Source organism: Vipera ursinii, assembly GCF_947247035.1.
Source record: "Vipera ursinii genome assembly, chromosome: 1".
Taxonomy (NCBI): Eukaryota; Metazoa; Chordata; class Lepidosauria; order Squamata; family Viperidae; genus Vipera; species Vipera ursinii.
This window is the reverse complement of record NC_139512.1, coordinates 227,913,949-227,973,199: the sequence shown is the minus strand read 5'-3', so window position 1 is coordinate 227,973,199 and position 59,251 is coordinate 227,913,949. Positions and strand designations below refer to the sequence as shown.

The window sequence follows — 59,251 nt, the reverse complement described above, 5'->3', positions numbered from 1 at the left end:
ACAGACCGCCTTCTTTGAAATTGGCCGATTGTGTTTGCGTGTGTATTGGGGAGGGGGGGGTGTTAAGAGAAAACCCAGAAGAGCGCCCTCAAGTTCCCAACGCCGATGAGAAAGAACCCAAAGGGAGGGGGAGCGGAGCTGGAGCGGAAAAGTGCTGAGTCACCGCATGACGCGAGGTCTGTCCCTGTCACCTCTTCCTTCCCCCTCGGCGCGCGCGGGACCAGAAACCGACCGTGCGCGAGAGAGCGCCTGTATTCTCCGCCCTGCTCCTCGGTCACGTGTCACGCGATTCCTCCCGGGGGGACGGTCAGAACCATACCGGAGGCGGCTGCCGGAGCCCTCAACCTTCTCGGGTTTCCCTTGAAAGTACCCGAGCCCGCGAAGCCAGGGCAGAGGGGGGTCGCCCTCGTCCCTGGTTCGGTGCCGGCCGCTGGCAAGCGGAGGCTCGGGAGGGCGGCGGGAGCGCCCTTTTTTTCCTCCTTTTGCCTAGCCAGCTCCCCCCCTACGCCTGCCGCGAGTGGATTCTCCTTGCGTGTTTCCCGCCGCCTGAAGTAGTTTTTTTTTTGTTTTGTTTTGTTTTGTCGGCGGCTTTCTGGCCCGCGCTGCTCTGTCGGAGTTGTCACGGCAGCAGCAGCGGCGGCGGCCTCAGCAGCTCGCTTCTTCCGCGCTCCTCCGCTCGCGCTCTCCTCGCGCTCCGGGCGCCTCTTCCCCCGGAGAGCCATGGGGCTTCTGTCTCAGGGCTCGCCGCTCAGCTGGGAGAAGACGCAGCGGCACGCGGAGCACGTGCGCAAACACGGCATCCAGCAGTTCCTGCACATCTACCGAGCCGTCGGGGAGAGGCACAAGGACGTGCTCAAGTGGGGCGACGAGGTGAGCGCTTCCCACACACACACACACACACACACTCACACTCACGGCGAAAGGAAAGCCGTCTTCGGAAAGCCGGCCGGGCTTACGGGGAGAGGGGGAGGGAGGGAGGGAGGGAATTCTTCGGCTTGCTTCTTTTCAAGCCCGCGCTATCCCATCCATTTGCGGGCGTTGGGAAAGCCTCCCGATTGATAGGCCGCCATTCCCGTCTTTTCAGGTAGCGGAAGGTCGGTCGGGGCTGCGAGAAAGAAGCGGAGGCTTCTGGCTCTGCGCCTGCGAAATATTGGGCGGCGGGGGGGGGCCGGCGAGCGCTAGGGGGGTGAAAAAAAGAAAAGAAAAAAAAGAGGCGATCCGTTTACTTAATCGGAGTTTCCTCAACTGACCTTAGATGTGAAGCTAGAAAACAGACCGGCCAGCGGTCAAGTCCCCTTTTCCCTGTCGCTCACCTTTACCTGAGGCTGGTTTCGCAAGCCGGCATTTATTTCCCTTTTTTTTTTGGTACCGTTGACTGGAATAGCCTGTACGATCCGAAACTGGTGGGAAAGTAAATTTTATCTTCCGTTCTTTTTCTTTTTTTTTTCCGATTGCTTTTGCCCGGGAGGGGTTTGATCTTCGGCAATTCTTAAGAAAATTCCTTAGATGGAAAAAGCAATATTAGCTTATGGATTTCTGCCTCTTGAAGATTGTTTTAACGGTTAGATATCACTCGTTTACCTTTTTCTTGCCTTGGGTTTTTTATGTTAGTGGTATAGTAACAACTGTAGCTTGGAAATTTTGGTTTGGATAGCAGAAGATCAGATTACAGATGTGTATGTATGAATGAATCTGTTCATCTGTACGCAGTTTTGTATTTATATTTCATTGTGCTCCATCCTAGTTAACAATTAATGTCCTGCTAGTATGCTGTGTATTACTATAGTAATGAAAGCCAAAGAGTTATTTGACAGAGGCCCCTATAATCTTAAGGTTCTATACTTGATAGATATGTACCTTATAATACAAATCCAGTAGTATCTTAACAGATTATTACAGTATCGTCTTTTTAAATTTAAAAGTTATATATTGCTCAAGAGCTAGGGATGTTCTCAGAATAATTGGCATTACTGTACTTACTTGAGGCATCAAACACTAAAGTTGAGTTGGGTCATGGGAAGGATACTATTTGAAGTCAATGATATCCAGAGTTCTCTTACTCAGTTAATTTTCTGGAATTGAGTGAATGTATTAATCAATTTTGTTTTATTTATAAAGGCTATAAGCCATTTGTTCCCAGACATTGTAGCCTGTGATATAACTTAGTTAATCCAGAAAGCGGGATATCGACAACCTACAAAGCTTATTATTTCCTCATGTTTCATATGTTTTGAAGAATTTTTGACTGCTTATTCTCTATATGTTTGCATTCTTCCAATTTTTTTAAGTAGGACATTTAACAATTTCCACATGGTTTGCAAAAAATACATAAATAACTACATTTCCCATTGAAAATGACTGTCAGGTAAATGAAACTAGAAAAAAACATTTAATATGAATTGAATTGCTTGACATTGTAATTGAAGCAGAACTGTAAACCTTTTCTAAATTCTCTGTAAAGCTTTTTCTTAAAACTTAGAGCACTGTGTAGATTAAGTAAAGCAAAATAACAGTATGAACTAATTGCTGACATCTTTTTGTATATAATTAGTTTTTCTATGTCCAAATAATTTATTTCATTGTGAAAATGAGGCTTTCTAAGAATGAAAACTTTTATGTAACATTCATAATATATGAAAATAACAATTTAGCCCATCACATTCTCTTAAAGAGGTACTGATTTGAAGAGAAACCTTCAGATACACTTTGATAGTGACTTTTGAATACAATATTAGACAAGGCCTACTTGAATCTTTTCTCCAAATTGATACCCAAGAGGAGTTTCAAAATTAAACTTTTTCTTGAGATCTTTTCTTTCATCCTCAAAGATTCTAAACTCTCAATTTACAAGCTCCAAAATCGAAATTTATGTTGTGTGCTAATACTGAAGAAAACTTATGTTTTACAAATCCATACAATTTTGTACATTAGAGCTATGATAATTGCTCTATACATTATTAAAAAAAAGATTTCATGAGACAACTCCAGACTTGTGATGCCCAGGGGCATGGTACATCACAAACACTGAAAATGGATGCCTGTATAAAAAATGTACATAAGAAAAATAGCTAATACTTTTGTAATTAAGATAAATCAGGTAATTAAATCTACAAATCTCACATTTATAAGTATTGATGGGTTCAATTTTTTAGTAAGTTGTACATTTTTTTTCTACTTTTTATAAATACACATCTATGAATGCAACTTATTCATAGATGTGTATTTATAAAAAGTAGAAAAAATGTGTTATGTAACTGATTCCCGTACCTCATTAGTATAAACTCACTTGCTAGTAGTTCTTTTAAATATTCTTCATATTATCTGTAGATATCAGGAACAAAATCTGTAACCATCTATTTGCAAAGCATATACTTCCACCTTTCATCAAGATCGATAGCTTTGTGCATATGCTGTAGTTATAGAATTGTGTAATTCTTGTGTGCTTATTTTCCATTCCAGGAAATCAAGTTGCCAATAAAAAAGTCTTGAAAAGTTATATATAAAGTGCATAGATATTAGTTTTAGAAATTAGCAAATTCTCACCAGGAATAAGAAATAGTGACCATAAGTCTATTGCTTCTCTTAGTTTTCTGCCTGGAACAAAACAAACTATGAAACCTCCATTTGTGATTTGCTAAGCAATACATCTGTCTTGTTTCTCTTGTAACAAACCTGGATTATTAAGGAATGAAGCATCCAGAAAAAAAACTCTCTAACTTATGACTTTCGTATATTAAGAGAGCTAGGTATCCAGATATAATATTAAGCTAGTGTTACCAAATCAGATCTGAAAAACTGGTTGACCATTAGATGGTTTATTTATCACTTTGTTTATGTCTATTGATCATCCAGATTTTTGCAGACCATGTCTGGAAGTTATAATTATCAAGAGAGTTCCTGGTTTGTTAGCTGCAATTTTGAAGGGTTATGTTTGAACAGTTTCCTTATATACCTCCTAACTTGCCTCACCAAGAGACAGATCTTTCAGATTGTTAAAACATTATTTTAGCCTTGGGACAGAAATAAAAGGAAGTAACAGTTTTTGTAATCAGAGTTAACAATATTGGACAGGTCTTAACTTGATTAAAACTATCAATACTAACTTGAGTGTAATCATATATGCAGCTTCTGCAATAGAAAAATTGGCCTAGGTCTCCTAATTTCCTATGGTTATTTCTGCTATATTCAAAATACGCTAAATTTAAAGTTAAAATTTGTTAGGGATGAATTTGAAGTTTTTACAGATTATGTTCATCCCACTTACCTGAAATAGGCCCCAGTGTTTGGTAGATCTGACTCTCAGGAAAGTGTATTGGATTGCACTCCTAGTGCAAACCATTAAGACTTGTTTTTAATAGTGGCAGGATATAATTTTAATAAAGAAAATGATAAAGACAAATTTTTAATCTGTCGAGCAGTATGAGTTAAGTTTCAAAACAAATTAGCTGACACACATTCTGCTTTTAATATATTTTTGCCTTTAATAAATAGTATTCAAATGGTACTTAGCACAAATTATAACTTGTTAAAAGACAAAACTTAGGTCCTTCTGATATTAAAATGTACAGTATTTAAACAATATGGGCTTAGTTAATATGTAGAAAATAGAAATCTATTCTATTAATGCTTTTTAGTATAACATACCATATATTGTGTATTTAAGATGCCAAAACCTCAGTATTTTTGTGTTTTATAAGAAAATGCAGATACATACAAAAATCATAAATAGAAAAGAAATAAACCCAGAGTTAAATTTTAAGATTTATGGAAATAGGTGGACATACATATTCTTATACTAGTATAAAAGATCATCAGCTTTGGTTATAACTGTAGAGTAGAGATGTTGTTAAAGTTCTTATACTTTTATACATATCCAAGCAAATGATACAGTATTTTTATAATGCTCTTCTATAATAAAATGGGTTTACTGATAGAATAATAATCTGAGTGGTATCATTAGGTTCAATCTATAGTTTAAAAAATGCTTTGTTATGCTTCAAATTTTTGCTTTTGTTAATCCTTAGTTTGCTATACTGTGGAAACATATAACAGTGCCATTTCTTGGTATTAAGATTACTGATTTTTCTTCCACTATATAAGCTTTTATGAGATTAGATGCATCATGTTTGCTTTTTAATACAAAACAAATTTATGTTAGAAATCTGAAATTCAAACTTAATGTAAAACCTGTTCTTAGTGAAATGAAAGGAGTTTTAAGGATCTTTTGCTGGTAGTACACTCTGATCTACAAATTGATGCTACACAATAAACACTCTGCATAATGAAACTTTCAGCAAGCTGAAAAGACAAACTGACTCCTTCACCCCGGTTAAGTTTTGTTTCATTACCTACAAACATGAAGAAAATGTAAGCTTTAACCAAACTAGGATTTGTGCTCTATTTGTCTTTGAAATTGCCCTATAGGCTTGCTTGATGCCTAGCTTCACTATTATCTTTGACTAAATGTTGTCTATTGACATTAGAAAGTTGCATTATCTCTGCAGAAATGCACCAATGCTGCCTAAGAAATGGATTTCTATTTTATGTTTGTTTCTGCACCAATGAAAGAAGTTATTGTTTTTTGTTGATATTTTCCTTATCTACTGCAGCCCCACTTTGGCTTTTTCCCTCCCCCCTAGTTTTTCCCCCTCCTCATTCAAATTCAAAATATACATTATGCATTCTAATGAAACTTAGTGAATGTATTGTTATTTTCAAGTAGTAACAGAAGAGGTTATTTCCTGAAAAAATAAAAATCAAGTTTCAGATGATCTGGGAATAACATTCTAGGTAAAGCAAGCATATATTTGCAGATTACTACTGGCAATAAAGATTGTTAATATGTGCATTGTTAATATTCTTAATGCTGTGTTTTTCCTCCATTCTGTTTGCTGAACAGAAACAAAAGGAAACAGGAAGATTTATAAGTAGCTTGCTTTAACAGCTTCTCATATTTGAAATTTTATAATAATATTTAGGAAACTAGAAGCAACCATGTTTTTCACTTTATTTCCTTTTATAAATCTCTATTTTGTGCTGCCAAAACTAATACAGGTAGACCTTAAAAGTTATAGAGGCGAGCTGAAAAGTGAATGTACATTAGTTTTTATTGAAAAACTTAAGGTTTTTAAATGTAGAATCAATCTGCCACACTAATGCTGCTAATAGCTACTCCTTTCTTCCCTGCTGCTTTGAAAGGCGAAATGCTTTTTAGAAGCAGTAGATTTCTACTGACTGAGCAAAGCAAGGGAATACCTCTCTTGCTATAATCAAAGATAAGTTCTTTGGGATCATTCATTTTCTCAACATTTTGCTAAAATACAATCAAAATGTTTCAGTTAGATTTCCTGGATATCATACATCGCTTCTGTTTTGAACTTGGGAAAGGTAACTGGACGTGGCTGCTAGGATAAACTTGAAGAGCGGCTAAGTTCTGTTTAGTTCAATTTGGTACAGAATAATATCCTGTTATTCTGCACAAGGACCACATTGTAAATAAATTGCACGTTGGAAAGGTCGATAAGATAGCTTTGTCATTCTCATGAAGTCAGCAAGAAAAACAGTTTGAGTTAGCAAGCCATAAAATTGTACTGAAAGGTATACAGTTTATATTTTCTAAGACAGTTTATATTGTTAAATATAATATACATACCTTTTTAATAGCCTCATTTAAACTTGTGATTTAAAAAGGACTAGGATGGGTTTTATTTGGATTTTGGCTGTTTGTAATGCTGGATGCTATAGTTTCCTATCATTCACTTTAGTTGCCGTCTATATTTTGAGTAGCTGCAGTCTTAAAAGTGAACATTTGTGAACAAAATATTGAGATAAACCTAAGTAGAATGGATTGGAAAAGAAGCTTAGGCTTCTTTTGATCATCCTTGATCAAAACCACCTGGAGGAGGCTAGAAACCATTGTGCAACTCATGAGTAAATATTACTCTTTACTGATATATTGTGGGCAAAAGGGACTTGTAAAATTTGCAGCTTCATATGCAAAAATAAAAAAGTATATATTTTTAAATATTCCCATTTAGAAAACATTACCACGAAGGCTGCTTTTAAAAATTATAATTCCTCAAGTGACCAATTTGTGAACTACTTGGTGTTTTTCTGTTTTGTGAGCTAAAAATTATATTATAAACTTACTTTGCCTTTTAGGTGGAGTATATGTTAGTAGCTTTTGACCATAAAAATAAGAGAGCACGGTTGTCTTTAACTGGAGAAGAATTACTTCATACTTTGCAAGAAAAAGGCGAAAGAATAAATCCAAAGTAAGTACCATCAGCTCACAGAAATACATGCTGAAATTTAGCCAGGTTATTAATCTGCATGTATTTCAATTCATCTGTCTCTTACAAGTGACTTTTGACTCCTGCCTGGGCAGGTCCATGGAGTTTTTATAGCAATGTTTTTGGAAGTAGTTTGCCATTGCCATGAGAAAGACTGACTGGTCCCAAAGGTATCCAGCTGGCTAATACAGGCCAAAATTTGCATTCTCTCAGTTGTAACTGGTTTCTTTAATCAATTCACCAAATTGGCTCTCATTTTCTAAACCATGAGAAATGCATTTTCATAAATAATACCTGTTTGCATACAGCCTAAAAGATCAGTGTTTTCAACTTGCAGCAACACAGTGGCATATCTTTTTTAATTTAATATTTAATTATTAAAATATTTAATTGTATATTTGAAGAATGGGCAGAATACAATGTTTTTAAATATCTTCATTGGTTTTGATGACCTAAAGATGAATTATGTGCGGTACAGTGCTGCTGTACTTATATTACTGCATATTTTCTCCCCAAAAGATAATAAGATAATAACCATAAAACACACTCTAAACCAAAGTTCCCCAACATTTCTGGCTTTGCAGACTGGTGGAGGGGAGAGGGGATGGTTCCACTTGAGCAGCTAGCAAGCGCATGTACATTCAGCTCCATTTGCGTTAGTGACATGCACGCACACCCGGTGTTCATGCAAATGGAGCGTGTGCACGCTACTCGCACAAGTGAGGGTGTGCATGTGTGCTTGCCGGCTGTTTCCGTGGCCCAGTTGCAGTCTCCTCACAGCCCACAGGTTGGGGACACCTGTTGTAAGCAAATTAAGGTACTAGATTAAGCCATCACCATCCTGAGTAAGGGTTGTTACCTGTTTTTGTATGGTTCAGAGTTAAAAGCTAAATTACAGTTGCATGCTACGTAAGTATACTTTGTTGTACAAAATACTTTCAGATTTCATTTGATTTTTCAGCCATCCAACATTATGGAGACCAGAATATGGAAGCTACATGATCGAAGGGACTCCTGGGCAACCCTATGGAGGAACAATGTCTGAATTTAACACTGTACAGGACAACATGAGGAAGCGGCGCCAGGAAGCTGCTTCAGTACTAAAAAAAGATGAAGCTGTTTGCACTGTCACATCATTTCCAAGGTTAGATTCTGTTTCTCTAATACTTTGAAAATATAATGGTTTCAGGTGGCCGTGACTCAGAAGAAAGTTTTATTACTAAAGCTATTTTAAAAAGAGGAAGATTCACCATAAACTATTTCCTGTTTAGAGCCACTGCTTCTTAGTTATATCTGCAGCAGTGCTTAAAAGTTTGTGAACTTGTTTGAATTTTCAGTATTTCTGCATAAATATAACCTAAAACTTGATCTGTTCTCCACACAACTCCTAAAATTAGACAAAGAGAATCCAATTAAGCAAATGAATCAAAGTATTACAACTGTTTATTTCCTGAGGAAAATGATCCAAGCAAATCAAAAGGTTATTGGAAGAATGTTCTGTGGATGGATCTAACTTCTTTGTTTCAATGAAACTGTTATGTTTGACAAAAGACGAACGCTGCATTCCAGTGTAAGAACCTTATCTCATCTGAGAAACATGGCAAAATAAATAGTCCTCAATCTATAACCATAATGGACCCTGCAATTTCTCTTATGGATTTTTTTCCATAAGAGCCCTGGTAGCACAGTTATAATGCAGTATTGCAGGCAAACTCTACCCATAACCTGGAGTTCAATCCTGATGGAGCTCAAGGTTGACTCGGCTTTCCATCCTTCCAAGGTTGGTAAAATGAGGACCCCGATTGTTGAGGGCAACATGCAAATAATGGACATTGTAAACTGCCCAGAGAATGCTATAAAAGCACTAAGGGGTGGGTTTATAAACCAAAATGCTATTGCTTTTCTGTTGTTAACACATGACGGTCATAAGTTGAGGTGCCCATGTGAGCGACCTGATTTTACAACTTTTTTTGTGGCAGTCTTTAAGCAAATTAATTCATTCTTATGGGTGTCTTTTATCAGAAACCACAGAATGCTGCAACCAGCCATACTGATGAGCTGGTTGCCAAGTGTCCAAGTTGCGGTCTTGTGGTTTTGGGGAGGGGTGCCGTCATCAGAATTCTAGAATCAGACCATCTTTGGGGGGGGGAATGTCTGTTGTAATTTCAACCAATTACTAAGCAGTTGTAAGTGGCCAATCATTAAGCAAGGACTACCTATATCATGGTTTGTGCCTGTTTGTTGCCTCTGGACAAGAGCTGCTTGCCATCATTAATACAACTATGAATTCTGAATTGTACCAGTAAATATTATAGGAAAATGTCAGGGTATCCATCTATGAATTAAGCTCAAGACAAAGGGAATCAGGCAGCTAGACAATGACAAAAACACAAGTTGTATCACTGAAAACACTTAAAGCAGAAGAAAGTTGATATTTTGGAATGGTCATATCAAAGTAATTGGCACACCAATAACTGAAAAGAAAGGTTCATATATTTTGTCACATATAGACATGTAGCTTTGGATCATTTGCCTTGATAAAAATATGAACAAGTATAATGTTTTTGATTTGTTTAATTGAATTATTTTAATTACGTTTTAGAACTTCTGTGGTCATGTATGTCATATTTATGCAAAAATATTGAAAAGTATGTATGTATGTCGACCATTACAGATTTTGGCCACTCTAAATATCTACAGATGATCTATATAAATGGTTGTTCTACGGAATTTCTATTAATTCCTTAATCATTTCAGTGCAGCATGATATCTCATGCTTATAATTGTTTCTGTACAATAAAAAACATGAAAAATCCAGTTGATTAGGCCAGTGGCCCATATTTATATTCCAGCATTCCACGTTAGAGTGTCCAACTAGATGTGTTTAGGAAGCTGAGAGATAGGAAGTTGACTCTTTTCTGCTATCTCTTCCTAGCAGCTAGTAATCAAATCATGCCATCTGGGATTGTAGAGATAGCAAGTAACATCAAGACTAGAAGTCGTTGATACTACAATCCTCCATGAATTTGGCCAGCCTCCTTTTAAATTCATTAAAATTGGTAGCGATCCTCATATGTGATGGCATCAAATTTCTATATAAAAAGTATACTTCAATGGAGTATTATATTAATTTTAATTTTAGCTATTTTTTAAGATTTGATCTGGAGTTGATTGGATTGAATCAGATGCCAGATGATTTCAAACCATTTGGAAAATGGAATAAACCTGATTCAGTGCTTTGAATATAAACATTAAATAACTTCATTTTTTCAAATTTTATCAGAGTTGATCCATATATCCTAATGTTTAATGAGGGATTTTTAATATATTAATACATTTAATACAGTAGAACAGTGGTGGTGGTCCATAAATCCCTGGGAGGCCATGGTCTATGGTCACAAAAGATCTTTAAAGGGGGCCCATGCTGAAGAAAAAGTTGAAAACCATTGCACTAGAAAGCTGCTTTCTACTTAAAGTATGTTTGGTAAATTTCTTATCTGTTTTGGATCAGGTTTTTTGGCAGAAACAAGACTAACCTATTTTAATTGGTGGTGGGATTCAGCTGGTTTGCACCGGTTCTGGAGAACTAGTAGCTAAATTTACCTGAATTCGGAGAACTGACTGGCTTCCAGTCGTCCAGTCTAGGCCTCGGAGGCCAGGCCTAGAACAGTCCACCAGAAGTGCATGGACACCACTTCTGGAAGTCCGTTCTAGGCATCGGAGTCCTAGAGGAGTCCTCCCAGGCCTAGAACAGCCCACTGGAAGTGCATGATGCCACTTCCGGAAGTCCATTCTAGGCATCGGAGGCCCAGGCCTGCATCAAATATGAGAACCTGTTGTTCAGGTGTTTGAATCCCACCACTGCCTGTAACCCTTTTGATTAGTGTCTATAGAAGAGTTGTGCCATAACACATAAGTACTAATCTTAATAAACTTTGGTTTTACTTTTGTTCTGGAATATTTCTAATATAACTTTACTAAATAAATCTTTATCAGCTAGAGATCTTAAATTATCACAATTTGATTGGAATTTATAGGTTAGGTTGTCCAGGATTTACGATACCAGAGTATCATCCAACACCTATTGAGGCGGGAGCCTCAAAGTCTCTTTTCTTCCCAGATGAGGCTATAAACAATCATCCCAGGTTTAGGTAAGTATCCTTTGAATAGGAATACAGATATACTGTAAATGTAGATGATGTGATATATGCTAATTTATTATAATAATATTCCAAATTTAAATTTGGTGTGAGGTTCACCACTCATGTTGAATGCAGTTACTCTTTCTATATACTAGTTTTATCAATGCTTTTAGTAGGCTGCCAAAAGTCCCATCCTTTATAACATTAACTCTGCAGGCAATGCTATTTTAGAAGAGATTCAGAGGTAGCTTGTCTTTGTGTCTGCAGTTTTCCATAACCTTAGACGTTGTATTTGAGATCATTTAACATTTCGATAAGGTTTTTAGTTTTATTTTTGTCTACTGCTCGCTATATGTTTTACATGTGATAGAGAAGGTTGTTCTTTCTGTGGGTCAACTTAAATGTGCACGAAGGCACACATAAAGGAATTGGCCGTTGAGTTTCTGATTTGTGTATCTTCTTGCATTGTCTGCCTTCTGTGATTTTTTTTTTGAGATCTAATTTTATATAGTTGTAGGTTGTCCATGAACTTTGTTGCATATGTTTTTGATCTGTGGAGACTAAATAGTCTCAGATCAAGTTATAGGATTTTTTGTGGCAGGTGAGAATTTATATGCTGTATATATTTATAATGTTTTTGAGAATTGAGGATTTCCATTTGTAAGATGAGCACTTTATGTTTTATGGGCTCAAAACCTCAGTAGGTAATCTTCAACTTACAACTGTTTGTTTAGCAACCATTCAAAATTATGATGGTACTGATGTAAGGGACTTACAACTTCTATCCAAAGTTCCAACCATGGCAGCGTTTCTGCAGTCGTGTGATCAAAATATGACCCTTACAAATGCAGTAGCACTGCAGTTCCTTCCCCACCATGGGCTAGAAGGCCTCAGCCACCTTGGCCTCGTCTCCCCCCCCCCCAACCACCCATGGGAGGCCTGCCTCACTGCGTCTAGTCCATTTACCTTTCCCTTTCACTGCAGCTGTGACAGATGTGTCCAGCCAATGTAAGGCATATCTAGAAACCCAACAAAGGCAATTTCCCTCAAGTCTAGAGAGGTAGTTGCTTTATCAAGGCTGATCAGGAACCTCACTGGCTAAGGCAATCTTTTCTCAAGGCTGGCCAGGAACAGCTACGAAAAATGTCCAGTGTATTCCGCAGTTTGTACCTGCTTGCTCTCGTGTAATTCCTTTCTAATCTCTAGTCTGTGGGGCGGAGGGGGAGCAGATCAGGCACAGGACAAATTGCATACAGAAATGGCTTGTTTTTTTTTATCTTTTGTTCCCTCTAGCAGAGCAGAAAAATGGCTTAAACAAGAGCAAAAAAGAAAAAAAAAACCCACAAGCAGTTTCTGAATATAAACACAAATATTAATTCTGTTAAAAGCCCAAGGTTTGAAACTGATTAGCCTTGTCAGTTTGGAGTTGCCTTCCCAGCATTCGGGCGAAGCATTCCAAAGGGCAGGGAAGCGGGGAAAGGAAAACCTGGCCAAGTCAGGTGATTTTTCTCTTAGTGACCATTTCTCTTAACACAGCTGCCGGTACCAATTCCCTTTACTTAAACGAGGACTACTTTTTTTCCCCTTGTATTTATGGCCAGAACACACAAGTTTTACAAAAAGAAACAAATAATTCCTAGTTCAGACATAATGGAAGGCTCTAGATAAATTGTTCATGAGGTATCAACCAGCAACAAAAACTGAACGCTTTCAAATGGGTTAATTGAAAATAAGTTTGGTTATGCATACAAGCCCCAGTTAGGAAATCCTGTTTTATCTGTGAAGAAACCTCTTTGGGACTGTGATGCATAGGCTCCCTATTCTTTTTTCTCTTCTTGCTTTTCCTTGTCAACTATTAGAAATGTTACCTTGCTGTAAAGTTAAATAGGTAAGCTCTATTCTGACATTATTTCTCGTTTCTCTGTATCAAGATAGTGTTGATGCTTCAAATAATTCACTGAATGCAAATATAATTTTTAATCGGCGTAGCAGGTTAGGAAAGTGTGTAGTAAGGGGTAATTGAGAAGGCAAAAGACATTTCACCCATAAACCAAATACTAATCTAAAAACTTTTGAAACTATTGAAAAATGTTTCTGTTTTGAGACATCTCCGAATATTTTTTTTTAGTACTTTAACGAGAAATATCCGACATAGAAGAGGCGAAAAAGTAGTTATAAATGTACCAAGTAAGTGGAAAAAAGCAATTAACTGTTAAAAAAAATTAAAAAAAAATTAGCAAGGAGCTTAACCTCTTGTCAAATGTCTTATGCAGTATTTAAGGACAAGAATACTCCATCACCGTTTATAGAAACGTTTCCTAGGGATGATGGTGAAGCAGCAAGAGCAGCTAAGCCCGATCATGTATATATGGATGCCATGGGATTTGGCATGGGCAATTGTTGCCTTCAGGTAAACTCACTGGAATAAGTACACTCTTAAGGTTTTTTTTTACTGCTCTCTTTTGGTTTTGTATTGTTTTCATAACAGTTACTTATTCGGTAGCCAGATTTTATATATCACATGTATGTATTTTTCCCTGCTGTTCATTGCACAATTATGCACTTTTTTTCTCCTTTCCAGAAATAATAACTTAATTCAAGGTTCATGGCAAGCTGTGGTAATTGTTAATGTTTTGTAAACTAGTGATAAACCAGTAGTAGACAGCAAATAATACAAGTTTATCATATAATAGACACACAAGGAAAGTCAGAAATAACTAAAATTCAGTCATAAGAAAGGAAATGAATAGTATGAGTGACTGAATACTTAAAACATCTGAAGGCAGTGAATTGCAAACAAAGCAAATAGATAAAACAAAGAATTAAATGTAAAGAGATGAAAGAAGAGCAGAGTGCCACACAATGTATAGCAAAATAAAAAGATCATGAAGAGCATAGATGTATTTAGAAGGAGGCATCAAAATTGCAAAATAAATGTTCCAGTGAAAGATTGATACAGAAATGACACATCCTGATATTTATGGTGAGGAAGAATAAGGTGCCTGATGTGAAGAATGAATGTCTGTATTCTTAGAAGAGTTAAAGGAAAAAGGAATGACATATGTAAGACAGTTAGGTCTTGTACAATATAAGTGAAAATGTTCGATATATGGCTAATTTTGCTCTTTATATTTGAATACAAGTAATCCTCAACCTGCGAGCATTTGCTTATTGACCATTCAGAACGATCACAGCACTGAAAAAAGTGTCTTTGCTTAGAAATGGAAATTCTGGTCCCAGTTGTCATAAGCTTAGGACTACCTATACTCAAAATGTCATAAATCAACTTGAGATTGGGAACTGAATTCTTGAGTAAGTCTGTATAAGTGATTTTTGTTTTGGGGGAAGAAGGAAAAGCAATGGTGGAATTTCCATGTTTATTTTTCTTTCCAAATAGAAATATGTTATGGAAGAATGTTGAAAAGCAAAGAATGCATATGATAGTATTTGTCCTGCCTAATGGCAACAAGATTCTGCAAGGTGGAAAAAGGGGACTTAATTCCCACTATAGGTATGATCCCATGTCTATGGGAAAGAAACAATCTTGCAGCTCAAAATTCAGTGAACTCATTGTTTATCATTTCTGGAAAGTGCAATAACATTGACAATGCACTTTTATCATAAATCATGGTAGATTTTTATTTATTATGTAGGTAACATTCCAAGCCTGCAGCATTTTTGAAGCAAGATACCTTTATGATCAGCTGGCCACCATCTGCCCCATTGTGGTGAGTGAAATCATTTTACTGTTGTATACATTTTTATTCAGAGACATACTTTATTATGGGAGGTACAAGCATAAAACAGTTTTTAAAAAGCTGTTGTAAAATCTGTTTCAAAAAAGATTAAAAGCATGTTCAACCCTCAAAACAATTAATAATAAGATTTGTAAATTAGTGGAGATAGTTTATGTTCAGTAAGTGAAGCTAAAATTTCCCATAATTGGTAATTATATGGAAGGGATAAAAGAGATCAGAAAAGTTTGCAAGTTGTTCCTTAGAGCTGGAGGGGAAAAATACAGCAAGTATTTGTTGCAATATTTGTTGCCATGCCCATGTACCACATTTTACCTTGACATAATATTTTATCCTCAAAGTACTGTCCTCATAAGAATACAGAATAGCAGAGTTGGAAGGGACCTTGGAGGTCTTCTAGTCTAACCTCCTGCTCAAGCAGGAGACTCTATACCATTCCAGACAAATGGCTGTCCAATCTCTTCTTTAAAACTAGCAGTGTTGGAGCAGCCACAACTTCTGGAAGCAAACTATTTGTTGATTAAATATTCTAACTGTGAAGAAATTCCTCCTTAGTTCTAGGTTGGATCTCTTCTCAATAAGATTCCATCCAGTGCCTCTTATCCTACCCTCAGGTGCTTTGGAGAATAAGTCATCCCCCTCTTCTCTGTGACAGCCCTTCAAATATTGGAAAACTACTATTATGTCACCCCAGTTCTTCTCTTTATTAGACTAGACATACCCAGTTCCTGCAACCATTCATTATATTTTAGCCTCCAGCTCCCTAATCATCTTTGTTGGTCTTTTCTACAGCCTTCTGAGAGTCTTAACACCTTTTTTTAATCATGGTGACCAAAACGAGGCAATATTCCAAATGTGGTCTTACCAAGGCATTATAAAGCGGTAGTAACACTTCACGTGACTTTGATACTATCCCTCTGTTGATGCAGCCTAGGACTGCATTGGGTGTTTTTAACACTGCTGGCTCATACTAATATTGGTTGTCCACTAAGATTCCTAAATCCCTCTCCCAGTTACTGCTGTTGAGCCAGGTACCACCTATTGTGTACCTGTGTGTAATTTTTCTTGCCTAAATGTAAAAACTTACTTTCATAGTCCTTACATAACCGCCCTGAGTCCCTAGGGAGAAGAGCGGTATAGAAATCAAATAAAACTAAAACTAAACTAAACTTACAGATTCAGTTTTCACATTCCTCAAACTTGAAGTATGCACTACCTTGGGATTGAAGGGGGACTTGTCATATTGACTTTGAGCTAGTTTTTTTTCTGTAATGGCATGAATGAGAGTATCAACCGAACATAATTTTAAAAAGACCAGTAGCTTTGGATGTTCAAAATAAATACAAGTTCAGATGATACCCACTGTACAACATACAAGAAATATTAGATGACTGCTTGTTAAATAGAATTGGGGACATAGCGAATATTCTTAATTGAACCACTTCTGTAGGCATCTCTTAAGACAGATACTGTTTTAGAGCACGCATAAATAAAAAGAACAGAGTAGTAAAATGGTGACTGGAGTGCAAATGGAGTCTGCTTGGCTAGTAAAACAATTCGTACAGTTGTAAATAATGGCAATTTGATGAGGATGAGTAGAGCATCTTGTATTTCAAGATCATACTTGCCTAGCTTTATATGGTACTGCATTGATAACATGTTACATTACATTCTCTCAAATACTCTTAGATGGCTTTAAGTGCTGCAGCTCCTTTTTACAGAGGCTATGTGACAGATGTTGATTGCCGTTGGGGAATTATATCTGCATCAGTAGATGACAGAACAAGAGAGGAGAGGGGTCTAGAGGTATGTGAGTTTTATATATACATCTCTAGTATGTATTCATTACAGAGTTGCAAGCCTGTTTATTAAAAATGCTTCAGTTGTTTCCTTAGTATGATCTTCATTGTTTTACATTCTTCTGGTATTTCTTTTAATTTTGCAGAGGCAGAATCACTGATACAATTCTTTTTTGTCAAAAAATTATCAAATAAGTGTGCAAAAATGTGTGTGATGTAATCTTGTCTTCAAACTGGATTGAGCAAGAGAAATGAAAAATAGAAATATATAGTGACTGAAATTAAGGAATAGCATTCTCTTTGCATCAGGGGTTGTATTTTGTTTTTCTAAAGAGAGAGACATTTAGGAGCTATGAGAAAAGCAATTAAGAGTTTGCCAGAGTGGTTAGCCAAGCTATCCATGTTCTCACATAAAAATCTGTCCTCCTAAACTTATGTTTCATTCCTGAGTGCTTGAAAACTTTTTTCATTAATTTTTAAGCTTTTTGCTCATTAAGTATTTTTTCATATTTAAATTGTTAGAATGTAGAAAGTGAAGACATTTTTAAATCTACTTTTCTTGGCAATAATAATGGAAATGGTTTCCCAGTGCCTACGTTTGAAATACATTTTGGCTTTCCACCCTAATTGACAGCCCTGGTATTTCTGTAATGAATACCAAAGTCAAACCTTGCTTACCTTCTATGACAGATAAGTTTGATTAGATTAGGTCATCAAAATTGAGAAATTAAAGAGTACAGAGATATGGAAACAGTTTCAGCTTTATGCATTCTGAGAAAATTTTTAGATCAGATTTTTAGGTGCTGTTTTGTGTACAGCTTTTCCCATCAGATTTCAAATCTTGAGTTCTGAGTATGACATAAAAAGTATTAAGCATATTGATATTCATATTTACCATGTATATTAATATATTATTGCCTATAGCAGGAGATAAAATTAGTAAAATTCACGCAGATTTGGTTGAATTTTGGCACTTGCCTCCCATGTTTCATCATTCTAACTATATCTAACCTTTTCTAGCGTGGCGATTGATCCACATCTCACTTGTTAGATTGTTTAAGATTTTCTTTGATTGAAGAGGTCCTTCTCTTTACTTTTTTCTGACTGAAAGTGGATTTTATTTTTATTTTTGCCTTATGGTTTTGTATCTAATCATTTGATAATGTTTGTTAATTATTGTTAAACACTCCACGCCCTTTTATTTTTTTTATTATATATACATGTGTGTGTATGTGAATAGTCCATATTACTAAACAGTTAAATTACTGAAAAATATGTTTTCATTTGGTTACAATGCTACAATGACTCAGTGTTATAGTATCTCTTGCAGATAATGACAATAGGTACTAGACATTTTTCTTCTTAAATTACATAGCCATTGAAGAACAACCGTTTCAGAATCAATAAATCCAGATACGATTCCATAGACAGTTATCTCTCAGAATGCGGTGAAAAGTACAATGACATTGATTTGACAATAGATAAAGAAATCTATGAGCATCTAGTAAAAGAGGGTAAGTATTTAAATCAGTGTGACAATGAGGCTCCATGCCTTTGTCTTGTTTTTTTCCCCTTAATCGGACACAATCCTTAAAAAGGACTACTTGTGATTAATTTAAACAAGCTGTTCTTGAAGTATAACACAAAGCAGCATTAGATGTAGTTGATAATTTTCTGCAGTGATCCCTCATCTTGGAAGCAGTTTCATTCTTGACTGAAAGAATGAATCAGCTATCATATTTCCTATCAAACTCAAAATATTTCATTCATGTATTTGTGGTGACTGTTTCATCTCTCCTCAGCTCTTTTGAGTTACTGCAAGCAAATAAATGTGCACATTATATTTAATAAACTGGTTTGCTTTTTAACAATGGATATCTCAATTTCTTGGTTTTGTAGGCATTGATCATCTTTTGGCACAACACATTGCTCACTTATTTATTCGTGACCCTTTGACACTGTTTGAAGAAAAAATACATCTGGATGATGCAAATGAATCTGACCATTTTGAGGTTATATTGTTATACTAGTTCATATTAAAAGTGCATAGTTTATTTAATATACCATTTATTTTCTAATAAAAAGGATCAAAACTACAGTAGCACATAGTTATGCCAAATATTTGCTGCATGTTTCTTCAGTATTTCTTAAATGACAACTTCCAAGTATGTATTTCATTGCATATATGAACACAGATAAAAATTCTGAGTTTAAATTATTCATATTGGTAATGTGACAAAAAGTTTAATACTTACTCAGTTTTCAGAGCATAGGTCAGTGTGTAATTTAGGGAGTATGAGTTGACTCCATATGAAAGTGTAGGGGGGGGAAAGGATGAAAACTGTATGCTTGCTGGAAACACTGATCTGCCCAGGACAACCAAATTCTAATTAAGTGTCAGTAGTGGAAAATCAAAAACAAGTGAATAAATACAGAATCTTCCTGTTATTTCTGCTAGGCCTTTGATTAGACACGGTTGGCATGGTCCAATTTATATCAGTACAGATAGTATGCATTTATATCTCATCTAATAAAAGCAAACAAAATCTGAGAATTTCTTTACATAAAGGTAGCCCTTACTTACCGACTACTTGTTCAGCAACTGTTCAAAGTTGCAACAGTACTGAATAAGTGGCACTTACGACCACTCCTGGCTGTTGCACCACCCTCACAATGATCAGGATTTAGGTGCTTGGCAGTAAGTTTGTGGTGGTTGTGGCATCCGGCCATTACATGATCACAACTTGCAACCTTCCCTGTCAGCTTCCCACAAGCAAAGATAATGTGGAAGCCAGCAGGAAGGGTATGAGTTGCTCCAGTAAATCCTCCCTGCACTGGCACGCATCCCACATCCTCCATCCCTTGGACTTCCTGAGCTTGCGCCACTCTGTGGCACCTTCCTCCCCAAATCTGTGCACAGCCTACATTGCACCTTTTTGCAGGGACTCCCTCCACTTCCCACTTAACAACCTGAGCATCTTGGGTTACAATGAAAACTGGGACTGCTTGCCAGTCCCAGTAGCAGTCGTAACTCAAAGACTATCTGTATAGTATTCTAAATGTTTTCAGTACAAAGTTTCTTTCGTGCCCTAGTGCAGGGGTCAGCAACCCAAACAGCAAAAGAGCCACTCAGAACCGGTTCCGTCATACACACAAGTGGGAGCCGCAAAATGTGCTCATGCATGTGGGCACACACACGCATGCGCAAAACAAGCAAAAACCACCCCTACACCCGCACCGGATCCTGAGCCGCACACACCTGTCGCTACCCAGTGCCGCCAGCTTACACGGGGGGGGGAGGGACGGACTCGCAGGCGACGGGCACTGGGTTGCTGCGGCGCCTTCAGGCCGGGCGCCGCCGGAGCCACCCGAATGCCCTGCCCCTCTCCCGGGACCTCCAAACCTCTGCGTTTGATGAATGCAGCAGCTCTCCAAACCGCCGCCGCCCCATTTGCAGAGCTGCTGCATTCCTCCGTGTTTGAAAGAAACTGAAAGAAACACGGACGAACGCAGCAGCTGTGCAAAGAGGACGGTAGCAGTTTGGAGAGGTGCGTGTGCACTCTCCAAACCGCTGCCGTCCCGTTCGGAGGTCTGCCACGCTCATCAAACATGAACGAACGCGGCAGCTGTGCAAACGGGACAGTGGCGGTTTGGAGAGTGCGCGCGCACTCTCTCTCCCCGTCAGCCGGCTCTGGTGGGGCTGCCTGCCATCCTCTTTGCTCAGCTCCACTCTGCCCAGCTCGCCTCCGCCTCCCTCGCCCGCCATTACCTCAGGCAACATCCTCGCTAGTCCGGAGACGGCCACTGGAGCGGGGGATTTAACACCTCGCCCCCTCTCTTATCCTTCTCTTCCCCGCCGCCGCCAATGAAAGAAAGAGAGAGAGAGAGACAACTTCAATCTGCGCGTGCCAATTCTTCCCCGTCCCGCCAAAAGCACCCGAGCAGAGCAACGGCGCTCTGTCCCAACCACCCCAGGACTAGCGCCGGCGGAGATTCCCGCAGCGCCTCGCTCCTCCACAGACTGAGGAGGGCCTGACTAGGCGCTCCCTGCCCAAAGCGGAGCGGAGGCGGCCATGGCAGGAATTTTAGCGCGGGGGTCCAAGCAGTCCCACGCTGGTCCAAACAGCGAAGGGAGAGGCGAGACATGGCAGCAGCAGCCCCGGCGAGCTCCTGCCGCCTCCCCTCATAGGAAGGGAAGGGCAAATCACCCCTTCTCCCTGCCGGGGCTGCTACAGAAAGAAGGGGGGGAAACGTGCCTTCTTCTTCCCAGAGAAGGAAGGGGGGAAGCGCGCCTTCTTCCTCTCCGGGGCTGCTAGCCTCGGCGACGAGAAGGAAGGGGGGGAAGTGCGCCTTCTTCCTCGCCGGGGCTGCAAGCCTCGGCGACGAGAAGGAAGGGGGGGAAGCGCGCCTTCTTCCTCGCCGGGGCTGCTAGCCTCGGCAATGAGAAGGAAGGAGGGGCGAAGGAAGCAGATCTACTCACCTTTTAGTTCTCCCGTCTCTTCCTCCACTCTGCCAAGTGCAGTTAAAAAAACAAAGAGGTTTGTGGGTAGTCCTACAAACGGTTTGTGGGCGGTCCAACAAACCAACCAATCAATTTAAACTTCAAGTTTTTTTGTGAGAAGTTTAAATTGATTAAATTTTTTTAGTGCCACTTTTTTTTTCAAAAGTAAACATGGCAGAGGGAGGAGGCCTGGGAGCCGCATGGGACGGCTCAAAGAGCCGCATGCGGCTCCGGAGCCGTGGGTTGCCAACCTGTGCCCTAGTGCAACTGAGGCAGTTTTACAGCTTATTGTTCTATCATGAATTCTCAAGTTTTAAGGTTTTACTTGCTGTGATGAGCGTGTAGAAGTTATAGCCTAATAATACTTATTTTGTCTCCTGTAGAATATTCAGTCAACAAATTGGCAGACTATGAGATTTAAGCCTCCTCCTCCAAATTCAGATATTGGATGGAGAGTTGAGTTCAGACCAATGGAGGTAAGAACTAAACATGTTAAGCAGATTGTGTTAGGAATGCTTTAGTACATTTGTGTCTTTCTGCTCATGCTTTCCATTTTGACATTTTTGTGATACACATTTAAGTATCTTGATAAGTTGTGCAATTTACCATCGCTACGAACAATGATTGCCTACCATAGATTTTAAGCTTGGGATAGTCTTAGTTTCAACTGAAATTGTAATCAAATCAGAAAGAATCACAAATTCCATATCATTCCTTAATTATATTTCTTCGGTGTAATGTTACATATTTTAAAATACTGATTTACACCTGCAAGCATTCTTTTGTCTGAATCAGAAATTAATATTGGTGATAATTGGCAATATTGGAATTCTCAAAAGAGAACATGTAACAATAGAATTCTACACAAGAATAACCATACCATTATTTGGTTTCTGGAATTCTATTTTAGGAAAACTTGCACAAAAAAGGTATATTGTAATATTGATAATATTTAACAAAAGATTCTAAGTCTGATATCTTAATCAGAATCTATGATGGAATCTTTCTGTATATATTTGGGATATATATAATATACATACTTAGACAATTCTAAAACTACTTTTTAATTTCTAGGTCCAATTAACAGACTTTGAAAACTCAGCATACGTTGTGTTTGTTGTACTATTAACTCGAGTCATTCTCTCATATAAATTGGATTTTCTCATCCCTTTGTCCAAGGTAAGAGTGTTTGTGTAATATTTATTTATTCTTCTGTACTGCCAAATCAGTAGTCTTAAAGCATTTTACAATACAATCAACAAAAGCATCATATGAATGAAGGCAAATATACATGTCCCAGGATAATGTTGCAGGATCCAGTCTGGGTTGGTCTCCGGGATCAGAGGTTTAGTCTTCCGAGCTTTTGGATTTGACAGCACAAGGAAATAACAACCCATGACTTAATAACTGACCATTAACACCCCAATCTACAATAAAAAGTCACACACAACCATAAATATGCATAGAATAACCCAAAGCACACATTCTGGTAGAGAGGATGGTACCCTGAGGATGGAGCTGCAGCATGGGTCCGAAAGCTCAGAAGACTAAGCCTCTGGTTCCAGTGACCGACCCATATTGAATCCTATAAAAGCATCTATAACAGTTAAGAAATTCCATGGTAAAAGACATTATCATATCCAGCCTCCCACCAGTGTTTGACCCGCTTCAGTTTGCCTACCAATCAAGTCGCTCTACGGAGGATGCTATTCCGTTCTCCATCTGAGCTTGAAGCACTTAGAAGAAAGAAATACTCACGTGTGTTTATTGTTTGATGACTTCAGTTTGGTGTTTAACACAATCATTCCCCAGCATCTAGTAGACAAACTGGGCCTTCTAGGCTTAAACACTCCTTCGTGCAACTGATTCTTGATTTTCTTACCAAAAGGCCCCAATATGTGCCAGTTGGAACAAATACCTCAAATACCACTTTTTTGAGCACAGGTTCTCCTCAGGGCTGCGTCCTAAGTACGCTGCTGTTCACCCTGTTGTGCTAGGTTTGCCACCAACCATATTGTGAACTTGATACAACAGTAGTGGGCCTTATTCATGATGACAAGGTGGAAGCTTACCGCAAGGAGGTTGAGGGATTGGTGAACTGGTATAAGGAAAACAGCCTCGTTTTAAATACCGGAAAAACCAAAGAGATCATTGTTGATTTCAGAAAAGGCAGGCACAGCTACACTTCTGTGCATAAATGATTCACCTGTGGAGATGGTTACCAGCATCAAATTCCTGGTGTGCAGCTAACAAGTAGGCTGGCTTGGTCGCTCAACAATGAGAAAATGGTGAAGCGGGCACAGTAGCGCCTGCATTTTCTGCATCACCTGAGAAAAGCACATTTTCCTTCCCGTTCTGACCACTTTCTACGGGGGGACGATTGAGAGCATCCTGTCATACAGCATCACAGTCTGGTTTGGAAGCATCACTGCTTCACACAGGAAGGCTGTGCAGAGAGTGGTGAGGATGGCCGAAAAGATCATTGGCAGTTCCCTCCCTCCCATCCAGGACATAGCACAGAAACGTTGCTTGAGCAGGGTCCGTAAGATTGTCTGGGATGCTACACTCCCTCTTCACGACCGGTTTTCCTTGTTACCTTCTGGGAGGAGGCTTTGTGGTATCCGAAGCAGAACATCCAGATTCAGCCACAGCTTAGTTCCATACAGTATTAATCTTGTGAACTCTAAAGCTTCCTCTTTCCATTATATATTCAAGATGGACAGTATTTAATATTTATTTGTTATGTATATGTAGGGGTGTGGGTCTATACATATGTTGTATATAGTATGTTTAAGTGCGTGTCATGTATATGTTCCACTTTGAGAGCGGGCAACTAAATTTTATTTTTGATGTGTGCCGTTGTTCCCACAGTAAAAAATGACAAGGTTATCTTATCTTATCTTAAACATCAGTACATTAAGATAAAATAAAATGGGATTTTCTTAGTTACCATTTCAGCTATTCCCTAATTTAGTGAGGAAATAGCTGAAAGTTGACTAAATTATTTCAAGTTTAGGTACATGAAAAAATCATAGTCAAGATAAGACAGCATGTTTGGAGATAGATAGCAGTCATTCCATAAGACCAATACTGGGTTAGAACTCCATTTGTAATTGTTTTACATAATCATGTTTAGTAATTATGCAAATTGTTGCATAATCACTAGTGAAAATCTATTCTAAAGTGCAGTTTCTAAAATCTTCTGACTAGAAAGTTAACTACATTTATTTCCATTTGAGCAAGAAACCCAGTGTAACATTTTCCTCTCTCCCCCTTTTTTAGGTGGATGAAAACATGAAAGTAGCTCAGAAACGAGATGCTGTCCGGCAGGGCATGTTTTATTTTAGAAAAGACATTTCTAAAGGTATGCTGTTTGTTTTCAGGTTGATTTTATTACATTTGAGTATAAAACAAATGTAAAACAAATTGGTTTCTTTGGATGCTTTGAATCCTTCACTCAACCTAATTCTTTTTTTAAAGGTGGCAATGCAGTAGTGGATGGATGTGGTGCAACTCAAAATGGTACAGAAACAGATGTAGAAGAATATACATTAATGAGCATAGATACAATAATTAATGGAAAGGTAAGGTCAACTATTCATGCAGTTTGTCATATTTTATTGATTTGATGAAGAGTTAGATTAAGAACCAGGGTTGTGATCTAAAGCAAGCAAATAGAAATTCTGATTCTGATCTTCCCTTAGCTGAGGATAACAAAAGAAAATTACTTCTCTTGATTTGGCCTTTAAGACATCTTGAACTAATTATTATTTTAACATGTTAATTTCAGAAATGATGTGAGGCAGGAAGGAATAATTTTAAAAGACTACTCTGGCACCTAGAGGGTGGCAATACCGCTGTATATACTTACACATTCTTTTAAGTTTATGAAGTCTGGATATAAAAAGGAAATTGTTGAGAGAAAAAAGAATACAAATGAACTAGAGAAAAAAAAAACCACACAGAAAACCAACTACAAAGTTTGTGAACCCTTTTGAATTTTCAACTATTACAAATAGTTTTGTAAACTTTCAGACTGGTGATCATCCACAACTACCGTGTTTCCCCGAAAATAAGATCGTCTTATTTTATTTATTGCCTTCAAAAGAGGCACCAGGTGTTATTTTGGGGGCGATGTCTTACCTCAGGACCGCCACAGCCAGGCCTCCCACACCCTAACCCGTCTTGCTGCCACATGAGTAGCTGCCTGCCATGTGGCGCATCAGGCCCCGAAGCTCATTGTACCGTTCATGCCACAAGGCTTGTTGCACTGCTGCCACCAGGAGGCTCATTGCACCGCTGCAAACCGCTCACAGGAGGCTGCACTGCTCGCCACACCAAGTGGCTGCAGCAGTGTGATGTGCCACATGCCTTGCGGTTGCAAGTGGCCACAGAAGAACTCAGGCAGCAGCGTGACAGGTATTGGGGTGTGGGGGTCCTGGCTGCAGCAGTCCTAAGGTAAGTGGGTGCGGGGCATGTGAGGCGGTTCCACCACTCCTGCCCTAGCTTGATTTTGGGGTATGTGCCTCACTCCCAAACTAGGGCTTATTTTTGGGGTAGGGCTTATATTAGGCCCACCCTCAAAAATCAAGCTAGGGCTTATTTTTGGGGTAGGTCTGATATTTGGGGAGACATGGTATTATCAGAGGACCTCAAAAATCTCCTTTGTTCCAGCCATGTCATACTTCCCACAAACTTTTATTGTGAAGATCAGATTTTAAAATTCAAGAATTTTATTCTTGAAATAACGGCAGGACTTCCCACACTGACATCTGATTAAAAACATCTGGCTCTGATTTCCCCTTCAAATGAACTATTAATTCTAGAGATGCCATACTATCCCCACACAAATATGTAGCTTTGGCTCATTTTCCTCAGAAATAAATGAACAAGTATAATGTTTTTGTTTAACGGGTTTTTATCTAGTTCTCGGACTTATGTGGGGAACGGATCATGTTTTAGGTCATATTTATGAAGAAATATCGAAAATTCATAAAGGTTCACAAAATGTTAAGAACCATTGTACGTAGGAAATATTCCAAATTAAAAAAAATAGCAACAGTTTAACTGCCCTCAGTTGTTAGCTATGCTGGACCTCAATAAAGCTTGAAGTGAAATCTAGCAGAGAATATAAAGGGACTGGTTTAACATTTCAGACTTCGGCTACAGTAATCTCATTATTCACCTTTCACCATTTCCTAACATTTTTGTAATATTCAGGTGCTTTTCACATAAGGCGTACTTACCCCGATATTCCACTTTGTTGCTGATAGGGAGATAAAATATGCCCTACCAAGAGCACATGTGCCTATGTTCAGACACTAAAATTGAAACAGTTGAACAGGAATGCTCTTTCTTGGAAGATGGACCTAATCTCTCCTCCAATCACAAATTCCTGGACTGATCCCAACAGGCAGTTCTCTATTTCCTTTAAATTATCAGGCCTGCAGAAAATCTGTCCAAATTCTATACCAGCATAAGAGGTTGAAAAACAAATAGATCTGAACAGAAATTAAATGTGCTCAGTTTCTGCTTTGAACAGGTCTTTATGCTGAATATACTGTATTCCAGTTCTCTTTGGTTTATTATTGTATATAAATTTAAAAGCTGCCTAATTACTCTGATGACTTATTACCTGCTTGGACAAGGTATTGACTTATAGAGCATATTCCTAGTGTTTTGCAGAGATGATTGACAGTGATTATTTATTCGGTTTATATACCGCCCTACTCCCGAAGGACTCAGGGCAGTTTACAAGGCAAAATTTAAAAACAATACAATATAAAATTAAAATTAAATTAAATTAAGTCTAGCCCCCAAAAAATTAAAATCACAATTTAAAAACATTAAAACCCCTCAATCCAGACCAGATAGCTCAAAGAGCCAGGTTTTTAGGTCCCGGCGAAATGAACGAAGGTCGGAGGCAGTCCGGAGTTCCGTTGGCAGTTGATTCCATAGGGCAGACGCGCCCACAGAGAACGCCCTCCCCCTGGGGATCGCCCGGCGGTACCCTGAGGAGGCCCTTCCTGTGGGAGCGCACAGGACGATGGGAAATTGATGCTGGCAGCAGGTGCTCCCTCAGATAATACAGGCCCATGCCATTTAGGGCTTTATAGGTCATCACCAGCACCTTGAATCTCACCCGGAGGGCATTTAATTTAATTTAATTTAATTTAATAACATTTATATACCGCCCTTCTCCCTGAGGACTCAGGGCGGTTCACAGGGCAGAATAAAATAGCCAATACAAACATTAAAAGGTGATTAAACAATTGCCCTAATTAAAAACAATAGAAGTACAGTTCTAAAAAACCCCGAGATAAAATTAAAAGACCAAAAATAAAACAACCCCACCGATCCCCATCAGGCTAGGCCAGCTTGTACAAACAAAAATGTCTTGAGATCGCGACGAAAGGAGCGAAGATCGGGCGCCATCCGGAGCTCTACCGGTAGCTGATTCCACAGCTCCGGAGCGCCCACAGAGAAGGATCTCCCCCTGGGGGCCACCAATCGACATTCTCTGATCGGTGGCACCCTGAGGAGGCCCTCTCTGTGGGAACGCACAGGGTGCAGGGAGCTTGATGCCGGCAGCAGATGTTCCCCAAGGTACTCCGGCCCCATGCCATGGAGGGCTTTAAACACCGTTACCAGTACCTTGAATCTCACCCGGAAGACAACTGGCAACCAATGCAGCTCACGGAGCAGAGGTGTAACGTGGGAGTATCGGGAGATTCCCAACACCACTCTCGCGGCTGCATTCTGTACCAGTTGGAGCTTCCGGGTGGTCCTCAAGGGCAGCCCCATGTAGAGAGCGTTGCAGTAGTCCAGACGAGAGGACACGAGCGCATGAGTGACCGTGCACAAATCATCCCGGCTAAGATAGGGCCGCAACTGGCGCACCAGGCGAACCTGGGCGAAGGCCCCCCTAGTCACAGCTCCTATGTGGTCTTCTAAGGTGAGCCGTGAATCTAGGAGGACTCCCAAGTTGCGAGCCCTATCTACGGGGGGTAATAGTTCACCCCCCATAGCCAGAGGTGGAATGTCCGAATAAACCCGGGATGAAGGTATGCAAAGCCACTCAGTCTTGTCGGGGTTGAGTTGAAGTCTGTTCCTCCCCATCCAGACCCGAACCGCCTCCAGGCAACGGGACATCACGTTGAGGGCATCACTGGGGTGGTTTGGGGTCGAAAAGAAAAGTTGGGTATCATCAGCGTACTGATGATACCCAACTCCAAAGCCACGAATGATCTCACCCAGCGGCTTCATGTAGATGTTGAACAGGAGAGGCGAGAGGACCGACCCCTGAGGAACTCCACAAATGAGAGACCTCGCGGTCGACCTCTGCCCCCCTGCCAACACCGACTGCGAACGTCCCAAGAGATAGGAGGAGAACCACTGTAAAACTGCCTCCCACTCCCAATCCCCTGAGACGCCGCAGCAAGATACCATGGTCGATGGTATCGAAAGCCGCCGAGAGGTCTAATAGGACTAGAACAGAGGAATGCCCTCTGTCCTGAGCCCTCCAGAGATCATTCACCAGCGCGACCAATGCCGTCTCCGTGCTGTGCCCGGGCCTGAAACCCGATTGGTAAGGGTCTAGATAAGGGTCTAGATTTGAGGTGCAGGTTAGAAAATTGTTATGTAAATGTTCCCTCTTCTTGTACCTTCCTGTTTAATACTATTCTCACTTATTTTATACAATGAGAATAAGTGAAAAGCAGATTCTTTTGAGAGACTAGTTGTTGCTTTGCTTCCTTTCTGATGCCCAGTAGCCAGCCAGAAAATTACCCAGTGGCTGACCTAAGCTTCCCTGCACCCTGCTATCATTGCTGTTCAGTAAAAAAAGACACTGATTATATTTCTCCAATTATAGCATAGTATTTAAGTATTATATAGAGAAATCATTATTTAAAATACACATTCAATGAAAAGCATAACCTCTTTTATAGGCCTACCGATAGGCGTCAGTTTTATCATATCCTTTAGAGGGCACCCTTGTGCCAATATCAAAACGAGAGTTATAATATTGGAGTGGAAAAATAAATATTTTTAGCATTATTATTTCAACAGTGCTTTAACTTTTCTAGGAAGGAGTATTTCCAGGATTAATTCCAATTTTGAACTCTTACCTTGAAAATATGGAAGTGGACGTGGATACAAGATGCAGCATTCTAAACTATCTGAAACTAATAAAAAAGAGAGCATCAGGTATGAATAGACATTGGATGTTATATAGGAAGTCCTCGACTTGCAACCATTCGTTTAGTGATCATTTGAAGTTACAACGGCCCTGAAAAAAAGTGACTTATGACCGTTTTTCACACACCTGTGACCGTTGCAGCATCCCCATGGTCACGTGGTGAAAATTTAGCCGCTTGGTAAATGGTTCATATTTATGATGTCCCAGGGTGGTGTGATCACTTTTTACGAACTTCTGACAAGCAAAATTAACAGGGAAGCCAGACTCACTTAACAGCCGTGTTAATAATTTAATAGCTGCTGTGATTCAAAATTGTGACAAGAGGGCATAAAATGGGGCAAAATTCACTTAACAACTGTTTCGCTTAGCAACAGAAATGTTGGGCTCAATTGTGTTCATAAGTCAGGGATGACCTGTATATGGGTTGTCAGGTAGGAAAAAAAATGGTGCTCTAGGTATATAATACCTAAAGCCCTAAGCCTGGAGTTTATGTATTTACGGTTTAATTTATTCCATCTCTTGCTCCTATTTACAAATAAATACTTGATTTTCCCCTAAAAGGCTAATGATAACTTTATTGACATTTTGTTATTATTTTGTTATTATTTTATTATGTTGCCCCTTATTCCATTTTTTGTCCACTAATTTATTATTTTTTACAAAAATAATACCTTTTAACAGACTGTTTCTTCCCAGTATAGGTAATACTCAGAATTATTTGTTATTGTTTTCATTGACAGATCTGTGGTGGAAAACTTACTGAATTCATTGAGTTTACAGTATATATATATAGTACAATAAACTAATGCTTTACTCTTAGCTCTTTGTACAAATAGTACGCTTGAATACTATTTGTATGTAATATGGAAATTTAAGGTGACCTTTTAAGGAAGGCTAAAATTAAAAGAAAGTAAATGGAAAGTTATATTTTCATACGGGGGCAGGGGTAATGAAAAGAATTAATGCATACCCTATGACTTCTCCCTTAGGTGAATTAATGACAGCTGCCAGATGGATGCGAGAATTTGTTGCAAACCATCCAGAATACAAGCATGATAGTGTGATCTCAGAAGAGATGAATTACAGCCTGATGTGGAAATGCAATGAAATTGCACAAGAGCAAGTTGAATGTCCTGAGCTGCTTGGAGTGGGCTTAAATAAACTAAAGTACAGTGGAATTAAAGCCACTTCTTAAGGAAAAGTTTTAATTTGATGTGTAATCTGTAAAATAGCTAAAGGAACACTAGTCACACTACTGCAGTTTCATAATGTGAAGACCAAATGGTTTTATTACACTATACAGTGGCCAATCTCAGTTTTCTCTTAAAACTTCCTACAGTAGGGACATTCTTCTATTTAAGGTTTATACTATGTACATGTAAATAATATATATTTTTGATTTAATACCGGTGTATTTTAGTATCATACTAAAAGTCATTGTGAAACCAACTTATACCTTTTTACATACTTAATCTGGAAAAATGTACTGTTTTATCAAACAGCTTTGTAAATGTAACATATTGATTCTTGTATATTATTTGCCTTCCAGAGCTGAATGTTTACTCCTGACTTGTTGTCTGGAATGCAATGAATAACCTACTGTATTTTTTTCTAAAATCAGAACCCGATTCATACTTTCCTGTTCTGCGGTACAAAAATGATGCAATCTTAATCTTGCTGAAGTTAGTGCTAGAAAACGTAACTGACATCTACAAAACAACATTTGTAGTTATAGTTAAATTCACAGGTTTGGATTTATATAGATCTTGGTCCAGTCCTAGTAGGATTAATAAAAGTACTTCCTCTTAAATAACTTGGGTGTAAATTAATATTATGTTATTGTTGCCGGAAGCTCCTATCACCTCCAGTCAGTGACATTTTGCATTATGTGTTCTTAATATTAGATTTCAAACTCTAGGAAAAAGGCATGACCATGTAGATTAGCAATCTGAAATGCAAATTTATTCTTAATTGAAGCCCACATCCTTTTATATCAAAGTGTCCTTTAAAAAACAGATTATTTTAGCTCCAATGTGGTTTAATAAGATTCTATTGGCATGATACAGGAATTAACTAAACACTCAGACCAGACTTCCCTTCCTCTTTTTGTTATGTGATGTAGCTGGTTCTAGCATGTGAAGAGGTCAAGTTATTCTTAACTTATTTTAAAACAAATGGCTAAATCTGAAGCCTCAATGCAGCAGTTTGGGTTATAAAAATAAAAACCCAAAATGTAGCAAAATAATAACCAGCAGAAGAGTGTGCATGTGTACATATACATTTTCTCTTCAAAAAAAATTTCCCTGCTGTGTAATTATGGCAAGAGAAATAATGAAAATGCATGAATGTTTAGGAATCAGGAATCTGAAGTATATAGGAACTGTAGAAAAATACAGCGTTTCTACTGTTGTACATAAAAAAAGATTTAATCCAAAGATTTTTAATACTACACGCCTAAATGACAGAGAAGTGAGTAACTTTCCAGCAGCTTGTGGAATTGAAATCCACTGTTAAAACTATGCTATGTTAGAGAAAGTATTTTTGTTTGATCATCATAAACAGCTCATAATCTTGATTTCACATGCTCTGCTTCTTATAAGAGACAGCAATAAAATTCTTCCCCTCATTTTTTCTCTATAGTACACATCATTTTCATGCATCCCCATACTAGATGGTTTTTTATGAAAGTTGCAGTTTAGCATTTGAAGCCTGGGGCTTAGATCTCCCTGTGCCCCAATACAGCCATTTCTTTGCAGCAGGAGTCAAGACCTATTTCTGCTCCCAGGTTTGTTATTCTAACGAACTTTGTACATCCAGAGTAAAATGAAGCTTCTGCCAACAAAAAAAACCAAACAATTCCAAGTCCCAACTTGACGTACTACTCAACTTTATTGTCAAGTAAAAGCCACATATTACTGTTTTGTCTGACATTCCAAGGAAATGTTTGTTTTAAACCACATAGAATACATGGACTGAATAGAATAATTTGTGCCCTATAAATGGTGAAACATGACTTGGTGGAAGTATTAGCATAACATTGCCAGCCTAGAGATCAGTGGCGTAGCGTGGGTTGTCAGCACCCGGGGCAAGGCAAGTAATTTGCGCCCCCTAACCCGTGGATTTTAGCACTCGAGTCTTTTCCACTAGATTAGTTAAAGAAACCCTTACCCCCTAAGCACATGTATTGTTTATGAAAATACTGATGTAATTAAAATAAAATGCATCTAATGCGCCCCCCCAGATGTTGCGCCCGGTGCGGCCGGCCCCCCCTGCACCCCCCACGCTACGCCACTGCTAGAGATTTTATTCACTCCCCTCATGGTACATATTTTTAAGATATTCCAATCATATGACTCGAAGGCTGTAATAAATTTTCTGGATTCTGATAATTCTGCCATACTGTTTTCGATGCATAATAACTTTTTCATGATTATAAAAACTGGGCTATCCCACACTAAGAAACCTGTGTGAGAGCATTTTTTTCAAAACAGGCCTTTGAGGGGTAGTAGTGATACAACCAGCCATATTTCTGAATCCCAAAAGTCACACTGAGTGTCAACTCTACAGGGTAACCAGATAAAGAAGCTTGCCTCTGCAGGAAAGCTGAACTGTACTGAGATACAGAAACAGAATCTGGAAAGTCTGGTTATGCATTCTCTTTGCTTCCCCGTAAAGCCCCACTGAAGCTGGAAAGAGCCAGCCTGAGCCTCTTGAAGTAGGTAATCCTCAACTTGTGACCAATCACTTAGTGACCATTCAAAGTTAAGGCAGACCCTCAAAAGCTATTTATGACGCAGTCCCAACATTAACGGCCAGAAATGCCTGTTTCCTTAAAAGTTTCTGAACATTTCGTTCAAGGACATCCCTGGCACTGGTGTGAAAGAAACCCTGGTCTAGGACAAACTAGGCTATAATATGTTTTGCTTGGTTTGTAATTTAGCCAAGAGCCCATCTGGATTAGGTGAAGCAAGAAGGTTCACACAAACCCTTTTTTACATTTTTTGAGAAGAAAGTGGAGGGGGGGATAAAGAAGCCCCTTAAAGGTCTATAACATCAAAATAAGGACTAGGCACCTTACACACGGAGACCCTTGAACAAAAGAAAGCTGCACATTGCCGTTTAGTGGCTTTCATTGGGACTTAAGCTGCAGGTAAAGAAACTTAACAGTATGTGGGAACAACCTTGGGAGAAACAAGGAAGGCAACAGTCTAATAATGAAATCTGACACTGAAGAAGGAGGGGTGGCGAAAGTGGCTCAGTGGGCCCCTCCCCTAGTTTTTGGGAGAGTGAAAGTGAAAGTCAGAAGGAGTACTTTCAGGCTTGCAAAATTCTGTTAATATACTGTAACTATGAGAAAGATAGAGCTAATAATCCTGGCTGTGATGCTTGTCTGGACTACCTTGGAAGGCTAACAAAAAACAGTTTAATGTGATATGCAAATCTGATCTCTTTGTTAAAATGATTTGACTCAACAGAAAGGACAGAAATATAAGGTATGATGGTAAAGATAGTTTATTCTTTGCTGCAATTTTTCTCTCGGCTATAATTACTGTGAAGAGGTGAGATGAAAGAAACACAGCCTCTATCCTTATGGTAAAATGTAATTAACGTATTCTAATAATTCCTAGAAGTGAACCTATTACTTTCTATGAGAGTTACACCCAAAGCATTTTTATATTTAGAAATTCCACTCTAATTCCTAGAAGTGAACCTATTACTTTCTATGAGAGTTACATTAAAAGCATTTTTTATATTTAGAAATTCCACTTTGTTACAGATTGTTTTCACTAGATTGGGCCCGATTACTGCAAACAACTGATTCCTTATAATTGAAAAGGCATTTTAAGCAATGTATCATAAATAAATAAAACCCCACGAAACGTCTTGACAAATAAGCTATTTTCTTGTTCATCTTGGCCAATGTTAATCTAAAACTTTGGCATTGGATCGCCTGCTTATCATTCTAGACATTTTTTTCCTTTTGTGGAGCTCCAGAAAAAAATGCAAATTAAAATAGTTCCGTTTACAGTCTAAGGAATTCAGAGATTGTTCCTGAGCTCATTTGTTTAATATATGAGGTTTGTTTAATATGTGTGGGAGGGAGTGGTGTTTGACATACTGTGAACAAATGACCCAATAAAATTAAAGACAGCAAAATTAAAGAAGGCAGCACTTTGACATATCAAAAGACTATGCCTTATCTTTCCCAAAACAAAACCCTAACCACATTTTAAATATTTAAATCAGATGAAACTGCTCCATGAATTGCTAAGAACCAGGGAGGTATCGATTTTCCAATTCTCCATCAGTTCAGAGTTGGCCTGTTCCAGGTCCCATCTATTAAGTAAGGTGATCTGATGTTATCCAGGAGATGCACCTTCTCTGATACAATATCTGCCCCCTGGAACAGCATCTTCCCTCTCCAGGGAACCGAGCAACGCTCACCCTGTTTTCTTCTGAAAGAGCCTCAAACATCCAGCTCCACGTGGGATGCAGGGTCCCTACAGCCGGGATTTTACAGTTGTGAGTCCACATGTAGAAGATCACTGTTTTTCTTTCTAGTTTGTACTTCTTGTTTTATATTCTTTTTATTTAAATAATTCTGGACACTGTATAGCGTATCAATGAATTGAGTGACATTAAAAAGATGAGTGTTGTGTAAATAATAATAATAATAATAATAATAATAATAATAATAATAATAATAATAATAATAATGAGGAGGAGGAGGAGGAGGAAGGGACCTTGGAGGTCATCTAGTCAACCCCGTTTACACAGGAAACCCTATACCATTTCGGACAAATGGCTTCTGGAGGCAGGTTGTTCCACTGATTAATTGTTCTAACTGTCAGGAAGTTTCTCCTTAGTTCTAGGTTGCTTCTCTCCTTGACTAGTTTCCATCTGTTGCGTCATATCCTGCTTTCAGGTGCTTTGGAGAATAGCTTGACTCCTTTGTGGCAACCCCTGAGATATTGGAAGACTGCTATCATGTCCCCCCTCATCCTTCTCTTCATTAAACTAGACATTCCCAATTCCAGCAACTGTTCCTTATATGTTTTAGCCTCCAGTCCTCTGATCATCTTTGTTGCTCTTCTCTGTACTCTTTCTAGAGTGATACCTTATAATAAACCAACCAAAACATTTTCCTGGTTTTCATGACCCTGGCTATTTGTTTACAGCTTAATTTGCAGTTACAATTTAATATATCTGTTTAAACAGAAAGTGGGAGAAAATTGCTATAACTTTAAGAAACAAGTATTGTTGGAAAGGAAGCTTCACACTGATGGGGCAACCTGGTAATTTAAAAAGAGGTAATCAACCTTGAGTTTCCTCTCCTCTTACATTCTTCATTTTATGGCCTCATCGAAATACATTAACCATACCAAATGTGCAGCTAAAAGTACATCAATGGTTGTGTGTAAATTTTGCCATTATATATTTGAAATGGGCACAACCAGATTGTGACAGCTGAATCAATAAATACACATGGTGCTGACAGCTTTCTGGAACAGGGCAAGGTGTTTTCTTGCATTAAGGTTTCTAGATCTAGGCTGCAAAAGAAAAATCAAGAGTTTTTGCTATAGTATTTCTTTGTTGGCACTTAGTGGTCAGTTGGGCTTTTACAGTCCAGATCAGGTTGTCCTTGTTAGTTGCAAAGTCGTGTCCGACCCATCGCAACCCCATGGACACAGGTCGGCAACCTGCGGCCCCGGAGCCGCATGCGGCTCTTTGAGCCATCCCATGCGGCTCCCAGGCCTCCTCCCTCTTGAAAAAAAAATGGTACTAAAAAAATTTAATCAATTTAAACTTCTCACAAAAAAACTTGAAAAGTTTAAATTGATTGGTTGGTTTGTGGGACCGCCCACAAACCATTTGTGGGCTACCCACAAACCTTTGTTTTTTTACTGGCAGAGTGGAGGAAGAGAGGAAGAAGTAAAACGTAAGTAGATCTGCTTCTTCCCCCCCCCTGTTCCCTCTCGTCGCCGGGGCTAGCAGCCCCGACGAGCAAGAAGGCGCGCTTCACCCGCCCGCCCCCCCCGTTGGCTCCTCGTCGCCGGGGCTGAGAGCCCTGCCGAGCGAAAGCCGCGCTTCGCCCGCCCCCCATTGGCTCCTCGTCGCCGGGGCTGAGAGCCCCGGCAAGCGAAAGCCGCGCTTCGCCCGCCCGCCCCCCGTTGCCTCCTCGTCGCCGGGGCTGAGAGCCCCGCCGAGCGAAAGCCGCGCTTCGCCCGCCCGCCCGCCCCCCCCGTTGGCTCCTCGTCAGCGGTGCTGAGAGCCCCGCCGAGTGAAAGCCGCGCTTCGCCCGCCCGCCCCCCATTGGCTCCTCGTCAGCAGAGGCTCGATCCGCCATTCTCCAAGAGTGTCTGCCGGCAGAGGCTGGATCCGCCGTTTTGCAAGCCGCCGGCAGAGGCTGGATCCGCCGTTTTGCAAGCCCCGGCGACGAGAGGGAAGGGGGGGAAGCGCGCACAGCCCCGGCGACGAGAGGGAAGGGGGGGAAGCGCGCACAGCCCCGGCGACGAGAGGGAAGGGGGGGAAGCGCGCACAGCCCCGGCGACGAGAGGGAAGGGGGGGAAGCGCGCACAGCCCCGGCGATGAGAGGGAAGGGGGGGAAGCACGCACAGCCCCGGCGACGAGAAGGAAGGGGGGGAAGCGCGCACAGCCCTGCCCCCATCCACCTCCAGTATGGATGGCTCTGCCAAAAGAAAAGCAGCCGAAGCAAGCCTCCCATTGAGAGAATGGGGCGGCGGAGGCTTGCAAAACGGCGGATCCAGCCTCTGCCGGCAGCGGAGGCTTGCAGAACGGCGGATCGAGCCTCTGCCGGCGGCGGAGGCTTGCAGAATGGCGGATCGAGCCTCTGCCGGCGGCGGAGGCTTGCAGAACGGCGGATCGAGCCTCTGCCAGCGGCAGAGGCTGGATCCGCGCTCTGCAAGCCTCTGCCGCCGGCAGAGGCTCGATCCGCCATTCTGCAAGCGTGTCTGCCGGCAGAGGCTCGATCCGCCGTTTTGCAAGCCGCCGGCAGAGGCTGGATCCGCCGTTTTGCAAGCCTCCGCCGCCCCATTCTCTCAATGGGAGGCTTGCTTCGGCTGCTTTTCTTTTGGCAGAGCCATCCATACTGGAGGTGGATGGGGGCAGGGCTGGTGCACGTTTTGCCTTGTTTTGCGCATGCGCGTGCGTGCATGCACGCGCACATTTTGCGGCTCCCACTTTTTTGTGTTTGTGACGGAACCGGTTCTGAGTGGCTCTTTGCCTTTTTCCGGTTGCCGACCCCTGCCTATGGACAACGTTCCTCCAGGCCTTCCTGTCCTCTACCATCTTCTGGAGTCCATTTAAGCTCATGCCTACTGCTTCAGTGACTCCATCCAGCCACCTCATTCTCTGTCGTCCCCTTCTTCTCTTGCCCTCAATCTTTCCCAGCATTAGGCTCTTCTCCAGTGAGTCCTTCCTTCTCATTAGGTGGCCAAAGTATTTGAGTTTTAGCTTCAGGATCTGGCCTTCTAAAGAGCAGTCAGGGTTGATCTCCTCTAGGACTGACCGGTTTGATCACCTTGCAGTCCAAGGGACTCGCAGGAGTCTTCTCCAGCACCATAGTTCAAAGGCCTCAATTCTTTGGCGCTCAGCCTTTTTTATGGTCCAACTTTCACTGCCATACATTGCAACTGGGAAGACCATAGCCTTGATTATACGCACTTTTGTTGACAGGGTGATGTCTCTGCTTTTTAGTGTGCTGTCTAGGTTTGCCATGGCTTTCCTCCCCAGGAGCAAGCGTCTTTTAATTTCTTGGCTGCAGTCCCCATCTGCAGTGATCTTGGAGCCCAGGAAAATAAAATCTGTCACTACCTCCATTTCTTCCCCATCTATTTGCCAGGAATTGAGAGGGCCGGATGCCATGATCTTGGTTTTCTTAGTGTTTAGTTTCAACCCAACTTTTGCGCTCTCCTTCACTCGCAACAAGAGGCTCTTTAGTTCCTCTTCACTTTCTGCCATTAGAGTGGTATCATCTGCATATCTTAGGTTGTTGATATTTCTCCCGGCAATCTTAATTCCAACTTTTGATTCATCTAGCCCTGCCTTTCTCATGATGTGCTCTGTATATAAGTTAAACAGGCAGGGTGACAGTATACAGCCTTGCCATACTCCTTTCCCAATTTTGAACCAATCAGTGATTCCGTGTCCAATTCTCAGTTGCTTCTTGACCCGCATATAGGTTTCTCAAGAGACAAATAAGATGGTCTGGTACTCCAATCTCTTTAAGAACTTGCCACAGTTTGTTGTGATCCACACAATCAAATGCTTTAGCATAGTCGAAGCAGAAGTAGATGTTTTTCTGGAACTCCCTAGCTTTCTCCACGATCCAGCGTATGTTGGCAATTTGATCTCTAGTTCCTCTGCCTCTTCGAAATCCTGCCTGTACTTCTGGTAGTTCTCAATCCACATACTGCTGGAGTCTAGCTTGTAGGATTTTAAGCATAATGTTACTAGCATGTGAAATGAGTGCAATGGTGCGATAGTTTGAACATTCTTTGGCACTGTCTTTCTTTGGAATTGGAAGGTAAACTGATCTTTTCCAATCCTGTGGCCACTGTTGAGTTTTCCAAATTTGATGGGAAATTGAGAATATGATTGATGACAAAATTAGAAAGGTGGACAATTGTGTTTTAATATATTGTGCAAGGGGTGGAGATTTCAGATTCCAGCTTCTTTCGAGCAAGCATCTGCCAGTATATTAGGCTAATAAAGGACTTTTAAGGTAAACAATGCCTCAGAGTCACTTGAAAAGCCCATACATCGGAAACCTGACAGCTAAAACATTTAAAGAACAATTGCTGGAATTGGGTATGTGTATTTAATGAAAAGAAGGACCAGGGGTGACATGATAGCAGTGTTCCAATATTTCAGGGGTTGCCACAAAGAAGAGGGAGTCAAGCTCTTCTCCAAAGCACCTGAAGGCAGGACAAAATTAATGGATGGAAATGAGAAAAGCAACCTAGAATTAAGAAGAAATTTCCTGACAGTTAGAACAATTAATCACTGGAACAACTTGCCTCCAGTTGTGAATGCTCCAACAATGAGTTTTTAAGAAGAGATTGGACAACCATTTATCTGAAATGGTATAGGGTTTGCTGCCTCAGTAGGAGGTTGGACTAGAAGACCTCCAAGGTCTCTTCCAACTCTTGTTATTCTATTCTGTTCTGTTCTATGCCAATAGCTAGTCCTTTACATTTTAGCTCCATCTAATTGTTCTTGTCTACATTATCTATAATATAACCCCGTTATTATCCATGTTCATTGATATTGGGAGTACGGCCCATAAGCTAAAGTGTCTAGAACAGAGGACCCCAAACCTCAGGCCACAAACCAGTACTAGTTTGTGGCCTGTTAGGAACCGGGCCGCGCAAGTGGCAGGTGAATGAGTGAAGCTTCATGCAAGGGATCTAGGTTGCATGTGAAAACATCCCTACCCCACCCCGGTCTTTGAAAGACAAATTTTCTTCCAATACCAGTCCCTGATGCCAGAAAGGTTGGAGACTGCTGGTCTAAAAGAATCCAGGTTAGAGAGGAATAAGGAATCTACATTAAAGCATCCTAGTGAATTCTAGCATCACTGAAGCAGTCATATCGTCTACCTAGCGGCTAAATTTTATCAACTAATAATATAAATACTTCTTAAATAAGCTTCATTCTCCCAGAAATTTGATTCATTCAGCATGTTAAGAGCTATAGCCCTCATTCCTGGCATCCTTCCCAAACTTTTCTTCCCTGAGAGACAATTCCCCTCTACGGTGATTCACACAGTGAATTTCTCAAGTGAAAATGTTTTCTACAGATGTTTACATTTCGTTAAAACAGCTAACATCACCTTGGAGGCCACTGATTATGTGGCTCACCAGACTATAGGAATTAGCATTATTTACAGATGTGGGTAAAATGTGTAATATTTCATATAAAAGAACCTGGCTGTGCTTTCCAATGTAATCTGTTCAATGGTGCTTATAAAAGATTTTAGAGTATAAGGCAAGGCAATGGATTGCAACAAAAACTGTACACAATCAAACCAGAGAAGAAAAATAATAATTCGGGTATTGGACTGTCCTCCTCGCTAAATCTAACTTCACAGGACTCTTGTGTATGCCGAGAGTTTCTATAGATCTCTTAATGAGTAATTATTTACAATGACCCATATTTCTATCACTCAGTCTGTCCTTTCTTCTAAAACAGGGGTCCCCAACCCCTGGTCCATGGACTGGTACCAGGCCGTGGCACACCAGCAATTAGTCTGCACAAACAAGCAAAGCCCCATCCGTGGGATGCAGGTAACACACAAAACCACGCACTCCCCGGTCCATGGAAAAACCTTTCTCCACAGAACCGGTCCCTGGTGCCCAGAAGATTGGGGGCCTCTGTTCTAGAAGATGCTTGTTTTTATAAGCAGAAGAAGTAAATCAGGTCATCTTGAGAAGGCTGAAAAAGTAACTAGAGTAAGCAATCTGTCATTTAGAGACAGAATTCACAAAGATGTTTTTCATTCTAGGAACCTGAAAGGTAGCCCTCAACGTACACCCACAGTTATGGCTGAAACTTCTGTCACTTAGCATTACAGATATTAAGCCAGTCATCATGTGACTGTGCCCGATTTTACAACATTTTGGTCATTAAGCGAGTCACATGGTTGTTAAGCGAATCTAGCTTCCCCCATTGAGTTTGTTTGTTGGAAGCTGGATGGGAAGGTTGGCAAATGGCAATCACGTGGTTGCTGCAATTATGGTAAACACATGCCGGTTGCCAAGCTCCCAAATTGCAATCACATGACAGTGGGGACGCTGAAAGTCAGAGGTGTGAGGACTTCACACATAAATGACAGGTAAGTCACTTTTTTTCCATGCCATCCTAATTTTGAACAGTTGCTAAATGAATGGTTGTAGCTGAGGATTTTGTGTATGGGGAAAATCACTCCTTCCCCTTGCATAGTACGATCTGATTTTTGCATTAAACCACTCTCTTCTCAGATTGATTGATAATTATCAAACATCATATCAAGCAGAGGCAAAATATGTTCCATTTAATACAGCTGGAAAGAAGGCGTCAAGAAAGAAAAGTGAAAAAAAGCCACATTTTATTCTCCATCAATAATTTCTCTTTTGGTGCATTCTTTTTATTATGCAGACATCCCTAGGCCAGCAAAGTCTGAATTTATTAATTAGCAGATATATATCAAACTCAGTACAATCCGCATGCCCTTTCTGCTGTGCTATCAATCAGAAAAGAAAAAAAAAAGCTGTTCCCCCAAACACCTCACCTACACAAAAAGCTCTAAACCCAGGAAAAAGGTGTACGTGCAGCACATAAAATTGGGCTGAGATTTTCGTGCTTCCGTTGAGTCAGTAATGCTTGAGTCGAGAAGACACTCATTTAAAAAATAATGCAGTTTTTCCCCTCTCTCAGCATGAAAGGTAATGTAGAACAGTGTGAGATTGTAGCCTCGGGAGCGTAAGTATGTAGTATCTGATCCAATACAAATTGCATACGGATGTGTTACATTTGTAATTTCTTTTTATCATTCAACCCTGCTTCCATCCAATCTGTCCTATGCAGCCCTGAGTCAGCTGGCACCCTGCTCTTTCTTTTTGCACATCATAGCCACCCATGTTTTGCCTTCCACCTGGTACCTTCTTACTAAATTCTCACATTTGAATGAGATTCTAGCTCCAGCAAGCTGAGCTTTCTTGAACAAGGTCCTTGTTCCAGGAAGGGGCCGTCTCAGCCATTTACAAAACAACTTGTGATTTTTTTAAAAAAAAAATATTTTATTTATTATTAAATGTATATGCCGCCAGCCTCGCCTAGATGCAACTCTAGCTGGCTTACAACAAAGTAAAAACAAGACATATAATTATTAAGATGATAAATATTATCATTAAAATTAACGTGAACAAAGATGGCAAGGAAGGGAGCAAGGTACAAATCTTGGAGGCGGAGTCTTATCTCAATCCATTAACCATCTCTAGAGAGATGCACCCCCATCAGAATCCCAAGCCAATTGGCACACTTGGGTTTTAAGGTCCCTACAGAAGGCTAAGATCTCACTTCAAGGGACACAACGTTCCACATGATAGGATCCACTGTGATGATTCCCCCAGACGCTTTCCCAGATTCCTCTCCAGATGTCAACTCAGAGGAGGATGAACCAGTTCTAGGCATGTCTAGAGGGGAGTTGGTCAATAGCTCCAAGCAGCCATCGGAGAGTGATTTGGCTGAAGCACAGTTGCAGCAGGACAGCCCTGAGGCTTGGGGGGTGGAGAGGGGAGGGAGGTGGGAAGTACGCAGCTGCAGCTGGTCACTGATGAAGAACTGCCTTCTGCACCTGATCTGAGAACACATAGTTCAGAGAAAAGACAGCTAAGGTCAGCCCAATTACTTATTTATTTATTTATTTAAATTTTTATACCGCCCTATTCCCGAAGGACTCAGGGCGGTTTACAGGGCAGCATAAAATACAATATAAAAATAGTATAAAATTAAAATAGATTAAATTACTTAAGCCCAACAATTAAAACAATATTAAAAGCTAAAACCCCTTCAGTCCAGGCCTGATAGATAAAAAAAACCAGGTTTTCAGGTCCCGGCAAAATGAACGCAGATCGGGGGCGGTCCGAAGTTCCACCAGTAAATCATTCCAAAGGGCAGGCGCGCCCACAGAGAATGCCCTCCCCCTGGGGATCACCTGACGGCACTCCTTAACCGACGGCACCCTGAGAAGGCCCTCCCTGAGGGAGCGCACAGGATGATGGGAAGTTGATGCCGGCAGCAGGTGTTCCCTTAGATAATCCGGACCCAAGCCATTTAGAGCTTTATAGGTCATTACCAGCACCTTGAATCTCACCCGGAGGGCAACCGGAAGCCAATGTAGCTCACGGAGAAGAGGTGTTACACGGGAGTATCGGGAAACTCCCATAACAATTTAGCACTACAGAGGCGATGCAGGGAACATGTTCATTTCCTAGCCGCGTGTTTCCTGGTCATTGTGATTCTTGCCTTGCTTTGATTTGACACTGTGCCTCGACTTGGATCGTGCCTTGTGAACTCTGGACTTTTCTTGCCTTGAGAACCCTCTTGTTTTGTGGATTTGGCCTGGTGGTTTTATCTTGTTTGGAAAACTTTCTAGTGCCTTGTGGACTCATTGGCAATTGCTCTGTGGACTAGCATCAGTCTGCTTTTAGCTGGACTTAATTGGGACATTTCTGGGGTTTGGGTAAAGGGAATTGCTGGGGAATATTAATAAACCCACTAAACCGCCGTTATATGGGGGTGTGAGTGAGCAGGACACCACATCCACAATAGAAAAGCCTCTTCTCCTGGACCCTTCCAGCGGGAATTCCTTGACCAACAGGGTCCACAGCATTCCCGCCCCCCCCCCCCTTCTGCTGGCATGGGTGTGCAGGCCAGTCACATTGGGGTGAGACAGTTCCTCAAGTAACTTGGATCAATGCCATAAAGGACTTTAAAGGACCTACACCTCGAACTTTATGGACCTACACCTCGAATTCAACCCAGAAGCACATTGGCAACCAGTGCAGCTTACACCACAACCATGTTACATGTGCCACCCAAGAGGCCCCAAGAACGGTCCACATGGCTACATTCTGTCCCAGTTGTAGCTTCCAAATACTCTTCAAGGGTAGGTGCTATCCTTTTTTCATGTTTTTCCCCCAAGGAGGCCAGTTTTATGACTCTATTCATATCACTCTAAGCTGCAGTAAGCCACAATTCATTCAGTCAAATTCAACCCACGCTAAGGATTAGTAGGCTATGCAAATCCAGGGGATTACATATGATGGGTGGAGGTAATTACTTGACGCTTCACTTCATAAAAATGATTGTTTAAGATGTCACGTTAGATAATGAGCTCTTTCACTATTCACCCTGATTTCTCAAATGCAAAGTCAAAAACAAGGCCTATCTTCCTCTCTATGGTCTTATGCAGTAGAAATACAGGAAGTTGCTCTGTTCCAAGTCTGACAATTACCAGTTCACCTGGCAGCAGCAGCAGCAGCAGCAGCAGCAGCAGCAATCTAAGGCACTTATTTTGCCTATTGGGTCTCTCTAAGAAACCTCCCCCCCAAAGATGTTGACTGCATATGTCTTTGGAGTACTTGGACACCACCACTTATTGTGAGGCCTGCCTATAATCTGTGGTGTTTCTAGTGTGATGAGAGCAGGTCCCCTGGGTCTCTTTTTTTTCCCCACCCTGCCTAGATAGATTAATCTTTAAAGAGGGGGGAGGCCTTTGACCCGAAAAGCACGTGTTTTACCACAACATTCCAGTCCCTTCTGGGTAAGATCATAAAAGATCAGCCACCAATGGTTAGAGCACCTGTTGAGCCACTTGTGATTCATACATGGGCCACAACTCATAACGTGGGTATCTTTGCTGAACAGAATTAATATGCGAAAGAAGCAAAATTCATACAAAACTCATCCGTCCAAAACAGGGCCACTGTTGCAACTGGAAGACAAACCAGGAAATAAACTTCCTTTTTTTTAAAAAAATGGAAACAATTAAATCTATTGAAAAATCAGCATTCTTTAGTGCTCAAAATGGGCACGGGAGCTTTAAAAAGCAAACATATCCATTGGCATCCATCATCTGCTTTTCATGTGCGGTTTCCATTTCCCTTACGACAAGCAATGTCTGTTTTTTAAGTAAACAAACCTTGCACCATTTCCAAGCGAATTCTTCTCATGACTTGTACAGATTTTATTGTCGTGAATCACTATTTGTTCCAAGCAACAGAACTGCAGGGCATGGCATTCTTTTTTTTTTTTACTCCCATTGGTTACAGCTGTTAAAAAGCACAAACAGCTCCAAATGATTCTCTTTGCCAGCCAAAAGGAAAGAGTTGCCTTTAAGCACCAGGGCGGGACTGGAAGGCTTCTCTTGCTAAGCCACTCTCTTATCCCTTAAAGAGAGAAAGGGGCCAAGGGAGTCAAAGGAGAATGTGGGAGGCTGGTTAAACCCTAATCCCAGGAGCTGTTTGTGGACATGAATGATTGGCCAACATGGTAAAAGACCTGACATGGGTGGACAGCACTTTGCCCTTCTCTTCAGTGGAACAGAGAGTTTCATCCATAAAGTGAGATGTCTGTCCTGCAGGAACTACAAGTCAAGTATTTTCTTCGTAAAACTGAGCTCTGCATTCCTTTTTTACCTTAAGTCACGGGTGGACAACTATGGCCCCTTTATGACCTGTGGATTTCAACTCCCAGAATTCCTGGCTGGCTCAAGAATTCTGGGAGTTGACGTCCACAGGTCATAAATGGGCTGTAGTTGTCCACCCATGACTTAAGTCTACAAAACACCATACTGTGTTTTAATTTTACAATGGGAAGTGCTGTACTGTACTCTCTAGGGCTCCCAGAAGACCTATTACAGTTCTCTTTGTGTGTGTACGTGGGGGCACACACACACCAAAACCAATTAAAAAAGGACTCTCGTGTAGTTTGCAGTAACGGAATGCCTTGAATTGGTACATTCAGATATTTAAGCAGAATCCTTTCCAAGATATACAGAAATGCATTTTTAGATTTTGACCTTTCCAATTTCTAGTTGCATTTCGGTTGCATTTCGGTTATATTTGGGGAAACAAAAACAAAAAAAACCCCTGCTTTTGTCTTGCAGGATTTTCCCTGACCAACAATCCTTTTAACATTTTGTTCGGAGGCTACTAACACACTTTACTTTTCAAGAATTGAGAATTGGGTTCCACTTAGCTACTAACAGACATGATGCTGAGCTCTGATGGCAAAATTGTATATGTATGTGAAAACCGTTTTTATCATAATATTAGCATTAATATTATATCATTTATTATCCATGAAAAGTATGTCAGGAGAAACCTAAAACTAAGCTGAGATGTGATGTACTATACTTATGATGAAACCAGGGGAAATGGGATCAAGAATGAATGGGTGATGGATGGAAGTGGATTGATACAGAAGTGTGTGACTATGGGATCCTAAGCTTGGTTGGTTTTTTTTGGCAGATGTTTCATTACCCCAAATAGGCAACATCAGTGCTAGAAGGGAATGCATTTGCTCTCTTTTTATGTACAAGTGGCTTGCCCTGTGTGCAACTAGTAGAAAAAGTATGCTGAGGGGACTTGATCATAAGAAGGGAATGAGGATCAAATCACAAAACCAATATGTGAAGGCAGACTTAATGGGTGGAGAAAAAGGTCAGGCTGCTAGACCTGGGCTGCTGTAATGTCTGCTACATATAGGCACAGACATTCCTTTTCTCTTCCATCTGAGGCTTAACACTGTGGAAGAGTCTGAACATTGTGCTTGGATGGAATTGATAATTCTCAAGATTCTCAAAAAGAGAAGGAAAGATTTCAAAAACAAAATACACTAACTTCCTGACCTCCATGTTTTAGGCATCTTCTCCGACCAGTTGAATCTGGTTTTTTTGTGAGCCAGTAGTTAAATCTTTTTTCTCCATCCCGGAAGACTATACCTCTCTGTATTTGGCATGAATTGTCTAACCTTTATAATCCTGGTCTGGCATTGGGATTCTTGCACTGGGAGGTGTAATCTAAAATTCAACAACGGGGAAGAGGAAAAAAATGAAAATAAGTGAAATTTCAAACAGCCAGTGTTAGCTTCCCTTAAAAAAGAAGTTAAATAGTTATGTGAACAACTATAGTAGACAGACAATATGGTAGCACAAATTTAGCATACCACTTACTTTCCCAAAAGTAAGCCCTAACAGAATTAGCAAAAAAAAATCCCAGAACAAATTTATAACAAATTTATTTCCCAATTTATATGAAGCTTTAATGATACAGACTTTACTCTTTCTTATTATCATGGAAATATTCAATGTTCTTGAGTAGGATAAAACACAGTAAGTAGGATAAAACAGGTTCATGTTTTATGTAAAGCCAACATGTTCTCTTTTGATGTAAGGATCAAGCTATTTTGAAGAGACTATGCAAATAAACTGCAAGGTACACATTAAAGTCTCCATCTAGGATAAGCAAGTTCCCTCCCTTAAACCATTTCTTCCAAATATATTGAGCCACAGGCTGAATATAACGATAGTTGTCTACGCTAGCTCAGGATAATGGAAGCTGCAGTACACTCACACATGCGGAAAGTACCAATTGGGGAAAGTTTATTAAGCATGAGAAGAGGAGATTTTATGTACATAGAGACAGTTCTCCTAACTACCCATTTAAGTAAGACTAGTGATATGCTGTATTTAGTTCTTACTAATTTATTTATAGGGCCTTCTCAGTGGGTGCGCCTGCCCTTTGGAACCAGCTGCCAGTGGAGCTTAGGACTGCCCCCGACCTCCGTTCATTCCGCCGGGACCTGAAGACCTGGCTCTTCGAGCTCTCTGGCCCAGGCTGAGAATTCTAATTTTAGCTTTAATCTTAATTTTAACTGGGGTTTTACTTATGCAGGGACAAATACAATTTTTTTAATCTGTTTTTAACTTTTGTATCTTTGTTTTTTAATCACCCTGTAAACCACCCTGAGTCCTTCGGGAAAGGGCGGTATATAAATGTAATAAAAATAAATAAAAATAAAATAAACTCCCAGAATTCCTGAGCCAGCCATGCTGAGGGGAAAGGGAGTTTCCAAGCTGAGCCATGCAGGTTCAGGAATTCTAGGAGTTGAAGTCCACGAGTCATAAAAGAGCCAAGTTGCCTACCCCTGTCTTAGGCGCTCCAGTTCCTCCATGAAAAAAATGCCAGTAATATCACTATCTAACAGTTGCCTAGTTTGAAAGTTTAGAAGCCCAAGGATAGAGTTTCCATTAAAGACAGTAAAAAGGAATACTGTAATTAAGTGGCATCAAATAGAACAAAGATTTCCTCTTCATGATGACGAAGGGCAATCAACTGCCCTAACCTTAGGATTTAATAAAGATATTTATCTAGCTGCCTGCGCTGCCATGATGAGAGACTGAGTGGCTTCTATTAATCTGAATGAGGATCCCATACCATGGGTTCCTCTTGGAACCAGCAGTTTCAGCTAGTTAATGGGAAACATATTTCCAAATTGTTCATGGAATTCAGAGTGCAAATGTGAATATAGTACTGTATTTATGAATAAAAGAGTGTTGCTACTGAGGGCAATTCAGCTAGGTAAATAAAAATAAATGCCAAGGAGATATACTCATCTATGAGTTATTTTGGGAGCTCAGAAAACTTTCTTATTTGCCATGGCAATGTGGCTGTTGCCAGAGACATAATCCTCCTTTCTCTCGTACAGGCAATATTTTTGCCTGAAGCATGTCACTGAGAGTAATGCCAAATATAGATGGCAAATGCCAGTGTGAAAAGCCGAAGTAAAGATCACAAGATACAGCAAACGCAGACATGAAAAATGCCCAGTTAGACCTGGATGCTGCGTTTGATCTCACAAGATGGCATTTGTTGGACCCTGCACGTGCAGGAAAAACACTGAGGAGGAGGAGGAGGAAGTTACTGAGAGAAATTTACAAGCATTTCCACCATGTTCAGGAGATTTGAAAAGAGGCATGTGCCAAAAAGAAAACTACCACCAGTTTGGACTCTTGAAACATTGGGTTTCCCCAACTGGGAGGTTTTCAGATGGGTTGTACTACAACTCCCTTTATTCCAGCTAATATTCTGATAAGAATTATGTGAGTTCAACACATCTGAAGGACATCAGATGTAGGCATGCTGCTCTATACTGTACAATGTATATAGCTTAAGGATTACAATTGCCTTGCCTCTATCCTAGTATTTATAGTACCAGATGATAGTAGATGCTAATGAATGTATCATCCAAACCTATTATCTATCATTGCCTCAAAATAATCCAAGCTATCAGAACAAGGATTCTTGTTCTAATAGAAGTTATGTGTGGTATACAATTTGTGTTTTTCATAAACTAATTCATAGACATGTTATCCTGTCACATTTGACATTCCTCACCAAAATCAGATAGCATGAGGCAATGATTAAAATGTCAAGCTACTTGGGGTTTAGGATTTTAGAAGATCCAGGTTCAGGTCTTTACATGGCCATGAAGCCCACTGGATTCCTCTGGATCAGGTTAGATCTCTTAGACCAAAGGTCCTCAACCCCCATCCCCCAACCCCCGGTCCTTGGACCGGCACCCGTCCGCAGCATGCCAGCAACCAGTATGCACAAACAAGCAAAGTCCCATCTGCAGGATGCAGGCAGTACGCAAAGCCACGCACCCTCTGATCCGCAGAAAAACCTTTCTCCATGGCACCGGTCCCTGGTGCCCAAAAGGTTGGGCTCCTCTTACGACTAACCCACTTCATCATGTGCAGATAGAAAAGAATTTAAGAATAGAGATCATCCACCTTAATTTCCTAGACGACGGGTGTCAAACTTGATCATGTCACGAGACGAATCATGATGTATTGCAACGTTTTTTTGCCTTTGCGGAATTGGGATGGGTGTGGCCTGCACGTGATGCATCTGGCCCGCACGTGATGCATCCGGCCCACAAGCCGCCAGTTTGACACCCCTGTCCTAGACTTAGACAAACACTGGGGTGTTAAGTGTAATGGAAGTATACTGAAGAAAAGTGAGAGGGGAGAATATGAAGGTTGAAAATCTTCAAAAAATTTGTGTCTCTGTTTAACTGAGTTATCCACAGTTATGGATGCAGTGCAAGCTAAGGCACTGCACCAAACTCGGCTTTTAGATAGTGATCTGAAAGAAGAGAGACAGAGGTGACATTATAAGCCCAAAGATCTCCAACTGCTTTGGATTAGGGCAGGGGTAGGCAACCTTGGTTCTTTTATGACTCGTGGACTTCAACTCCCAGAATTCCTGAGCCAGCCATGCTGAGGGGAAATGGAGAGGTTTCCATGCTGAGCCATGCTGGCTCAGGAATTCTGGGAGTTGAAGTCCACGAGTCATAAAAGAGCCAAGGTTGCCTACCCCTGGATTAGGGAGTATTTCTGATGTTTGAAGAGCCTGGGAAGGGCATTCAAACAACAAGTGCCACACAAAAGCTTTGCAATTTTTAAAATGGCTGCCAACATAGAAGGCCAGTCACAAAAGACGAATTTAACCAAAGGCAAAATTATGAAGTTATTCCGGTAACATCACCCTGAATACACAATTAACTTCCAATTTTCCTTGTTCTTTTTTTCCTTGATAAAAGAGCAAGTTTACAAGTATTGGTCTAAAGTGACCCACTATTTTTAATTCACATGGAGGCCTACAAGGCCAATGTGGAATCCAGTGGGCGTTCCTGACAATAAAAGCAATTCTGGAGGCTGATGCTTTGCTTCACAGCATGCCAGCTTTGTTTTTAATTTTTATTTCATACTAAAATCAAACACTTTAAAAAAAAACACCCCGTTGCAACCCTAGTGCCGATGGAACAGAGATGGCACATATATGGGCATTTAAGGAAATTGAGGGAGAAAATATAGACTGCTTTTTATAAAGGAGTTATTTGGACCACATCAATAACAGAAAGGTTCCATTGCAAAAAGTGGGAGCAGAGCTACCAATGGTTTAAGGGGCTGTCATTTTCTCTTAGTTGTAAAGAGGAAATTGGGCAAAAGAAAAAAAAACCATTTACAATAAATAAACTTGAGATTTTATACTAAGGGACAGTTAATCTACAGGTCACTTTGTTCGTTACATGTCTTAGGACAATTGCTTATGTTTGCCAAAAGTATATTATGTACCTGACTGAACAAATAAAGGTGTGCTCTTTTGCTGCTGAAATCTGAGCCAAGGATGCGTTTCACAGAGCTTATGCCAGCAGAAAATAATTGGGGAAGACCAGAGGCTGAATCAACGTTTTTTATTTTCCAGTTCCTCGATTCCCCATGTTTAGCTTTTGACTGTGGGTTAGCTCAGTGGGAAAGAGGCAGTCAATTTATGTTTATTTATTTTATTTTATTTTATTTTAATTCCATTTATATCCCGCCCTTCTCCGAAGACTCAGGGCGGCTTACAAGCTTAGCAGTAGCCTTCATTCTATGTATATGCCTGCTTGTACCTGGAAGTCTAATGTTTCCCTTCACGGTGTCCTGCCACACAGCTGATTCACAGAAATTGCTCCAACTTTTTAACTTCCCTTCTTTTAGGGTGGTTGACTTGTAAACAGAATCTGGCTTAATACTCTTTTTTCCCTTCCTCCTTATACTGAGATATAGTTGTGTATATCCAGGGCTTTTTTTGTCACAGAACACTTAGAACAGAGTTCCGGCACTTTTGGATGGAACCTTGTAGGGTAGGCAAGGTTGTATGACATGTGTGAGTTCTGGCACCTTTTTCTTTTACAAAAAAAGCACTGTGTATATCTCTCTTCAGTAGAATGGAATATTACATGCCCTTATATTTTACAAAATCAGATGGCTATTTTCATCTGTTTCTGTCTCTCGCCTTTCTTCTCCTCCTCCTCCTCCTCCTCCTCCTCCTTTCTCTCTCTCTCCATCTGTGGGGGGGGGGTCGGAAGAAACAGAGAAGGCTATCTCACCTTCTCCGGGGAGTGCCCCCTCCCCTCCGTTGTAAAGGTTGTTTCACATATGCCTTCTTCAAAGTGGCTGATAGGCTTCTAGCTTTCTAAAGGTAGAAAGGTAAATTTGTCTGCACCTCTGACTGCCCCCACAAAAATAGCTGTACCAAACAGGGGTGAAGCATCCCCCTCAGCTACTTTTTCTAAAATATCTTTACTCCAGAGCCACTTTTTTGTTAGCAAGAGCAGCAAACTAGTTTTTCTTACTTAGGCCTTGCATTTAGCAAACCTATAGCCTTCTTTAATTTCATTCATTTCACTTACGTTAACATCTTAGTGGAAGATTTTTAAAATTAATATAAACTAATGCAAATTAAATTAATACGCTAAAAGGTAAAGGTAAAGGTTCCCCCGTATATGCGTGCTAGTCCTTTCCGACTCTAGGGGCCGGTGCTCATCTCCGTTTCAAATCCGAAGAGCCAGCGCTTGTCTGAGGACGTCTCCGTGGTCATGTGGCCGGCATGACTAGACACCAAAGGCGCACGGAGCGCTGTTACCTTCCCACCGTAGTGGTCCCTATTTTTCTACTTGCATTTTTTACGTGCTTTCGAACTGCTAGGTTGGCAGAAGCTGGGACGAGTAACAGGCGCTCACTCTGTTACGCGGCACTCGGGATTCGACCCGCCAAACTGCCGACCTTCTGATCGACAAGCTCAGCATCCTAACCCACTGAGCCACCGCGTCCCCTAAATTAATACGCTAATATAATTTAAATATATATATTACATACTCTAAAAGTAAAAATATGTAAATATATACATATTAATATAAGTATACATTCTGATATAATATAAATATTAATAATTTAATTAATATTAATTAATTAAAATGTTTTATAATAAGAAAACATTTTGTTCAGGGGAAAAATGAAACCCGTCAAGAGAAAAGGGACCAAACAATTAGGAGGGAAGGCAGGAATAGGGGAAACTAAGTCAGGATAGCAAGGGCATCACAGCTTCAGTCAATATACAACAAGTCGGCCCTCACCTTTCAAGAGTTTCTTTTTTCTCTTACCAATGATCTGCTCATTTCACCGCTTAAGCTGGTTCTTTGGCAGTGCTGCTCCCTGGTTTTGAAAGGGAGCACTCAGGAGTGACCCAAGACGACTTCTGGACTATGGTGGGCCCAGTGGGCAAGGGGGGTGGTGTCTGGAAGATTCAATTTCCCTCTGGAAGCAATTGAAAGTCATTGGGCGTATCCATCTTCCTGTCAAGCACTTTCATTTTCCAAGCACGCTGGAATTTTAACTTTTAATTTTTTATTTCAGTTTTATTTTGCTTATTGTTTTAAAAGTTAATTAACGGTTGGGTGCTGATTTATCTCAACCCCTTGCTGGACTCCAATTGATTTTTCTTTTTTTCTTTTTGATATACATTGTTTTGGATAACCTCTGTCCCTTCTGTATGGAAAGCACAGTAATGTTTGGGGGGAAGTGAAGAGTTCTCAGACTCTCACCACTGGATCTCTATCTTTTTTAATTTGCAAAACATCTGGAGTCTATTTCCATTGAACTTCTCTTATAATCTTGGATTGAAATATAGAGGCAAACATACTTTTTTTGCTCTTTGTTCCTGGCTAAATTCCACGGATTAAGATGGCTGAAGAGTCTCTGAAATCTAAGAAAGGAGTGTGCAGTTTGTAGCTAAGTTTTTTTCTCGAAAACTTGATCAAACTTTAATGATTGTTAATGAATATTAAGATCTGAAGCTTTATCTATGGATGTGGCTGAAGATACACAAAAGGACTTTGATCCAATTCCATATCAAAGAGATAAGTCTCAAGGCTGGTGAACCAGCAAACTAGACGTCATCTGCTATTCCAATTTCATGTGCTGTTCCAAAGGCACATTATTTCAATATTATGGTTTTGACTAAAAAGGAAAGAGACAGATTCCAGACCTCTATGAAGTCTGGGGTAGACTGGATAGATTTATTACAGTTAATTGGCAATTACTTCTGCTTGCACTTTGATCAGAAGGTAGACATATTACGGAGGCTTAATTTACTATATTTAATTAAACAACAATTGACTAGAGACAATATTAAGGGGAAAAAACATGGATATTTGACCTAGGATGATTTGTTTATAACTTTTGAGATGATTTAGGATAGATAAGATGCCTTGGTAAATTTCCTACAAGTGTATGACAATAGCAGCTTATTATGAAAGAGTTTTGAAACACTAATTTTGTTTTGTTTCACTAATATTGTTCTTCCTGTTAACATTTTGGTCATTTATATAACATATAGAAAACAAGACAACAAACTGCAAATAGATTTAGTAGTTTAAAAATTTTTGGAGGGCTTATTTCTCAAAGGGTGAGAACTAATGCTGTAGTAATATATTAATCAGTATTCAAGTAGAGTGGATAATACGTGTATGTCTTATTTTTATGCATCCTTTTTAATGTTTTGATTGTTTTGTGTTTTGAGGGGTTTTTTTCCTTTTGTCCTTTTGGATTTTAATTCTGAGTCCTGTATTTTGTATTTTAACTTTGTTTTGAATAAAATAAATTTAGGTTTAAAAATATATACAAGAAGTCATTCTTCAGCAGCTGTTTCAAACATTACCAAAGCTACCCCAATTTAATCCTGCTTTCCATGACTCTGCCTTATCTGGATACTAAGCTTCCTTTATGCAACTGTACCCTCTACTTTCTATGCTGGAAAAATGCCAAAGGCACAGTACTCAAAGTAACATCGCTCTGCAAAAATCCCCCCAAGAGATGGTAACATTATGTTAGTTGTTCTTTCTACATCACAGGAAGAGTTGGGTTCAACAAAGGATCACTAAAGAAGCTAAGCTCTAAGAGGTCTGAATGGAGGAGTCAGCGCAACGGAACAGCCACACTAATGGCTGAGAATAACTAATAGATGCTCACCCTGTGGCATCCCAGTACATGAGCTAATGTCCTCAGGAACACTCCACCAGGTAGAAGGGTGAATAACTGACAAGAAAAATAAGAAAGAAAAATATGCAGCCCATAAATACCCAAGGACGTTTTTGTTAAGTTTCAGAAATGCTGTGCTGTTTTTCTTTCTTTCTTTTTTGTGCTGTGCTTTCAGCTATGACGTTGGCACGGGGAGAATTGTTCTTGCTCTCAAAAGTGTGTGTGCTTTGTTTAAAAAAAATGCAATCTCACTGTTTTCCAAATGCCTACTTGGGAAAGAGGAGGGAAGGTCGAAGGTGAACAGCATGCAATAGGCCACTTTATCAAATATTTAACAATGACACGATATTCAGCAATGGTCAGAGGAGGTTGAGAGGCTCAGATTACAGTAAGGCAAGTATTTGGAGTATGTTTTAGGAAGATTTATTATTTCAGACTGGAGTTTGCGGGTCAGGTGGGGTCCACAGGTAGCCTAAGGTGAAATTGTTTAGAAATAAGGAAACTTGGGAGTCCAACCTGAGCTAAATATATCCAACTGGGAAAGGTTGAATTAAAATGAATCCTCTCCATTAACCTAATATGGACTGGTGATATTTCCTTCCCCCAACAAACGGGGGAACAAAGCAATCTCCAGCCAAGAATTCTGGCACAAAACCAAGTTTCTTTGGAGAGGTCACATCCCTTCAAAAAGCACAAGAAAAAATGACACAATTTCATCATGGAGTTAGCTTTGGCTTTGTTCCTGAAACATTTTGACCGTTCTGTTAGGGCCACTGTAACATTAATGGTCTTTATATCTGTACAAATGCTAGCTGGGAATTTTGTGAAATGTAGTCCACAGAACTTAAATATTGCTGACAGAGAAAACACTGATTAAGAACAATTATTATAGCAGCGTTCCTCAACTTAATAGAGTCCACGTGAATCAGACTGTAAGTTGCAATACCTCTGGCCAGTATAGCCAGCTCTGGGAAGAGCTAATGATTTCTTGAGGTTCAAACAAAATATTGCAAGTAACCCAATTTTGCTCAAAGGTCATGTCATTTACTATGACCACAGAGCCCTGTGATATTTTTAAGACACATTTATTGTCATACTGTCTGCATGGCTTCAGTGTGAGAATCAGAACATGTGCGTTGGCTGGGTACTTTAAGGACTTTTGCTTTTATTTTAACCAAATTAGAGGGAGGGAGGAAGAACTGAACTATCCTTTGTCTGAGACTTGTATCAGCATTTTCAGATACAGTTTAAAAATTGAACTAACTTTTTGGAACAAATGAGCAGGCTTGATTATACCATTCTATTTTTAAAAAATGTAAAAATTGTACATTAAAAGTGAAGGATGAACAGCCTTCTCAAACCTTCTCAGGTTCGAGCGTTGCAACACTGTGCAACTTTTAAAAAGACAGCAGTCTTTGTGCTTCCGCAAACCACACTTGCCCATTTACAAGACACGATGACTAGGTTCACACTGTAGGTCTAAGCTACGGTTTGATCAGCCGTAAACCTTAAACAGGTGAGGCAGCAAATGGTAGCCTCCACATAGTTGAATACGCCCCACAAAAGTATATACAATACATCCCTACATTACGGATATTACAGAAACATCTTAAAGCAGTTTTATCTTAACAAGTTTTTGGCCCAACATGACTGCTTGGGGTATTGAGTTTACTTTTGGTTTCTAGTGTTTGTATTATGTTGGGGCTTGGGGTTTTGTTTAGTTTATATACCGGTATATTGCTGAATACCATCCAGTATCCTCCAGGATTGAAGTAAGTTATAAAAATACAATTAAATACATAACTAAAGAGACCAATCAAATCATACAATGGCTTAGCACGTGACATGGGTCAAGTGCATATAACATAGGGGTTTGTGATGATTTCTAAGAAGCCTCAAACCAAGGATGAAAGTAGAAATCTGAGCATTTGCACTCCATGGCTTTCTCTTACCTCCACTCGTAACCGAGACTCTGATCTACAAAGTCCCAAAAATGTATCAAGTCGCAGGTACAAGAGTCACCACGTCCTCAACATTCCATCATTAATCTTAAGGACAACCGAACAATTCTTCCCATCTATGCTCAATTTAGAATCAGGAATAACTGTTGAACTGTACAGTTAAAGCTCCATTTATGAACGGAACAAGAGCCTCAACAGTGACTTTCTATAAACCACTTTTATGAGGCACTTTGTACGGCTTCCATTTGTTGTTTTGTAAACAATGTGAAGGAGAGTACTTTGACTTTCAGATTTTATATCAGAAAAGAGAGTCACAATATATTGTATTTGCACAACCATTCCAGAACTCTTCTATTCATGGAGGCAAGGATGTAAGTTACCTTTATCTTATGCTAGCCAATGATTTATTTAAACAATGTTTAGTTGAAGAAATCATAATCACCTGATTCAAATAGCATGCTAAACCATTCTCCAGGTTTGACAAAAACCAAACTGTATTACGGTTCAGTACTCATATGAACTCAAACATTATGGCTTAACAAGTAAGTTCCTAAACTTTAGGGGCCAACTGACACGTTTGGAGATTTGAGAGTCTGTAATGGATGCCAACAAAATGATTTCCATAATGGCTTTTTATGGAAACATCCATTTATCCTACAGCAAGTCAGTGACACTGCTCCTAGCACCTGCTTTTCTACCTCAGCTAATTTCTGTGGAGATTCTCAGTCATCCAGGTCGTGCTTGTCCCAAAGGTCCTTTTTCAAAAGGCAACTGGACTTTGTTTTTCCTTGAAGACATTTCGCTTCTCATCCAAGAAGCTTCTTCAGTTCTGACTGAAGCTTCTTGGATGAGGAGCGAAACGTCTTCAAGGAAAAACAAAGTCCAGTTGCCTTTTGAAAAAGGACCTTTGGCTCAGCTAATTTCCATTCTCCAAGCAGATGGTCACATTGTTAAAAAGAATGATTCTCCCTTCCCCCTTCATTTTAATTTTTCTAAAAGAACTTCCTACTACAACCATTTGTTTAGTGATCGTTCAAAGTTATAACAGCACTGAAAAGTGACAGGACCATTTTTTACACTTATGACCACTGCATCATCCCCATGATCACATGATAAAAAAAAATCTGGCTGCTTAGCAACTGGCTCATATTTATGATGATTGCAGTGTCCCGGGGCCATGTGATCCCCTTTTGTGACTTTCTGACAAGCAAAGTCAATGGGGAAGCCGGATTCACTTAACAATACTCTTAACAACTGCAGTGATTCACTTAACAGCGGTGGCAAGAAAAATCATAAAATTGAGCAAAGCTCACTTAACAAGTCTTGCTTAACATCATAAATTTTGGGCTCAATGGTGGTCGCAAGTGGAGCACTACCTGTATGTTCAGTCCCAAAAGCAGTCTTGAAAAGTCCTGGGTTGTTTTTTTTAATTTTTTTGAAAAACTGCTTTCAAACAGGGGGTATAGTCCTTGATATGCTCCAGTGAGGATGTTTCCTAACACAAGGACATGGAGTGTCAAGTTAGACAATAAGACTTCTTTTGATATATGAGCTGCAAAGACAGTATGATAATGCACATTGCCACCTGCCCACAGTCTATGATGGGAGATGAAAAAGTAACTTTGGCTGTTCAAGTTTATTCTAAATCATAAATGGTGCCTTTGTGTCTGGCTTGCCATGCTGGCTTAGCTATTCTGGTTTGTAATTTACAGTCTTACAGTTGGGGTAGGTAATATTTGGCTGGCTGGGGGCCTCAGAACTATTGTTGGGGAGCAGGAGAGCTGATATACGTGGACCAAGCCAGGGTTTTCTGTGTTCCTCTGTTTCTGGACAACAGGTCACGTATGGAGGCCTATCTTTAAATAAATTTAAGATAACATCCAGAAGAGGTTTAAATTACACTTCTCATTTTCCTGCCGTCACTAGAAATTGATCTGGGGTGGTGCATCCAAGCTTGATATGAGCTCAAGTTACTCAGTCCTGACTGAGATTGTTGTTTGAACTTGACTATGACTTATTCAACAAATCAAGACCGGTATAAACCATGATTTCTTGCATGACGTGAAACTACATCTGCTTTAGTATTTACCAAACTTGTGAACTGCCCATCTCACCTGAGTGACTCCAGGTGGTTTATAAATAAGAACCAAAAAACATAGTAAAAAA

The 59,251-nt window shown here is 40.1% G+C and overlaps 1 protein-coding gene across 1 annotated transcript; it reads left to right on the top strand.

Moving 5' to 3' along the window:
* The first annotated feature begins 367 nt into the window (after positions 1-367).
* GCLC (glutamate-cysteine ligase catalytic subunit) lies at positions 368-33,145 on the top strand. Its single transcript, XM_083348059.1, has 16 exons — positions 368-870; positions 7,162-7,274; positions 8,254-8,436; positions 11,330-11,443; positions 13,563-13,621; positions 13,708-13,844; positions 15,088-15,162; positions 16,879-16,995; positions 18,364-18,502; positions 18,888-19,000; positions 21,873-21,965; positions 22,564-22,668; positions 24,772-24,853; positions 24,970-25,073; positions 29,577-29,697; positions 30,679-33,145. Exons 1-16 carry the CDS (start codon positions 721-723, stop codon positions 30,882-30,884), a joined length of 1,911 nt encoding a protein of 636 aa, XP_083204185.1. The 5' UTR covers positions 368-720; the 3' UTR covers positions 30,885-33,145.
* Positions 33,146-59,251: the final 26,106 nt, after the last annotated feature.

Excerpts from the sequence above, each read along its gene's own strand:
- GCLC (XM_083348059.1), top strand. The coding sequence starts at position 721 with ATGGGGCTTCTGTCTCAGGGCTCGCCGCTCAGCTGGGAGAAGACGCAG. Across the intron at positions 24,854-24,969 it reads TAGAAAAGACATTTCTAAAG|GTGGCAATGCAGTAGTGGAT; the intron begins GTATGCTGTTTG and ends CTTTTTTTAAAG. Across the intron at positions 29,698-30,678 it reads AATAAAAAAGAGAGCATCAG|GTGAATTAATGACAGCTGCC; the intron begins GTATGAATAGAC and ends CTTCTCCCTTAG.